The following is a 72,089-nucleotide window of genomic DNA, read 5'->3' on the forward strand; positions in this document are numbered from 1 at the left end:
TACCAGAACCACGATGGTCCCCTAAACAGAGGACTTTACATCTTAGAGGTTTTAAGGAGTTCAGTTTTGCATAGATCCAATCTAAAAAAGATGACTCTCCTTCTACCCTTTCCTTCATCTGCACTGATGTGAAACACACAGGTGTTCTTAGATCAGTCAGTGTTGATAAAGAAAGATATATAAAGAGAGGAGGGACTTGAGACTATTGAGATACACCCCTTATGGCTGTTTTCAGACAAAGAGCACACAGGGGACTCAGACATAAACCTGACACACAACCAGGAAGAAACCCAGGACAAAGAAGCTCTTGTTACCCTGACAACAAGGAAACTGTACTGTCACACTGTCAGACAGCATGAGAAAGTGACCTTTAATGATGAGGAGGTGGAGCAGGAGAAGGAGGCGGAAGAGGAGGAGGAGGATGAACATGAGTAATAGGAGGAGGAGGAGGAGGAGGAGGAGGAGGAAAATGATGATGAGGAGGAGGTGGAAGATGAGGAGGAGGAGGAAGAGGAGGAGGAAGACCTTGATCTTCATAATTATGCTGATCTGAGTCTGACTCATGGTCACACACACACAACACACACAAACACAACACACACACAAACACACACAAACACAACACACACACACACAACACAGAACACACACAACACACACACAAACACACACACAACACACACACACACACACAACACAGAACACACACACAACACACACACAAACACACACAACACAGAACACACACAAACAAACACACACACACACACAACACACAACACACACAAACACACACACAAACACAAACAACACACAACACGCACACACACAAACACACAACACACACAACACACACACACACAAACACACACACACAACACACACACACACACAACACACACACACATACACCACTGGTCAGGGAGGGGAGAATTCAATGATGTTGAAGCTATACATTATTGCTTAGTAGACTGAGGGTCTATGTTAATGATTGGATAGGGACACAGATAGCCTTGCACTGCTTAGGTCAATGGCTTTACAGTTTTTGCCCATTGCTTACACACTAAAACCGAATGCTTAGACCAAAGCTTCAATACCTAAACGTCTTGTAGCATACCTTAAACACAGTGTAACCATAGCTTAAACACAATGTCAACTTTGCACTTTGTTTGCAATTCTGTAACACACTTATTGCGAAACACTACACACGTTTTCCATTTCCATTTCCATTTAGTCATTTAGCAGACGCTCTTATCCAGAGCGACTTACAGTTAGTGAGTGCATACATTTTTCATACTGGCCCCCCGTGTTTTCAGTAACACTATTCAATATTTTCTGTTACAGACAGTTCTGGAGTTTGATGCCGCCGAACTGCCGCATGAGTTCATCTACGTGGATGAGGCAGGCTTCAATCTGGCCAAAACCAGGCGTCGGGGCCGTAACGTAGTTGGACAAAGGGCTGTTGTAAATGTCCCTGGGCAGCGTGGGGGAAATATCACCTTGTGTGCTGCAATTAGTGTCCAAGGAGTCCTGCATCATCATGCCACTCTAGGTCCCTACAATACAGGACAGATCATTGCATTTCTAGATGCACTACATGCAGTTGTGCAGGACAGACCACAGCAGCCAAGGTTTGTTGTCATCTGGGATAATGTTAGTTTCCACCGGGCTGCTCTGGTCCGAGATTGGTTCAACAACCATAATAATTTCACAGTTTTATACCTGCCCCCTTACAACCCCTTTCTAAATGCAATCGAGGAATTATTTTCAGCGTGGCGGTGGAAAGTATATGATCGGCAACCACATGCCCGCATGACTCTTCTGCAAGCAATGGAAGAGGCATGTGGAGACATTGAGGTGGGATCAATCCAAGGGTGAATTCGGCACACAAGGCGATATTTTCCCCCGATGCCTAGCCCGCGAGGACATCGCCTGTGATGTTGACGAGATCTTGTGGCCAGATCCGAACAGAAGGCGTGATCCATAAGCCTCCCCGCCCCCCACCACACACACGCACACACACACGCACACACAAAACAAGTATATGTTTTTCCCCCCAATAGCAATTTATCCAGTAATTGTTTTGTTTTTTTACTTTTGTTTTGTTGCTAAATGTGATGTTAAGAATTTCTGTAAGAATGTTTGTTTTTTTGTAAAAACTTTTTTGTAAATACTGTTTGATTACTGCAGAAATTCTACTTTTGAGTTTTACAGAAGACAATGACAATAAAATTACAATAAAAATAGAAACACAAAGACTGCAGTGTTTTATATAAAGCCCATCAGTGTGTTGCTGGTGATATGAAAGAGTAATTCAAATGTTGCTTGTGTGTATGGTTTTGTTGAAAGAATTTCATTTTTAGAAAGGAGTGTTAAGTTTTGATTACAGTGTTTCATTTTGGCATATAGGTGAGTTGTTAATCTCCAAGTGCTATGTCTGTTTGGCTTGTGTGTTGCGTTTTGACATAATGAGCCAAATTCTGCAAAAAGTGTGTAAGCAATAGGCAAAAACTGTAATCAGTCTACACTCATCACACGAACACATGCACACACACACAATAAACAGCTGAAAGATCATGAAGATCACAGCTACGGCTCTCTAGAAGCATAGTGTCGTTCATGCAGTGACATAGCCCACAGATAAATATAAACACACTGCCCTTGCTGTAGGCCTGAGTGACGCTGTTCTTTGTAAAACTGATCGAGGCGTCAACAAACCGCCTGCCGTTTCAGTCTAGGACTATAGGCTATAGGATGCAGACATAAAGAAAATACATCATTGGAAAAATATGTGAATCAATCATCCAATTACTATTATTATATTAGTCTCAATGAGCGTGTTATTGCCTATGATGCTCCGACATTTAACACGGATTGCGTCATGATGAAATCTGCTATCCTGCTATCATTCAATGGGAACCAGTTGTTGGCAGCACCAGTTTTGATGAGCAGTCCCGTTATGCCTACACATTCCCGTACCCATTATAAAGACAGCGACCACAACATAAGCAAAAAATCGGCTACAACGGGATTGTCATGTCATGCAAACAGAAATTCTGTATTTGGCATCACAGAATAGCGATTCAACTCAACCGCAGACGTGTTTATTGTGGGCTGTCAATATATGCCTATGCAACCCCATCCTTTTCTGCTAAACATATATTATATTTCAGAGATAAAAACATATGCATTTAAATAGACTTACTTTAGGAGACGGGTAACGGCTCCCTACTGAAACCGTAGGTTTATGTGTGCTGCTTATTTGATAGCCTAGTGATGCTCATCTCCGTACCTCCTTGAAACGACGGAGTCTGCAGTGGTACAAGACCAATGATTTATATATACACTAGAATGATTTAAGGGGCACTGTGTTGATGCCACCGTGCCTCCATCTTGGCACTGCCTAACCTTGTAAGAAATATTTTGGAAGCTATAAAAATGCATTTATTTATGTCTACATTTGTTTTGCCACATGTATTATATCCAAGACACCTTAATGCATACTTTTAAATGATATTATGTAAGCTAAACATAAAAAATAAAAATAAAAATAAAAATAATAATAATAATAATAATAATATATATATATATATATATATATATATATATATATATATATATATATTTAAACACATTTTCCTTAAAGTATGATTTTTTCAGATTACTAATGTTACTATCCCCACTACAACAACAAACATACTTAAATACATGTAATTTTGTCCTTGAAACATTTAATTGAAATATTGTTGAATTCTATTAATTCCTATGCAAGACTGCGTCTACTGGGAAGTTCTAATATGGCCGACCGGTGGCTTCAAAGCCTTTCAATAGTCAATTTATTGCGTCCGCAATCCAGGGTTTATATACGACTCGCCCTAGTTTATACTCCAAGTGACACATTTCGATTTAACGCTCCGTCTGCAGTCAGTTTTGTGCTTCATAAATTATGGTGATGTTGTTACTGACATAAACTAGGTTTCCATCCAATTTGCCACAGATTTTCATGCGAATATTCTAAAATCTACATAAAACAATATGCACATTTTCCCACCAGAGATGTGTTTCCATCAAACTGACTTATTGCCGATAAAAGGCTGTGCGTGATGATGTAGTGCGCATAAAAATAACTTTTGCGGTTAAATTCCGACGTACTGAATGAAAAATACAATTTAAAATAGTTTCCATCGCATTTTGAACTCTAATGTTTTGTCACAAAAACTGTTGCGGTATATAGCAAATGTGCCCACTCTGGTCTTGGCATGTGCACTCTAGCCAACAGCTCACAGATACAGTGGTTAGGCTACCAACATTATGAGATTATTATGGATAAGAACGATATTATTTTTATTTGTCAAACGGCAACCAAGCATCGATCATCATGTCACCAGAATAAGACCCTCGATATTTATTGGAAAGGAGCATCACCTTGCACGTTCACCACCTGTGAAGTTCATCATCATTTATTTAATCTCTAGCCTAATAAACAGCATACGTTCCCAAATCATAGTGGGAGGACCACACACCATATCATCGAGTGACTCCAAATTAACTACGATATGATGCTTATTATATTTATATTTGCGCTTAAAGGCGTTTCCACCGCCATTTCTCGCATAATTAATTTTACCTACATAAAAAGATCCCACCATGTCGAACGAACAAATTGTCTGTTGGCATTTATACAATTGAACCGGCATTTCCTGTTTCCATCAACCAGCCCAGTTGTGACTTTTTTCACGCATTAGTTAATTAATCTGCATGAAATGGTTGGATGGAAACCATACTGATTTGCAATTATGATTCCACATTTACTTCAAGCCTAAATTAGATTAAAATATTTTAAAAAATATATAATTACAATAATACCAAAACAAAGTCAAGTTGTGGCTTTAAAATCGTGTTCCACTTCTGGGGACTGGGATATATTCTCCTTCTGGGCTTCTGTCCACTAGATCATTTTACATTTTAGTCATTTAGCAGACGATCTTATCCAGAGCGACTTACAGTTAGTGAGTGCATACATTTTCATACTGGCCCCCCGTGGGAAACGAACCCACAACCCTGGCGTTGCAAGCGCCATGCTCTACCAACTGAGCTTCAAGGGACCACTAGATGACATCTGCAATTCTACTACCATCTTGTGGTGTATTTTCGCGCTGCAATATTCATTTAGGCTATTACTATTCTATCATAGGCTATGCACATTCCTACAAATATGCACTGATTTACATTTTTACCCACTGTCCCCCATTTGTAGCAGTGGCATACCGCAGTTTCGCGGGGCCCCTGCAAGAGCTGAGAAAGCCTTGTCAATTCTACACATGTTGCCATGGGGCAAAGAAAAACATTTGCAGTCTTATAGCCAGTGGTGTAAAGTACTTAAGTAAAAATACTTTAAAGTACTACTTAAGTAGTTTTTTGCGGTGTCTGTACTTTACCTTACTATTTATATTTTTTTGCAACTTTTACTTCAATACATTCCTAAAGAAAATATTGTACTTTTTATTCCATACATTTTCCCTGACAACTCGTTACATTTCGAATGCTTAGCAGGACAGGAAAATGATCAAATTCAAGCACCTATCAAGAGAACACTTGGTCATCCCTACTGCCTATGGTTTGGCGGACTCACTAAACACAAATACATCTTTTGTAAATAATGTCTGAGTGTTGGAGTGTGTCCCTGGCTATCCGTAAACTTTATAAACAAGAATATGGTGACATCTGCTTTGCTTAATATGAGGAATCTTCCATGATTTATACTTTTACTTTTCTTTTCGATACTTAAGCATATTTTAGAAATTACATTTACTTTTGATACTGAAGTATATTTAAAACCGAATAGTTTTAGACTTTTACTCAAGTAATATTTTACTGTCTGACTTTCACTTTTACTTGAGTAACTTTCTATTAAGGTATTTATACTTTTATTGAAGTATTGAAGCTTACTCTTGAGTGGCGCAGTGGTCTAAGGCACTGCATCGCAGTGCTAACTGTGCCACTAGAGATCCTGTTTCGAATCCAGGCTCTGTTGCAGCCTGCCGCGACATGGAGACTCATGGGCGGCGCACAATTAGGGTAGGGGAGGGAATGGCCGGCAGGGATGTAGCTCAGTTGATAGAGCATGGCGTTTGCAACGCCAGGGTTGTGGGTTCGATTCCCACGGGGGGCCAGTATAAAAAAATATGTATTCACTAACTGTAAGTCGCTCTGGATAAGAGCGTCTGCTAAATGACTAAAATGTAAATCACAATTGGGTACTTTTTCCACCACTGCTTATAGCTAATTTCTTGCAATTCTACACATATTGCCATGGGGCAGAGAGGAAAATGTGCGGCAGTTTTATAGCTAATCTCCTGCAATTCTAAACATTTTTGACATGGCTTATGACGTGTTCATATCCTATGCACCCATATTGGTCATGGAGAAATCCAAACCAGTCTAATTGGAATTACTGTCTAATTATAATGAGGCATAATCCTGATTGTAAGTAAGCAGGCAAATAAAACAAAGGCATATGATATATCAGATGTTGTGTAATATAATTATTGTCAACCTAAAATATTGTCATATAATCATAAATACAGTTTGCACAGGTTTTATACCAATTTCAAGCCAATGATTTGTAGGCTAATAAGAACATAATATGGCCAATATGAATATCAGCCTAGCCTGTAAAGACATACCCAGGTAAATCCTTCCACTCTAGGCTACAGCTGAGATTGTGAGGTCATCTTTGAGGTCCTCTTTGAGCCTTTTTCGTGTGGTTTCTATTGTTCCATCCTTTGTTTAGCAGCACTACAGTTGAAACTTGAAACCCAGGCCCCTAAACTATGAGAAAAGGAAAGTGTCCATTGAATTGCCCATAGCCCTACCGAAACCTCAGTGACCGAAATACAATCAGGCGGTACTTTGTGATTTACTTGTGTGCTGCTCCAATCAGAACTGTTCCAGGCCGCGCCCCTATCGGATTGGGCGTTCACGCGCCACAGGTGCAGGTAGCCGGTGGGTATCGGTTAAGGACTGTCATCACCAAAAACAGTACGTTTGGGAGAAACACTTTGTTTGGCAAACTGGAATGTGTTCTATCCTACAGTGAAGATTTTAAGCATGGAAATATAGTATATTTTATCATTGTTTTATTGAGGATTGTACTCTTGATTTTATAATAAATAATGGCATTTGGTGAAGTTTGGAGTTCATGAAGTGCCACCGCCGTCCTCTGGGTTTTTGACTCGATAGCCTTGGATGGAGTGAGTGCATGCGTGAGGGGCTCAGCCACCCGACTTCTGTAGACCTCTTATAGCTCAAAGCTGCTTATCAATTCTCAGTCAAGTAGGTTTTAAATATTTTGGTTGTATGAGCACTATGGGAGGACTTGGCCAGATGAAACTGTCAGTGTACTTTTTAACCATCGGATTGGTTCTCCTGAGTCTACCATGTGGATCATACACGGAGATTCAATCCAAACCCCCTGGTACCGTGACCGCCCTGCCCCCTGTCAAGCACGCGGAGGGTCCACAAGCGTTTCCAGACGCGGAGAAATCGAATCTCCCGGTCTTCACAATGAATTATCTCCGTATACAGGTGCCGTTTGAGGTCACGCTTTGGGTGCTGCTCGCGTCATTCGCCAAGATTGGTAAGCAAAGTAAACGACCATGGACAAACAACTCTGTGAGAAATAATAAGATAAGGTATTTGCCCTTTCAATCTTCAAGTCACCTCAGTTTCGTGGTAAGGTGTAACATTTCTGATGGGCAAGGGCATAGGATTGACTCAGACATTAGGGGGGACATATTTTGCTATGGGGGTCGGCTAATTTCTAGTGTATTTTGAGAAAAGGATACAGACAAATATTACATTGCAGAGGGGCACTTACACTGGTACAGTCCAATCAGTCTTAGGGCCATGGCCTTTCATACTGTACTGAATACCAGTGTGACTGTTAATGTGGTTATATTGGATTAAACATCCATTTTATACTCTTTCTCTGCTACTGTATGGTTAATTTCCTAGCCTTTTTCTCAGTTCCCCTGTCAGGTTGTTACTACTGCTGCTCTACATACTGTATGGGTTGAGACTTAACATAATATTTTCAATTTATAATACAGTTATTATACTGTAATAATAGCCAGCAACATACACAGTTAAAAACTATTTTAATACAACAACAAAAAAGGTAGGCATGAAAGGTCAAACTGAAATTAATCAACCTCCACTACACAATAATACAAAAATATATCATCATATCTGCCTCTCTCCTGCATGAAGTTAACACATGCAATAGACCCTCTAGACTCAAAGGAAAGTTTCACTCAAAAACTTTTGGTATTTTCTTCATTAGTCCGTTGTTGATATAGTCCCAAAATGTTTTGCATGTCAGCAATCAAGTTTTCAAGATGTATAACTTTCAAAATACAGAAATGCAACCGGTATGATGCATTTTGTGTGTGTTAGGTTTGTATGCGTTAGCCTTTGCCAGGGGTGGTGTGTGGGCAGTTGCCAAGAACCTTACATTTACTTCTTACTTAATCTTTGCACTCCTTTGAAAAAAACTATTATGTTCTCTTTTTTCTCTCTATCTTGACTGGTGGCACATCCAATGCTAATTTGCTGACTCTATGATGAAGACTAAGGGAAGATCTCAATTTCAGACTCTAAGCGTCCTCTCTCCTCGTCTCCTTCTCAGAACCCATTGGATGAGAAAGCCAGAGGTCCCTCCCCTCTGAACTTCTCATCCAATGGGTTTTGAGAAGGCGATGAGAGAAGAGAGAGGACGCGAGGAGTATGAAATTGAGATCTTCCCCTAGGCAGTGATTGGGCAAGTAATTCTGTACTAGCAGGGAAGTATTCTTGGTTTCAAAGCATTCTATATCAGTTTTTCACACAGCCAGAACTACCCAGCGTTAGCTAGTTAGATAAAACCTGACACCGCTACTGATGGGAATGAAAAATATATTGGCAGTTGTAGAAGTTGCCCTTTGACACAGATCTAGGGTTAATGTGTCCATCCTAACCTACGAACTGACTTGTTGGAAAGGTGGCATCCTATGATGGTGCCACATTGAAAGTCACTGAGCTCTTCAGTAAGGCCATTCTACTGCCAATGTTTATCTATGGAGATTGCATGTCTGTGTGCTCAATTTTATACACCAGTCAGCAACGGGTGTGGCTGAAATAGAATCCACTAATTTGAAAGGGTGTCCACATACTTTTGTACGTATAGTGTAGCTGCCATGTACAGTATCAGACCTTCAACCTCTCTCTCTCCCAGGTTTCCATGTATACCACAAGGTTACCTTCTGGGTCCCAGAGTCATGTCTCCTGATCAGTATTGGTCTGATCGTAGGGGCCATCATGCACTCTGTCCACGAGGAGCCCCCTGCTGTGCTCAGCTCCAACGTCTTTTTCCTCTATATGCTGCCTCCCATCGTACTGGAGTCTGGATACTTCATGCCCACACGGCCATTCTTCGAGAACGTGGGCACGGTATGATGGTTTTATGTGCTAATATCAATACTAATTATGGTCTCTGGAGGGACTCAAGGGGCCCGTTTCCCTGACACTGATCAAGCCTATAGTCCAGGACTAAAAAGTGCTCTAAAGGTTAAAAGGGCTCTAGTGCTTTTTAGTCCTGGAATAGGCTTAATCTGTTTCTGGGATAACTGACCCGAAGAATTAGCCTACATTTCAACCAATACAGGAATATACTTGCTTTATTCCATTCTGGTAGGTGAACCATTTGCCATATAATGTTTCACATTATGCCCCAATGAACAATGGAAGTTCCCATACCATCTTCTGCCTACAGGTGCTTTGGTTTGCAGTGGTGGGCACCCTGTGGAACAGCATTGGGATAGGGATGTCTCTGTATGCGGTGTGTCAGATCGAGGCGTTTGAGGTGCAGGACATTAACCTTCAGGAGAACTTGCTGTTTGCCACCATCATCTCAGCTGTGGACCCAGTGGCCGTACTCAGCGTGTTCGAGGATGTCTCTGTTAACGAGCAGCTCTACATCGTGGTGTTTGGAGAGTGCCTGTTCAATGATGCTGTCACTGTGGTGAGTGTGTGTTTGTGTGTGCGTGTGAGAGAGAGAGAGAGTGAGTGAGTGTGAGAGATAGAAGATAGAATGTGTGTGTGTGTGTGTCAGATGTGCAGCACCCAATGAGTACATTGTTGTGTTCTGGAAATGCCTATTGAACAAGGTGTCCCCGTTGTGAGCAGTAGTACATCATTGTGTTTGGCAGAGTGACTTACTGTACATCGAGGTGCAGATAGAATGGAAGTGAGATGGTTACAAAGAGACACTTGTTGCTACACGTGATGTCAGCCTGTCTGGATAACTGCATTCTTTGGTTCTCTGCCTTTGACTGCTTGTTCTCATAACTGACCAATGACATCACAGTGACACCTCCAGGCTGAGTGCTGTTTTATAGGTCAGCAAAGCACCAGAAACAAGACCCTTAAACCATTCCTGATGTGCTGGTGCCAGCAGCACAGTTTAGTTACCGTAATTGAAAGCTTTGACAGACAGGTAGACCTTCCAACACATGCAACACTTGAACAACATTGATACTCCTGCTCCTCCCAGTCCTCAGTCAACATAATGTTCATAGATTCCAAACTATATCTTAACATGGATGAGTGGACTGAAGGAGGTTTCAAGACCAGTCACTGAACTACCGGCTTAGTGTCTATAATAGAGTGTTTCTCAATATGCATACTACCATGGTCCACACTCTCATGCTCCGAGTGCATTCTGCGACCACATTCTCCTGAGTACGTTCTTGTGAGGACAAGAGTGTGGAGAATGCATAAAACAATATATTTGAGAAGCACTCACACTCCCCCTACTGTATTACCTCACGCTTCACCTCCCCATTCACTGAACCTTCTTCCAGCCAGGACAATGGCAACAATAGACGAAACAAGATATACACAAAGAAAACATTTTACTTGATAATTATCAGCTAGATAATAATGTAGCTAACCAGATAGTTTAACAGGAAAAATGGACATGAAACTAATATTATACAAGATATAAATTCTTCGAGGGTAGCTAGCTAACAATTCTTTGTGGCTATCTGGCTAGCTAACAGTACTTGTAGCTAGCCAGTTAGACCTATTGACTTATTATGGGCTTGCAATCTACGATACGTAGGCAGGTAAACATGCCAAAATTAACACAGCATGTATTTATTAACATATCAAGATAAAATAATGTAGTCTGGCAACATATGAGATGTGAATATGCAGCATTTCATTCCGAAGTCGGAGTGTAGTTTCTCTTGCTTCAGCTCAAGAAAATGTGCATCATTTTTTACGTGGTTTTGTCATATTTCTTTGCATACTTTCTCTTGAAGCTTACATCGATGCATGCTTCAAAATATGTACAAATAATATGCCATTTAGCAAACGCTTCAAACAGAGTACGCATTCGAGCAGTGCCCTCCATGCCCTTTCGCATACTTTGATTTGGACTCATACTCCGACCCTTCCCTGCTCCAATTTGCATGCTCGGAGCACGGTAGTATGCATTTTGAGAAACACTCCTAGTGTGTTGAACTGAGTCAAACCTGTATTTCACCTCTCTGGTGATTGTGTTCTCTGTAAAGACTGAGCTCAGGTTTCAGTGGATGTCGAGGAATCTATCCAATCACAGACTCTTTGGCTCTAGCAGCTTAAGTATCCAGGAAGTCCACATATAAAAGACTGTCTGTGTGTTTCTTGATTTATGTGTGATCGTTCAGATGCCACCACACTGATTCCTGAGGTCACAAACTCTCTTTGGCCAGGGCCGTTGGCTAGGTATCAGGTGGAATATAACGTACATCAGTGTTGGCGTGTATATCAGACTGTTTTTCTGCCACAGACTGGTGTGTGTGTTGTGTGTAGAGAGAGATTGTTCAACAAGTATGGGGACATCAGATACCGCCATTGTGCAGCACATGCAGATGGAGCTTTGATTTCCCCCTTTTAGGTCTCATTCTTCCTTTAAGGAATATCAGTCAATTAAAGGAATCAAACTCACGTGTATGTACAGTGCTATGAAAAAGTATTTGCCCCCTTTCTAATTTTCTCTACTTTTGCATATTTGTGATACTGAATGTTATCAGATCTTAAATCAAAACCTAATATTAGATAAAGGGAACATAAGTGAACAAATAACACAACAATTACATATTTATTTCATTTATTTCATAAACAAAGTTATGCAACACCCAATTCCCCTGTGTGAAAAAGTAATTGCCCCCTTACACTCAATAACTGGTTGTGCCACCTTTAGCTGCAATGACTCCAACCAAATGCTTCCTGTAGTTGTTGATCAGTCTCTCACGTCACTGTGGAGGAATTTTGGCCCACTCTTCCATGTAGAACTGCTTTAACTCAGTGACGTGTGGGTTTTCAAGCATGAACTGCTCGTTTCAAGTCCTGCCACAACATCTCAATTGGGATTAGGTCTGGACTTTGACTAGGCCATTCCAAAACCAATTTGTTGCTTTTTAGAAATGTTCATGTAGACTTGATTGTGTGTTTTGGATCATTGTCTTGCTGCATGACCCAGCTGCGCTTCAGCTTTAGCTCACAGACGAATGGTCTGACATTCTCCTGTAGAATTCTCTGATACAGAGCAGAATTCAAGGTTCCTTCTATTAAGGCAAGTCGTCCAGGTCATGAGGCAGCAAAGCATCCCCAAACCATCACGCACCACCACCATGCTTGACCTTTGGTATGATGTTCTTACTGTGGAATGCAGTGTTTGGTTTTCGCCAGGCATAATGGGACCCATCTCGTCCAAAAAGTTGACTCAAGTTTGCCAAAAAGCACCAGGATGATCAGATCATCAAGACTCTTGGAAGAACGTTCTATGGACAGATGATTCACAAGTATAACTTTTTGGACGACATGGTTCCAGTAATGCCTGGCGAAAACCAAACTCTGCATTCCACAGTAAAAACATAATATAATATGCCATTTAGCAGACGCTTTTATCCAAAGCGACTTACAGTCATGCGTGCATACATTTTTTGTGTATGGGATCATACCAAAGGTCAAGCATGGTGGTGGTGGTGTGATGGTTTGGGGATGCTTTGCTGCCTCAGGACCTGGACGACTTGCCTTAATAGAAGGAACCATGAATTCTGCCCTGTATCAGAGAATTCTACAGGAGAATGTAAGACCATCCGTCTGTGAGCTGAAGCTGAAGCGCAGCTGGGTCATGCAGCAAGACAATGATCCAAAACACACAATCAAGTCTACATGAAAATTGCTAAAAAGCAACAAATTGGACGTTTTGGAATGGCCTAGTCAAAGTCCAGACCTAATCCCAATTGAGATGTTGTGGCAGGACTTGAAATGAGCAGTTCATGCTTGAAAACCCACACGTCACTGAGTTAAAGCAGTTCTGCATGGAAGAGTGGGCCAAAAATTCCTCCACAGCGACGTGAGAGACTGATCAACAACTACAGGAAGCATTTGGTTGGAGTCATTGCAGCTAAAGGTGGCTCAACCAGTTATTGTGTAAGGGGGCAATTACTTTTTCACACAGGGGAATTGGGTGTTGCATAACTTTGTTTATGAAATAAATGAAATAAATATGTAATTGTTGTGTTATTTGTTCACTTATGTTCCCTTTATCTAATATTAGGTTTTGGTTGAAGATCTGATAACATTCAGTATCACAAATATGCAAAAGTAGAGAAAATTAGAAAGGGGGAAAATACTTTTTCATAGCACTGTATGTATGTAATTCCATGTAAATCCCTAGTTGCTTAGTTCTTATGTTTAGTACTCAGTAATGGAGTGGAGAGAACAAGGACAAACACTTCCCCTGGACACCAGAGAGAGACGAGGTGTGGCTTCTACTGACGGAGTAGAACTGCTGGAACACACACAGAGAGAGGACAGGTGGTAGGGCACTAACCAGGGTTGCAGTGCACTAACCAGTGCACTAACCAGGTCACTAGCCAGCAAACTAATGAGTGCACCTGCCTCTGCCAGGACAAACAGTTAAATAACCAGAGAGGCACCAACCAGGGTACTAGGTCACTAACTAGATCACTGACCAGTGGTAACATCACTAAACAGATTGCTCAGACAGGATGAGCCAGAACAAAGCAGGCAATAGAGTACAATGAGTCTATGCATACATTCATTTGTCAGTCCTGGAATATGTGTCTTGTATATCAGACACATCTACAAACATACCATTCAATAAGGAACTAACACAGTCAGAAACATCAACAGAGAGCTGGTAAACAAATGAGCTGAGAAAGCTCCGTCAGTTCCCCTGTCTGTCACATTCTCAGTACAAACACAGGACTGTACCAGGGGTGCAGGTCTAGGATCAGCTTACCCTCCCCAAATTCTAACTGATCAGTGTCCTGGGGGCAAGTCTACACAATTAGGGTCACAGCAGGGTGGCATTACAGGATCAACGGGTCTAACGTCTATAAACACCATACTGATCAATGTGTCTTACGTCTATAAACGCTCACTGATCAACGGGTCTAACGTCTATAAACGCTCACTGATCAATGTGTCTTACGTCTATAAACGCTCACTGATCAACAGATCTAACGTCTATAAACGCTCACTGATCAACGGATCTAACGTCTATAAATGCTCACTGATCAACGGGTCTAACTTCTATAAACGCTCACTGATCAATGTGTCTTACGTCTATAAACGCTCACTGATCAACGGGTCTAACTTCTATAAACGCTCACTGATCAATGTGTCTTACGTCTATAAATGCTCACTGATCAACGGGTCTAACTTCTATAAACGCTCACTGATCAATGTGTCTTATGTCTATAAACGCTCATTGATCAATGGGTCTAACATCTATAAACGCTCACTGATCAACGGATCTAACGCCTATAAACGCTCACTGATCAATGTGTCTAACGTCTATAAACGCTCACTGATCAACAGGTCTAACTTCTATAAACGCTCACTGATCAATGTGTCTAACGTCTATAAACGCTCACTGATCAACGGGTCTAACGTCTATAAACGCTCACTGATCAACGGATCTAACGTCTATAAACGCTCACTGATCAACGGGTCTAACGTCTATAAACGCTCACTGATCAATGGGTCTAACGTTTATAAACGCTCACTGATCAACGGGTCTAACATCTAAACGCTCACTGATCAATGGGTCTAACGTCTATAAATGCTCACTGATCAATGGATCTAACGTCTATAAACGCTCACTGATCAACGGGTCTAACTTCTATAAACGCTCACTGATCAATGTGTCTTACGTCTATAAACGCTCACTGATCAACGGATCTAACGTCTATAAACGCTCACTGATCAACGGGTCTAACTTCTATAAACGCTCACTGATCAATGTGTCTAACGTCTATAAACGCTCACTGATCAACGGATCTAACGTCTATAAATGCTCACTGATCAACGGATCTAACGTCTATAAACGCTCACTGATCAACGGATCTAACATCTATAAACGCTCACTGATCAATGTGTCTAACATTTATAAACGCTCACTGATCAACGTGTCTAACATTTATAAACACTCAGAAATGTAGGACTCTGAAGTACACTGAACAAAAATATATAAACGCAACATGCACCATTTCTAAGATTTTACTGAGTTACAGTTCATATAAGGAAATCAGTCAATTGAAATAAATTCCTTAGGCCCTTATCTATGGATTTCACATGACTGGGAATACAGATATTCATCGGTTAGTCACATATACCTTAAAAAAAAGGTTGGCCCGTGGATTAGAAAGCCAGTCAGTATCTGGTGTGATGACAATATGCCTCATGCAGCGCAACACATCTCCTTCGCATAGAGTTGATCAGGCTGTTGATTGTGGACTGTGGAATGTTGTCCCACTCCTATTCAATTGCTGTGCGAAGTTGCTGGATATTGGGGGGAACTGAAACACGCTGTCATACACGTCGATCCAGAGCATCCCAAACATGCTCAATGGGTGACATGTCTGGTGAATATGCAGGCCATGGAAGAACTGGGACATTTTCAGCTTCCAGGAACTGTTTACATATCCTTGTGACGTGGGGCCGTGCATTATCATGCTGAAACATGAGGTGATGGTGGCAGATTAATGGAACGACAATGGGCCTGAAGATCTCGTCGCGGTATCTCTGTGCATTGAAATTGCCATCGATAAAATGCAATTGTGTTCGTTCTCCATAGCTTATGCCTGCCCATACCATAACCCCACCGCCACCATCGGGCACTCTGTTCACAACGTTGACATCAGCAAATCGCTCACCCACACGACGCCCGGTACAGTTGAAATTGGGATTAATCCGTGAAGAGCACACTTCTCCAGCGTGCCAGTGGACATTGAAGGTCAGCATTTGCCAACTGAAGTCGGTTACAACGCCTAACTGCAGTCAGGTCAAGACCCTGGTGAGGACAACGAGCACACAGATGAGCTTCCCTGAGACGGTTTCTGACAGTTTGAGCAGAAATTCCTCAGTTGTGCAAACCCACAGTTTCATCAGCTGTCTGAGTGGCTCGTCTCAGACAATCCCGCAGGTGAAGAAGCTGGATGTGGAGGTCCTGGGCTGGCATGGTTACACATGGTCTGCGGTTGTAAGGCCGGTTGGACATACTGCCAAATTCTCTAAAACGACGTTGGAGGCGGCTTATGGTAGAGAAATTAACATTCAATTCTCTGGCAATAGCTCTGGTAGACATTCCTGCAGTCAGCATGCCAATTGCACGCTCCCTCAAAACTTGAGACATCTGTGGCATTGTGTTGTGTGACGAAACTGCACATTTTAGAGTGGCCTTTTATTGTCCCCAGCACAAGGTTCACCTGTGTAATGATCATGCTGTTTAATCAGCTTCTTGATATGCCACACCTGTCAAATGGATGGATTATCTTGGCATGGTAGAAATTCTCACTAACCGGGATGTAAACAAATTTGTTCACAAAATTTGGGAGATAGAAGCTTTTTGTGCGTATGGAACATTTCTGGGATCTTTTATTTCAGCTCATGAAACATGGGACCAACACTTTACATGTTGCGTTTATATATTTGTTCAGTATATATGTTGATTTCCTTAACAAATCTACAGGCTAAATATTTTTATTTATGAACGGTAGGGTGAAATTCCACCCAGGTTTATGATTAATATTGAAGTTGGAACAGTCGCAGAAAAAAACAAAGGCTCTTTCTTGCCACAGTGTTCTTTTGTTCAGGAGTCATGCTAGATACTGTGTAGATATCACATAGTAAACACAACAGTTCAAACACACATGACTTAGTGATTTATCAGGATAATAAAGTCATTGGAGTTCTTGACCCCTGTTTCTGATCCATGACTTCAGACAGGGGGTCTGTCTGTCTGTCTGACTCTTCCTCTCCCTCTCTCTCTCCCTCTCTCTCCCCCCCTCTCTCCGTGTGGGTCCCTCTCTCTCTCTCTCTTTCTCTCTCTCTCTCTCTCTCTCCAGGTGTTGTACAACATGTTTAACTTCGTAGCAGATATGCCGGAGGTGGAGCCGGTGGATGTATTTCTGGGCGTGGCTAGGTTCTTCGTGGTGGGCATGGGGGGTCTGGGCTTTGGTGTCATCTTTGGCTTCGTAGCCTCCTTCACCACGCGTTTCACCTCTAACGTCAGGGAGATAGAACCCCTCTTTATCTTTATGTACAGCTACCTGGCCTACCTTGTGGCAGAGCTGTTCTCCATCTCCAGCATTATGGCGTGAGTGACGGAATGAGCATGCACATTGTGCCTACACACACGTATACATGCAGGAAAACACACATGCATACACTAAAACACACACACACACACACCACTGATGACTCTGTGTTACGTCTGTCCACAGCATTGTGACCTGTGCCCTGACCATGAAGTACTATGTGGAGGAGAATGTGTCCCAGCGGTCCTGCACCACTATCCGCCATGTGGTCAAAATGCTGGGCACCATCTCAGAGACCCTCATCTTCTTCTTCCTGGGCGTGGTCACCATAACAACAGAACACGAGTGGAACTGGGGCTACATCATGTTCACACTGCTGTTCGCCTTCGTGTGGAGAGGCCTGGGTAAGAGGGGGAGAGTGTGTGTGTTTTTGGGGAGGGGTGGTGCAGAGGCTATGACAAAGTGTCTTGTGAGTTCACTTAGAAAGATGAGCCAATCTGTGCAGTGCCTTACTCAGGCTGATCAGTTTGAATATGGAGTGAAACATCCTGATTCTCACCTTTAACCTTTCACCCTTTACCTCCACTCCTCCCAGGTGTCCTGGTGCTGACCCAGATCATTAACCCTTTCCGCACCATCCCCTTCAACTTCAAGGACCAGTTTATTCTGGGTTACGGTGGCCTGCGAGGGGCAATCTCCTTTGCCCTGGTCTTCACCCTTCCAGACAGCATTGGCCGCAAGAAACTCTTTGTCACCACCACCATCTGTATGATCATGTTCACAGTCTTCATCCAGGTAGGAGAGAAGTGATCCAAAAGTGATCCAGAAGTGATCTAGATGCCTGGTTTAGTAATAACTATCTGACCAGAACCATTGATCTCCTGCTCCTGTCCACAGGGAATCAGCATACGGCCGCTGATCGAGTTTATCAACGTCCGCAGAACCAACCGCAACCTGGACACCATCAACGTAGAGATCCACTCCAGGGTAGGTCAAGAAATAGTGTTTGTTTGTTTTCTTGTCATTGGGCTGTTGTTTTTACTGTACAGTGCACAGTTCCAGTCTGCAGTATATGCTATGTTTTGGCTCACTGTGTGTGTAGCCACCTGTAACCCCTCCCCTCTCATCCCTCAGCTCATGGAGCACACCATCGCTGGGGTAGAGGACCTCTGTGGCCAGTGGAGCCACTACTACTGGAAGGACAAGTAAGAGCTTCTTTTTCCTGTTTCATCACTTCCTGTCCACCTACTCCCAGGGTACCATTGTTTAGGGAGGCAGGTCTGGTTTGAATACCCGAGCCGACAAAGGTGAAAAATCTGTTGATGTGCCCTTGAGCAAGGCACTTAACCCTAATTTGCTCCAGCTGTGCCGTACTATTATGGCTGATCCTGTTAAACAACACATTTCCCTGCACCTATCTGGTGTATGTGACAATAAAATATATATATTTTCTTATTTTTCTTATTTGGCTTCCTCTCCTCGTCACCTTTCATACATCTGCCCTGACTACTTACTTAAAAATGACTTCCTTAGGGGCATCATATGCCTTCACCTAACCTGTGTTTAAAGGTCCTCTGTGTGGTCCTCTGTAGCTCAGCTGGTAGAGCACGGCGCTTGTAACGCCAAGGTAGTGGGTTCGATCCCCGGGACCACCCATACACAAAAATGTATGCACGCATGACTGTAAGTCGCTTTGGATAAAAGCGTCTGCTAAATGGCATATTAATTTTAATTTAATTTTAATTTAAAGAGCAGTAAAGATTAAGTGAAGGAAGTGACTTTTGATGCTACATATTAATCAAATATCACTGGTTGTATATTTTGTTTCCTTTTAACATTGCTCAGTCCCTACCTGTTTCCCTAGTGAACTGGGGGTGAGATTAAAGTTTTTCTGCGTTCTAGATTTTGCTGTCTGCGGTTTTTGTTTTTTCATTGCCATTGTTCTGTCTGTGAAAGCATGGCTTGACATTTTACTGGAATGCGGTGTCGTGTTCCTTTGAGCTGCAACTTTCTCATGAGTGGCTTCTACTCTTCCCCCTATGTCCCAAACAAATGTACGGTCCTTCCACACACCTAGAGTTGGTATAGTAACAATACACCCCTACCCCCCCCATTACCCATATCCTCACTACACCCCTCTGTACACCAGGAAGGGTTTGTCTGGAATCCTTTTTAAGTCAGCTTAGGTCAACTCTCCTAGTCAGAACTTGTCGTCATACCAGGAAGCAAAGCACATTCCCTCTCTCCTTTAGTTTCCACGACCATACACCACTTGGCCTGTTGGAGGACTTTGGGAGGAGCTTATCCAGTTTCTATAACTTTGTGTGAACACCAAGGCATGAGTTTAATATTGCTTCCATGGGTATTATGAAATGCCTCTGTCTGTGACTGTCTGTGATAATGTTTAGTATCTGCCCTCTTTGTCAGGTTTCTGAAGTTTAATAACCGGATCCTGCGTAAGATCCTGATCAGGGATAACCGGGCAGAGTCTAGCATTGTGGCGCTGTACAAGAAGCTGGAGCTGCAGAACGCTGTGGAGATACTGGACACAGTGTCTGGAGACATCAACGCTGCTCCTTCCATTGTCTCTCTACAGTACGTTTATCTACTCTCTCCCTCTCTCACACTCTCTCTCTCTCTCTCTCTCTCTCTCTCTCTCTCTCTCTCTCTCTCTCTCTCTCTCTCTCTCTCTCTCTCTCTCTCTCTGTCAAATCAAATCAAATCAATTTTTATTTGCCACATGCACCGAATACGACAGGTGTAGACCTTACAGTGAAATGCTTACTTACAAGCCCATAACCAACAATGCAGTTTTAAGAAAAATAAGTATTAAGTAAAAAATAGATAAGGAAAAAAAAAAAAAAACGAATAATTAAAGAACAGCAGTAAAATAAAATAACAGTATGGAGGCTATATACAGGGGGTACCGGTACAGAGTCAATGTGCGGGGGCACAGGTTAGTCGAGGTAATTGAGGTAATATGTACATGTGGGTAGAGTTAAAGTGACTATGCATAGATAATATCAATCTACACACAATACGCCATAATGACAAAGAAAAAACAGGTTTTTAGACATTTTTGCAAATGTATTAAAAATAAAGATCTTTACATAAGTATTCAGACCCTTTGCTATGAGACTTGAAATTGAGCTCAGGTGCATCCTGTTTCCATTGATCGTCCTTGAGATGTTTTTACAACTGTATTGGAGTCCACCTGTGGGAAATGTCTTGGACATGATTTGGAAAGGCACACACCTGTCTATATAAGGTCCCACAGTTGACAGTGCATGTCAGAGAAAAAACCAAGCCATGAGGTCGAAGGAATTGTCCGTAGAGCTCCGAGACAGGATTGTGTCGCGGCAGAGATCTGGGGAAGGGTACCAAAACATTTCTGCAGCATTGAAGGTCTCCAAGAACACAGTGGCATCCATCATTCTTAAATGGAAGAAGTTTGGAACCACCAAGACTCTTTCTAGAGCTGGCCGCCCGGCCAAACTGAGCAATCTGGGGAGAAGGGCCTTGGTCAGGGAGGTGACCAAGAACCCAATGGTCACTCTGACATCGCTCCAGAGTTCCTCTGTGGAGATGGGAGAAACTTCCAGAAGGACAACCATCTCTGCAGCACTCCACCAATCCTCAGTAAAAGGAGGCCCGCTTGGAGTTTGCCTAAAGACTCTCAGACCATGAGAAACAAGATTCTCTGGTCTGATGAAACCAAGATTGAGCTCTTTGTCCTGAATGCCAAGCGTCACGTCTGGAGGAAACCTGGCACCATCCCTACAGTGAAGCATGGTGGTGGCAGCATCATGCTGTGGGGATGTTTTTCAGCGGCAGGGACTGGGAGACTAGTCAGGATCGAGGGAAAGATGAACGGAGCAGAGTACAGAGAGATCCTTGATGAAAACCTGCTCCAGAGCGCTCAGGACCTCAGACTGGGGGCGAAGGTTAATCTTCCAACAGGACAACGACCCTAAGCACACAGCCAAGACAATGCAGGAGTGGCTTCGGGACAAGTCTCTGAATGTCCTTGAGTGGCCCAGCCAGAGCCTGGACTTGAACCCGATCGAACAGCTCTGGAGAGACCTGAAAATAGCTGTGCAGCGACACTCCCCATCTAACCTGACAGAGCTTGAGAGGATCTGCAGAGAAGAATGGGAGAAACTCCCCAAATACTGGTGTCAAGTTTGTAGTGTCATACCCAAGAAGACTTCAAATCAAATTTTATTTGTCACATACACGTGTTTAGCAGATGTTATTGCGGGTGTAGCGAAATGCTTGCAAAAAAAAAAGGACACTTTCTGAAGAATACATAGAAAAACAAAATACCGCAAAGTTTCCTAAGAGCTAGTCGCGAGGCCGCCATCCTCGTCGAAGCCAGGCTGTAATCACTGCCAAAGGTGCTTCAACAAAGTACTGAGTAAAGGGTCTGAATACTTATGTAAATGTGATATTTCAGTTTTTCATTATGGGGTATCGTGTGTAGATTGATGAGGGGAAAAAACAATTGAATACATTTTAGAATAAGGCTGTAACGTAACAAAATGTGTAAAAAGTCAAGGGGTATGAATACTTTCCGAAGGCGCTGTATATACAGTGAGGGAAAAAAGTATTTGATCCCCTGCTGATTTTGTACCTTTGCCCACTGACAAAGAAATGATCATTCTATAATTTTAATGGTAGGTTTATTTGAACAGTGAGAGACAGAATAACAACAACAAAATCCTGAAAAACGCATGTCAAAAATGTTATACATTGATTTGCATTTTAATGAGGGATATTAGTATTTGACCCACTCTCAATCAGAAAGATTTCTGGCTCCCAGGTGTCTTTTATACAGGTAACGAGCTGAGATTAGGAGCACACTCTTAAAGGGAGTGCTCCTAATCTCAGCTTGTTACCTGTATAAAAGACAATCAATCAATCAGTTTCCAAACTCTCCACCATGGCCAAGACCAAAGAGCTCTCCAAGGATGTCAGGGACAAGATTGTAGAGCTACACAAGGCTGGAATGAGCTACAAGACCATCGCCAAGCAGCTTGGTGAGAAGGTGACAACAGTTGGTGCGATTATTCGCAAATGGAAGAAACACAAAATAACGGTCTCCCTCGGCCCAGAACTACACGGGAGGATCTTGTCAGTGATCTCAAGGCAGCTAGGACCATAGTCACCAAGAAAACAATTGGTAACACACTACGCCGTGAAGGACTGAAATACTGCAGCGCCCGCAAGGTCCCCCTGCTCAAGAAAGCACATTTACAGGGCCGTCTGAAGTTTGCCAATGAACATCTGAATGATTCAGAGGAGAACTGGGTGAAAGTGTTGTGGTCAGATGAGACCGAAATCGAGCTCTTTGGCATCAACTCAACTTGCCGTGTTTGGAGGAGGAGGAATGCTGTGCCTATGACCCCAAGAACACCATCCCCACCGTCAAACATGGAGGTGGAAACATTATGCTTTGGGGGTGTTTTTCTGCTAAGGGGACAAGACAACTTCACCGCAGACAACTTCACCGCATCAAAGGGACGATGGACGGGGCCATGTACCGTCAAATCTTGGGTGAGAACCTCCTTCCCTCAGCCAGGGCATTGAAAATGGGTCGTGGATGGGTATTCCAGCATGACAATGACCCAAAACACACGGCCAAGGCAACAAAGGAGTGGCTCAAGAAGAAGCACATTAAGGTCCTGGAGTAGCCTAGCCAGTCTCCAGACCTCAATCCCATAGAAAATCTGTGGAGGGAGCTGAAGGTTCGAGTTGCCAAACGTCAGCCTCGAAACCTTAATGACTTGGAGAAGATCTGCAAAGAGGAGTGGGACAAAATCCCTCCTGAGATGTGTACAAACCTGGTGGCCAACTACAAGAAACGTCTGACCTCTGTGATTGCCAACAAGGGTTTTGCCACCAAGTACTAAGTCAGGTTTTGCAGAGGGGTCAAATACTTATTTCCCTAATTAAAATGCAAATCAATTGATAACATTTTTGACATGCGTTTTTCTGGATTTTGTTGTTGTTATTCTGTCTCTCACTGTTCAAATAAACCTACCATTAAAATTATAGACTGATCATGTCTTTGTCAGTGGGCAAACGTACAAAATCAGCAGGGGATCAAATATATTTTTCCCTCACTGTATATATATAACCTAGACAATGTTTTAGAATTCGTAGGCAGTCCAGGATATGAAGGTTGGAGGAAAAGTCAATGCAAAACATTGCTGACAGGTTGGTTTTTCTTTTAGAAACTGTCACAGTCCTTTGCCAAAAACAGCATACAGTGCCTTCATACCCCTTTACTTATTCCACATTTTGTTGTGTTACAGCTTGAATTCAACATTTATTAAATAGTTTTTTTTCTCACCCATCTACACATAATACCCTATAATGACAAAGTGAAAACATGTTTTTAGAAATGTTTGCAAATGTATTGAAAATGAAATACAGAAATATCTAATTTACATAAGTATTCACACCCCCTGAGTCAATACTTTGTAGAAGCACCTTTGGCCGGGATTACAGATGTGAGTCTTTCTGGGTGTGCCAAGTTTTTAGCGTCATACCCAAGAAGATACGAGGCTGTAATCACTGCCAAAGGTGCTTCAACAAAGTACTGAGTAAAGGGTCAGAATACTTACAGTACCAGTCAAAAGTTTGGACACACCTACTCATTCCAGGGTTTTTCTTTATTTTTACTATTTTCTACATTGTAGAATAATAGTGAAGACATCAAAACTATGAAATAACACATATGGAATCATGTAGTAACCAAAAAAGTGTTAAACAAATAAAAATATATTTTACATTTGAGATTCTTCAAATAGCCACCCTTTGCCTTGATGACAGCTTTGCACACTCTTGGCAATCTCTCAACCAGCTTCACCTGGAATGCTTTTCCAACAGTCTTGAAGGAGTTCCCACATACGCTGAGCACTTGTTGGCTGCTTTTCCTTCACTCTACGGTCTGACTCATCCCAAACCATCTCAATTTGGTTGAGGTCGGGTGATTGTGGAGGCCAGGTCATCTGATGCAGCACTCCATCACTGTCTTTCTTGGTAAAATAGCCCTTACACAGCCTGGAGGTGTGTTGAGTCATTGTCCTGTTGAAAAACAAATGAAAGTTCCACTAAGCCCAAACCAGATGGGATGGTGTATCACTGCAAAATGCTGTGGTAGCCATGCTGGTTAAGTGTGTCTTGAATTCTAAATAAATCACAAACAGTGTCACCAGCAAAGCACCCCCACACCATAACACCTCCTCCTCCATGCTTTACGGTGGAAAATACACATGCGGAGATCCTCCTTTCACCCACATCGCGTCTCACAAAGCCACGCCGGTTGGAACCAAAAATCTGCAATTTGGACTCCAGACCAAAGGACAAATTTAGGTCTAATGTCCGTTGCTCGTGTTTCTTGGCATTCTCTCAACCAGCTTGGCCTAAGCAAGTCTCTTCTTCTTATTGGTGTCCTTTAGTAGTGGTTTCTTTGCAGCAATTCGACGATGAAGGCCTGATTCACACAGTCTCCTCTGAACAGTTGATGTTGAGTTGTGTCTGTTACTTGAACTCTGTGAAGCATTTATTTGGGCTGCAATTTCTGAGGCTGGTAACTCTAATGAACTTATCCTCTGCAGCAGAGGTAACTCTGGGTCTTCCATCCTCATGAGAGCCAGTTTCATCATAGCGCTTGATGGTTTTTGTGACTACACTTGAAGAAACTTTCAAAGTTCTTGAAATGTTCCGTATTGACTGACCTTCATGTCTTAAAGTAATGATGGACTGTTGTTTCTCTTTGCTTATTTGAGCTGTTTTTGCCATAATATGGACTAGGTATTTTACCAAATAGGGCTATCTTCTGTATACCCCCCCTACCTTGTCACAACACAAGTGATTGGCTCAAATGCATTAAGAAGGAAAGAAATTCCACAAATTAACTTTTAAGAAGGCACACCTGTTAATTGAAATGCATTCCAGGTGACTACCTCATGAAGCTGGTTGATATAATGCCAAGAGTATGCAAAGCTGTCATCAAGGCAAAGGGTGGCTATTTGAAGAATCTCAAATATAACATATATTTTGATTTGTTTAACACTTTCTTGGTTACTTCATGATTCTACATGTGTTATTTCATAGTTTTGATGTCTTCACTATTATTCTACATTGTAAAAAATAGTAAAAATAATGAAAAACCCTTGAATGAGTAGGTGTGTCCAAACCTTTGACTGGTAGTGTATGTAAATGTAATATTTCAGTTTTTTATTTTTAAGATATTTTCTAAAATTCTAAAGACCTGTTTTTGCTTTGTCATTATGGGGTATTGTGTGTAGATTGATAAGGGGGAAAAAACAATTTTTAATCCATTTTAGAATAAGGCTGTAACGTAACAAAATGTGAAAAAAGTAAAGGGGTCTGAATACTTTCCGAATGCACTGTACATACATTTTACGGACACAGCATATTTTATATTACTGTAGTTATCTTGTTATTTTTAGTCCCACCCTTGAGCTCCACTCAACCCCTCCTATCTATCTCTGAACACCATCCTGTTTTGATTTCTATTTGCCATATATTTTTAAACTGTGCTGTGATGTTTCACAGAAGTTCTGAACCTTTCCATTCTCATAGTTTGGCTATGACTTTTGAAATGATCCAGCAGTGCTATTTGCAGAGTTAGCTCCAGGTAAGTGTTGCAATTCTTCAGCCATTCCTGAACCTGCGACCAAAAACAAGCTACATATGGACTGTACCAAAACAAATGATCTAATGATTCTCTCTTCGCAGCAAAATCTGCAGAGCTAGGATGGTTGTACTTGTATATCAGTTCATAAACCATGTGCCATGGAATCGGTACATCGAAAATCTCTTCCCAACTATTTTGCAAACTATACGGCACAGTTGTCCTTAAATGCAACTGGTATACTTTTATATTTATCACTATTTTCTTTAACCAATTGTAGTCTTTACTGCAGGGCCGACACACAAGTTCCTTACTTTCTCCCCCTTCCACTTGCGTCTTCCATTTTTGCGGTAATGCTGCAATTAGTTGGTTTTAATTTTGTATATAGCAGACATTTCCATATATTTTTGTTAGCTGCATGTGTGACATAACGCCACCAGTCCTATTTAGGACATCATTTACAAAGATTATACTGTTTTTAAACATTCTGTTATTTGTGTTTGTTCCTCTAGCAAGGAGAAGAAGGGCTCTGGTAAACCCAAGAGGAAGTTTGTGGCTGCAGACCTGAGGAACATGCATGACATCCTGTCCAAGAACATGTACAATATCAGACAACGGGTGAGTCTCTTCCTTAACTAGGTTTACCTTACGCAGAGCCCTTTTACCTTACTCAGAGCACCTTTACCTTACTCAGAGCCCTTTTACCTTACTCAGAGCACCTTTACCTTACTCAGAGCCCTTTTACCTTACTCAGAGTACCTTTACCTTACTCAGAGCACCTTTACCTTACTCAGAGCACCTTTACCTTACTCAGAGCACCTTTACCTTACTCAGAGCACCTTTACCTTACTCAGAGCCCTTTTACCTTACTCAGAGCACCTTTACCTTACTCAGAGCCCTTTTACCTTACTCAGAGTACCTTTACCTTACTCAGAGCACCTTTACCTTACTCAGAGTACCTTTACCTTACTCAGAGCACCTTTACCTTACTCAGAGCACCTTTACCTTACGCAGAGCCCTTTTACCTTACTCAGAGCACCTTTACCTTACTCAGAGTACCTTTACCTTACTCAGAGCACCTTTACCTTACTCAGAGCACCTTTACCTTACTCAGAGTACCTTTACCTTACTCAGAGTACCTTTACCTTACTCAGAGCACCTTTACCTTACTCAGAGCACCTTTACCTTACTCAGAGCACCTTTACCTTACTCAGAGCACCTTTACCTTACTCAGAGTACCTTTACCTTACTCAGAGCACCTTTACCTTACGCAGAGCCCTTTTACCTTACTCAGAGCACCTTTACCTTACTCAGAGTACCTTTACCTTACTCAGAGCACCTTTACCTTACTCAGAGCACCTTTACCTTACTCAGAGTACCTTTACCTTACTCAGAGCACCTTTACCTTACTCAGAGCACCTTTTACCTTACGCAGAGCCCTGTTTCTTACATGAATGTTTGTGCTTCCATACCTGTGTGTGCTGTACCTCACATGTTGTTTTGCATAGCCACATTGCCTGCTGTACCTCACTGTTTTGCATAATGCCTGTGGTCAGCAGTACTTTTCCATAAGTTACCTTTTGAAAATGAGCCACTAGGAGTGTGTTTGTGTTTTTATTGTGATGGGATTCTCTCTGTGAGCTTATCTTATTATCTGCCCACTCCTTCACAGTTCCCCCCCCCCCCCCCCCCCCCCCACTAACACAAACACACCCCTCACTGTCACAGATCTCATTGTATCATTGGTGTCGACATTAGATCATGTGATGTGTTGATTGGCTGTTGGAACCGTTTGACTTCCACTCTCCTAAGCCGTAAAACAGGTCTGACAGCTCCCTGTCCCAGCATGTGGCCATAATCAGTATCTGTTGATCACCAAACCCATGCGCTAGATAAAATAACCTAGGGATGCTTATACAGTGGGGAAAAAAAGTATTTAGTCAGCCACCAATTGTGCAAGTTCTCCCACTTAAAAAGATGAGAGAGGCCTGTAATTTTCATCATAGGTACACGTCAACTATGACAGACAAATTGAGAAAAAAAATCCAGAAAATCACATTTTAGGATTTTTAATTAATTTATTTGCAAATTATGGTGGAAAATAAGTATTTGGTCAATAACAAAAGTTTCTCAATACTTTGTTATATACCCTTTGTTGGCAATGACACAGGTCAAACGTTTTCTGTAAGTCTTCACAAGGTTTTCACACACTGTTGCTGGTATTTTGGCCCATTCCTCCATGCAGATCTCCTCTAGAGCAGTGATGTTTTGGGGCTATCGCTGGGCAACACGGACTTTCAACTCCCTCCAAAGATTTTCTATGGGGTTGAGATCTGGAGACTGGCTAGGCCACTCCAGGACATTGAAATGCTTCTTACGAAGCCACTCCTTCGTTGCCCGGGCGGTGTGTTTGGGATCATTGTCATGCTGAAAGACCCAGCCACGTTTCATCTTCAATGCCCTTGCTGAGGAAGGAGGTTTTCACTAAAAATCTCACGATACGTGGCCCCATTCATTCTTTCCTTTACACGGATCAGTCGTCCTGGTCCCTTTGCAGAAAAACAGCCCCAAAGCATGATGTTTCCACCCCCATGCTTCACAGTAGGTATGGTGTTCTTTGGATGCAACTCAGCATTCTTTGTCCTCCAAACACGACGAGTTGAGTTTTTACCAAAAAGTTATATTTTGGTTTCATCTGACCATATGACATTCTCCCAATCCTCTTCTGGTTCATCCAAATGCACTCTAGCAAACTTCAGACGGGCCTGGACATGTACTGGCTTAAGCAGGGGGACACGTCTGGCACTGCAGGATTTGAGTCCCTGGCGGCGTAGTGTGTTACTGATGGTAGGCTTTGTTACTTTGGTCCCAGCTCTCTGCAGGCCATTCACTAGGTCCCCCCGTGTGGTTCTGGGATTTTTGCTCACCGTTCTTGTGATAATTTTGACCCCACGGGGTGAGATCTTGCGTGGAGCCCCAGATCGAGGGAGATTATCAGTGGTCTTGTATGTCTTCCATTTCCTAATAATTGCTCCCACAGTTGATTTCTTCAAACCAAGCTGCTTACCTATTGCAGATTCAGTCTTCCCAGCCTGGTGCAGGTCTACAATTTTGTTTCTGGTGTCCTTTGACAGCTCTTTGGTCTTGGCCATAGTGGAGTTTGGAATGTGACTGTTTGAGGTTGTGGACAGGTGTCTTTTATACTGATAACAAGTTCAAACAGGTGCCATTAATACAGGTAACGAGTGGAGGACAGAGGAGCCTCTTAAAGAAGAAGTTACAGGTCTGTGAGAGCCAGAAATCTTGCTTGTTTGTAGGTGACCAAATACTTATTTTCCACCATCATTTGCAAATAAATTCATTAAAAATCCTACAATGTGATTTTCTGGATTTCTTTTTCTCAATTTGTCTGTCATAGTTGACGTGTACCTATGATGAAAATTACAGGTCTCTCTCATCTTTTTAAGTGGGAGAACTTGCACAATTGGTGGCTGACTAAATACTTTTTTTCCCCACTGTACCTATCCAATCCTCTCAGATCTACAAAAGTTAAGTATATTGGGTTAGGGGCTATGGGTTTATTACGGGCATTGGGCATCTCTCTGTAGTGATGAGTCTTTTCCAGGAGAGAGGGAGGCACGTCAGCCCATTAGACACAAACAGAGCCTGGTATCGTTCAGATAAGCTTCATGGTTCAGACAGGTGAGGGTGTGGCCAGCTACGGTTGGGTGACTGCCCAGAGCCACAGACACAGACAGAAGAAGGTTGTGTGGTAAAACACAAAAGCTGGGGTGTGTAAAATCCACTCTTGTTATGTAACCAGGAGTGTAGGCTATAGCAGCACTCTCTCTGTATGGACTGGTGTGTCATTATGTTATTAGGAGAATACAGCTGCAATTAGGTGTGTGTGTGTCATTAGTGTGTGTGTGTCATTAGTGTCTGTGTCACTAGTGTGTGTGTCATTAGTGTGTGTGTGTCATGTGTGTGTGTGTTATTAGTGTGTGTGTCATTAGTGTGTGTGTGTCATTAGTGTGTGTGTGTCATTCGTGTGTGTGTGTCATTAGTGTGTGTGTCATTAGTGTGTGTGTCATTAGTGTGTGTGTCATTAGTGTGTGTGTGTCATTAGTGTGTGTGTGTGTCATTAGTGTGTGCGTGTCATTAGTGTGTGTGTCATTAGTGTGTGTGTGTCATTAGTGTGTGTGTGTCATTAGTGTGTGTGCCATTAGTGTGTGTGTCATTAGTGTGTGTCTTTAGGAGATTAAAAGCAGGGTGGTACAGATAGAGCTAGTGTATGTAGAAACCTCAAGTTAGATTGGGAGTGTTTGCTGCAATCTGTTGGCCTCTACTACAGTATGGTGCTGTATCAGATTTTCTATGCAGTGTGTGTTTTACGTAATGTGTTGTGTGTTATAGTGCATGTTATCAGACGATAGGTGTGTCTGTTATGTATTATGCGTTTCTCTGTGTGTTTTTTCAGACTACGGCGTACACCACCAAGCACTCCCTGCCCAACGACAGCCAGACAAAAGAGATCCTGATCCGTCGGCACACCAGCATCCGACGCAGCCTCCGACCCGGCAGCTTCCACGGACCGGTGCGGAACACACAGACCTATATTAGGAACAGATATTAACCTAATTTAGCAGTAATGTTAGAACAGATATTAACCTAAATAATTTTGTAGTAATGTTAGAACATATATTAACCTAAATAATTTAGTAGTAATGTTAGAATAGATATTAACCTAAATAATTTAGTAGTAATGTTAGTAATGTAGGCCTAGTCTGTGCACAGCATTTGATGATCTGATAAAAAAAATGTTTTTACACGAAATCCCTTTGTTGTCCCCTGTAGCTCAGTTGGTAGAGCATGGCGCTTGCAATGCCAGGGTTGTGGGTTCGTTTCCCACGGGGGGCCAGTATGAAAATGAAAATGTATGCACTCACTAACTGTAAGTCGCTCTGGATGAGAGCGTCTGCTAAAATGACTAAAATGTAAAAAAAAAAAAAATGTTGTGATCAAAGTGTAGAACCGCTTATCTCACTTTATCCTCCTCTCACCCCCTCCTTTTTCTCTTTCTCTCAGGATGAGGCCAAGTCCCAGAAGTACTTTTCTCTGCCTTCAGGGAAGAGTCTGGACTCAAAGTTCCCTCCTCAGAGACTGAGGCATACAGGTGATGCTCAAAATGAAGTGTGTGTGTGTCACTCTATGATCTCTACAATATTTAGGCTCTTTGCACTTCAATGCTTGGATCCCAAACTAAATTGACAATGTCTCTCTCTCAGGTAATGGTGATGATGTGACCATGTCGGAGGTGGATTACCCATCAGCCCGCTCCAGGTTTGACCAGCCCAGTCGCTCCTCATCCCGAGCCATGCTGCCCCTACGCAGGCTGAACACACTGAAAGAGATGCCCTCTAGCTCTGTAGTGGACCTGGTGGATGAGAGGAGTGGAGGAAGAGGTGCCTGGGGGCGTGGCATGTCCCGACTAAACTCCTCCTCCAGTGACTCCCGGATACCCGCCCCTCGCCGTCGCCACGACCCATCCAACGGCCCTGGTAATGGCTCCTCAGGTGACCACAGGCCAGAGGGGGAGGAGCAGCAGCCATTGTCCCCGACCCCAGCCTGGGCTGCAGAGCCTGGTGACCGTGACGACAGCGGAACGCAGAAACCCCTGCTCATGCCCCAGTGGAACACTCGGAAACCCCAGAACCCCTGAGGACCAATCAGCTGTCAGGAAAGTAGCAGCAGGACTGCTATAGGCTGTCTTGTGTTCTAATCTACAACGACTCCAGAATCTCAGAACTGAGAAGTGTCAAATACCACAAGATTAAAATGCACTACAAGCCAAGGGGGAATGGATAATGGATTGTCTACAACAGCGATTCTCAACGGGGAGTTTTTTAATGGGTCGAAGGATAAAAAAATACAAATAAAAAAATACTCCAGTATGAACTTAAACAACTAAAACCAGGTAGAAAGTGTGTACAAATTATAATCAACCTATATTTTTTCATAATTTAACCACTGAACTATTTTTCTTCAAAACAGTGTTCTCAATAAAGAGTTATTAGCGGCGCTATTTAGCGGATTTGGTTGATTTTGTGGTCTCAAACCAGTGAGCTTAACATTCTTCATCAAGAATATGGGCAAAATTGAATTCTTGACAATTAAAAAAGTGGGACTGTTGTTCCCTTGTCATATAATTGTTACATTTACTATCAATATAACATTAAAAATAGTTTTCCAGATTGCATTTTGGCCCCCCAAAATGTGCGATGCCAATATTGGAACGTGACTGAGACAACCTCGTTCAATTTGGGTCCTGAGGCAAAACCAGTTGAGAACCACTGGTCTACAACCAACCATTCTCTGAAGAGCAAAGACTATTGCAACACAACACTCTAAATAAGATATCAAGTTTAAAAAAAGACAAATCTTTACTAGTAGGCTCACAGAGATCCTATTAAATTAATAGGGATTCTATATGTAATTCTATGTTTTGCCCCCCCTGCCAAAATGTGTGCACGTGCTTGTACCATACCAGGAAGAAATGTAATTAACTTTCACCCCTGGTTTTACCTAGAATATTTAAATTACATTATTTAATAGATGTTAATACATTTGTATATCTCTATGCAAGTGAAGACACTTTCAGGAAAGACACGTCTTATCTTGTAGCTTTTCTGTTTTTTGTTTTTCCTTGTGTCTGACATTCAGACCAGTAATGTCTAAACAGGGTCTCATGAACACTGCTCTGACTTTCTGTGTTGCTTTAGTTAAGTAATAAAATGTTGATGTATAATGTTGAAATACCACCTTATTTCTTTACAAAATAGTCCTTCTATTGACTAGCTGCTGTATTGCAGAGATGGAACCGTGTTTATAGTCTTATGCTTCGCTCATGACAAACTCGGAAAATACTACTTGTAAACCGGGAGCAACGAGTTGTGTGCATTCACGTGCTTTGAATTCTTTAACAAAGCAGATTGGCTAATGGAAAACAAGCTGTTACAACTATAAATGAAAAGTACAGCTATCATGCTTGTAAACAGGTTAGTGTTAAAAAAAACATAAATAAATGTTTATTGTATTTTATTGTATTTATTGTGTTGTATCTAACTGCTGAAAATGCTATCGAGGTAATTTCCTTAGTAGGTGACGTCAGAGTTTAACATGTGGGAGAAGTCAGAGCTCAGGGATGATGGACGAGTTTGACACTAGTAATTATAAGTTGGAGGGGCGTTCAAGTGGATTTTCCCCAGTCATATGCTCATATTTATGAATTTAGGAGATGTCATGAACTCAGCATTAGCAACAGAGCTAAAACCACCTTGTAGGAGAAATACATCTCACACAAACTTGAACCTTCAGTCATCCATCATCAAATCTAAAAGAAATTAAACTGAAGTTATGCAACTGCCACATTAAAGAACATTCACATGTTTAGAAATATACTTATTTGATTGTCAAATGGCAGGATCTTCACTTCCTTCATATTAATCATTCAGTACAATAATTGTCTTCATAACATTCAGTAGCATTTGGGTTAATGTAAGGGCAACTCCATTCAAAATAAGAGGAAAACTTCATATCAAAATAATAATTAACAATTTGTATTGATAAATATAAGCCCACTTTCCAATAAATGAATGAATTGGGAATAAACTCAATATGGACTATGTAGAATAAGGGAAAATAATATACAATTAAAATTAATTATATATTTTTTATAAAAGTAACAATTTCCATTAAAAAGGTCCCGATATCTTAGTGGTTAAAAGGAAGTAGGATGATGTTACCCACAGACACTGATCTAAGATCCTTTAAAAATATGTTTTACTTCCCCCCACATGGTTAGGGTTAGGATTTAGGAAGGGTAAATTAATCCTAGATATGTGCCTGTGGACAACCCTTACTCAAGCTCAATTAAGGTTATTGACCCTTTCCCCAGTGTGCACTTGATCACTCCCCCTAAAGGATTTAAAAGCATTGGATTGGTGTGGATGTTTTCACACCAATCCAAATGTGTTCAATTCTTAAGGGAGGGTGAATGAGTGCATACTTTGGTGAGAAGGGAGAGAAAATAGAATTTGGCACCAGAGAGGTAAGAGAAGCCCCTTCACCCTCATAGGATAGGTCAGAAACAGAGCATTTTGGGAAATGTGTATTTTCAATACCAAGACTTTTCTGGACTATTTGTAGTGGTTATTAAGGAAGATCAGGATTACATTAGAGTAACATTAGGCTTATATGTTGTTGTTTTTAATTGAATTACTGTCTCTCACTAGAGATATAAACATTTGAATATTTCTAAGCTATATGAACTCAATGAGCCACTGACATTTTGTTGACCTATGCTAAGCTAACTTAGCATGGACACCCTCCCACGCCATTTACAGAGGGCTACTGGCTTGGTTCATGGTTATCTTGGCAACACTGCACTTTTTGAGTTCGTCCCTGTTTGGGGGACTGAAGGGGGGAACAGCGATGCTGATGATGACCCGGGTCCTATCGGTACTGTGATGTCATCACTTCGAGACCAAACCAACAGAGCCGCAGAGCGGCGTTGTGGCTCTGTCGTCGACAGCTACAAAACAATCAACGAAACAACACCCCGCTGACACATCAACAACAAACAACCCCAACAGTTCTGCATCAGTTCTGTCTCCAGTGCTGTGGTAATTTTGATCTCGCTCCCTCTCTCATTGTCTCTCTCATTGATTCACTCTCTCTCTGTGCGTGACTCAGAGTTATGCCTCTTTCCTCTTGCCTCTCCCGTCCCATTTTGGCACCCTGACCAGCAGCAGGGCGACAGCCGCTAACGCCAGTCCCACCCCCAGAACAGGGGGCCCACAGGGACTAAACTCCTGGGCCAGCCCCGAGAGCAGGGGGGCGAGCACGCGCCCCACCGCAGTCACCGACTGCCCCGCCCCGATGAGTGTGCCGCTGGCGTGAGCTCCCCCTTTCTGCAGCTCCAGGTCGGTGATGCAGTTGCGTCCGATGGTCGTGGAGATGGCGAAGAAAGTGGAACTTAACAACACATGCCAGACACTGGGCGCTGCGGCGTAGAGCAGGATTAGGCAACACGTGAGGACCGTAGAGTGTAGCAACAGCGCCGGCATATCGTTACCGTACAGTTTGGTGACGGGCCCCACCAAGCACCCGGCTAGGGCCCCCAGGGTAGAGCTGTAGCTGATTAGATAACCTGTGGCCTTGGGCTTCAGCATGAAGCGCTCCTCCATGGCCAGGGAGAAGTTACTGTAGTATAGCATTATGGCCATGGCCATGAGCAGACGCACCAGGAACAGGTCCCACATGTCCGAGGAGGCCACCGTGCTAATCTTGGAGCCCACCGAGGAGAGCTGACGCCAGGCAGGCTGGAGCAGGGACACCTCCCCCCAGTCCAGGTCCCAGCTCCTTTGGTTCTTCCCCGGAGTCACTGATCCCGTGACCGCTGTCGCCGACGCTGTAGTGTGTTTATTGCTGTTGCCATGGGAGCAGTTTTGCTGTGTCGAGGTGAAGTGGTTGTCGTTCTCGTGGCAGCTGGCTTTGCTAGCGCTGCTGTTAGAGTTAGCATCGGTGCGTGGGGTTAGTGCATCGCTCCAGGGAAGCAGCCAAACCAGACCTGGATGGAACACAACAAACACAAGGTTAGAAAGCACATAGACTGGCTAGGTATATGCTGTATGATAACATCTGATTCCAGCTGGCTGGAATTTTCACAACATTGCTTGCCCCTATACCATCCTTTCACATCCACAAAGTGGCTAGAGTTAAGGTGTGATTTAGAATTGGGAATACCAACATATTTGCCTTGCACCCCCTTTGCCTACTCTCCTGCTCCTTCCCTCTCTCTCTCCTTGCCTCTCCCTCCCTCCCTCCCCCACCTCCCATCCTCTCCCCTCACCCCCACCTACCTGTGTTGAGGAGGAAGATGGCGGCGCAGGTGAAGGAGGAGGTGTAGAAGCCCCCCTCGTGCTCTGTGAGGTAGCCCCCCACCACGGGTCCCAAGATGAAGCCCACGCTGGAGGCCGCGTTGAAGTGCCCCATCACCAGGGGGCGCTCCACCTCAGACACCAGATCAGAAAGCAGGGCCCGGCAGATAGACAGGGAGTGCTTGAACAGCCCTGGAGGACAGAGCGAGAGGGAGCGGACACATGACACAGATAAGTTGTTTTAACATGTTTGTGTGTAACAGAACGTTACTGATTGATTATTTCTTTACTGACGGTCACGGTGCAATTACAACGTCAAAGCATATTTTGTGAATGATTCAGACTCAGATAAATGGTAGAGGTCTTTCAAGGCCAAAGCCTCTGAAGCAATTAGTCTCCTCCCTGACTCACCCAAGGTGTTCTACCTCCCCCTCTCTCCCCCAGTCTGACTCACCCACAGGGATCCTAGCCAGGACAAACAGGGCGATGTTGGTGGACATCCCCAGCAGGCCGTAGCCCAGAGCACTCAGCAGCAGACACGTCAGCATAGAGTACCGCCTCCCCACCACGTCACTCCAGCTGCCCTGCCAATCACAACCACCATCATCACACACAGGAAGTGACATCACATCCTGGGAAGTGGCATATAGGACAGAGTAGTATTGTCTCACATAGTAACACAAGGTATTAAACATCTCCACATTGTTGCTGGACACAGGGTGCATCTCAATGGACACTACTGGCTTCCTTTCCATCATCTACCCTTGCATCTACCCTGGATTCCTTTCCTTAAATGAGGAAAGGAATCCACTTTAAACTATTGAGACTTATCCTGGCTGCCCAACCAACAACATAGAGCATGAGATAATGAGACCCCCCCTCTTTCTGAGGGCGTAACACGAGGACATGAGTGTCAGTGGTCCAGAGAAATTCCACAGTGTGGTCCTCTGGGCCAAGCAACCCAGGCACCTCCACAGTCTCTCATTCCACTGATATATGCATGACACACAGACAACACTTATACGCTGAAATAGAAACACTCATTAATTTACATGTTAGTCCTTTAGCAGACGCTCCTATCCAGAGCCACTTACAGTAGTGAGTGTATACATTTTCGTACTGGTCCCCCGTGGGAGTCGAACCCACAACCCTGGCGTTGCAAGCGTCGTGCTCTACCAACTGAGTCACACACGCGGGCTTACACACGCAGACACATAACACAAAATCTGACTCTATAGCGTGCATGTAGAAATGCACGCACATGCACACACACATACACACACGGTATAATGGAATCAGAGTCAATTGAATTAGCTGTGTTCTGGATGTGGCCTGTGGGGATTACCATAGAGACCTGGCTGTTGCCTCCCTCCCTCCCTCCTCCCTCCATCACCCCATCCATCCCTCCCTCCCTCCTTCCTCCCTCCATCACCCCATCCATCCATCCCTCCCTCCTTCCTCCCTCCATCACCCCATCCATCCATCCCTCCCTCCCTCCCTCCCTCCCTCCCTCCTTCCTCCCTCCATCACCCCATCCATCCATCCCTCCCTGCCTGTCTGTTCACTGGGGCCACAAACGATTCCTTCTCCTCCTTTAATTCGTCTCATAAACCAATTTCAGGAGACTGTGGGGGAAGGGGAAGTGCCTCACAACTCTACTCTGAGAATCTCTATCTCTCTTCAGAGGAGGCCTCTCTCAGCGTACAGTATCATCCTTGTTAAGAGCCATAGATTCAGAGGAATGTGTGGATGTTAATGTTAGGGCATGGTGGAGCATCCAGCTCCAATCAGACCCTCAGATGTTGACATCGTCGTGGAGACCAAAGGACACAAACACCATGTCAGGAGAGGTCTTAGGGCAGTGTGTGTGTGTGACTGCTCAATGCTGTCATACCAGAAACACACTGGCATACCACAAGACATACAGTACCACAACACTAATGCCTGTCTTCAGAACACCATGTCAATACTTACAACTATAGTGCTAGAGAAGAGCTGTAGGATCCCATATGTGGAACCTGAAACATAAATCAATGCATTAGGCACAGATTATGGCACATTCTGAATGTTGAACTATTGTTTATAGACCAATGCCAACAGCGGTGAGCCGCTAGAGATATTTATGATTATAGCTTGCCTACAATGCAAGCCGCTGTAGCACTTTGCATAAGCTATCAGACCCTGTGAACTCAATCAGCGCTCACAGTGATATGAAATGAGTACATCAGCTGGTGATTTCCCACGCAGAGAGAAAGCTTATTTACTTCCTTCATCTTGTCACGATCGTCAGGGTAAGGAGTAGACCAAGGCGCAGCGTTGCAGGCAAACATACTCATTTATTAAGCGAAACGATATCAAAACAACAAAAGACGGAAACGTGACAGTACACGGTATAACACAACCAACTCGAAACAAGAACCCACAAAACACAAAGGAAAACCGACAGTTTAAATATGGCTCCCAATCAGAGACAACCAGCAAACAGCTGACACTCGTTGCCTCTGATTGGGAGTCACTCAGGCGAACACAGAAATACGGAACATAGATCTACACACCCTGGCTCAACATAACAGTGTCCCCAGAGCCAGGGCGTGACAGTACCCCCCCCTAAAGGCGCGGACTCCGACCGAGCCAACTAAATACCACAGGGCCTTGGCGGCGGATCCGGCTCTGGGCCCGATCCCCACTTCCTCTCCAACCCACCAAAGTACCCCTGGTCCTGTCTAGCCCCGCTGGCCGGAGCCGGACTGACGACACGCATCCCTGGCTTGGTGCGTGGAACAGGAACGGACCGGACCGGGCTGACGATGCGCACCCCTGGCTTGGTGCGTGGAGTAGCAACTGGCCGGACCGGGCTGACGATACACACCCCTGGCTTGGTGCGTGGAGCAGGAATGGGCCGGACTGGGCTGGCGACGCGCACCACAGACTTGGTGCGGAGAGCAGGAACGAGCCGGACAGGGCTGACGAAACGCACCACAGACTTGGTGCGGGGAGCAGGAACAGGCCGGACCGGGCTGGCGACGCGCACCACAGGTTTGGTGCGGGGAGCAGGAACAGGCCGGGCCGGGCTGGCGACGCGCACCACAGACTTGGTGCGGAGAGCAGGAACGGGCCGGACAGGGCTGACGAAACGCACCACAGACTTGGTGCGGGGAGCAGGAACAGGCCGGACCGGGCTGGCGACGCGCACCACAGGTTTGGTGCAGGGAGCAGGAACAGGCCGGGCCGGGCTGGCGACGCGCACCACAGACTTGGTGCGGAGAGCAGGAACGGGCCGGACAGGGCTGACGAAACGCACCACCGACTTGGTGCGGGGAGCAGGAACAGGCCGGACCGGGCTGGCGACGCGCACCACAGGTTTGGTGCAGGGAGCAGGAACAGGCCGGGCCGGGCTGGCGACGCGCACCATAGGCTCGGTGCGGGAAGCAGGAACAGGCCGGGCCGGGCTGACGACACGCACCACAGGCTCGATGCGAGGAACAGGAACAGGCCGGACCGTACTGGAGACACACACCACTGGCCCTACGCAGGGATCAGGAACGGGCCGGACCGGACTGGTAACACACCCCAGTACCTCTCGCCATGCCTCCACACTTTCCCTCTCCTCTGTGACCAGTGGCCCCCTTAACCTGGCGGCCTCCTCTGCACACCCGCTGGACCGCTCCATCGCGGCCTCCTGCTGCCCCGTCGTCCACGTCGTGAGCCCCCCCCTAAAAATTTTCTGGGGTTCTCTCCTCCCCGTGGACCAGGCCTCCCTAGTTCTCGCCAGACTCTCACTCTTCTGCTTCCAACTCCCGCTATTCAGCTCCTCAATTGGCTTGACCCAGTCGAAACTCTTAATCCATTGCTCCATAGACCAGCCTCTCTACTCTTCACTTAGCGGGGCCCAGTCGAAACTCCTACTCCACTGATCCCAGGTCCTTCCTCTCTCCTCTTCACGCTGCTTGGTCCAGTTTAGGTGGGTTCTTCTGTCACGATCGTCAGGGTAAGGAGTAGACCAAGGCGCAGCGTTGCAGGCAAACATACTCATTTATTAAGCGAAACGATATCAAAACAACAAAAGACGGAAACGTGACAGTACACGGTATAACACAACCAACTCGAAACAAGAACCCACAAAACACAAAGGAAAACCGACAGTTTAAATATCGCTCCCAATCAGAGACAACCAGCAAACAGCTGACACTCGTTGCCTCTGATTGGGAGTCACTCAGGCGAACACAGAAATACGGAACATAGATCTACACACCCTGGCTCAACATAACAGTGTCCCCAGAGCCAGGGCGTGACACATCTATTGTCCTCAGAGGTCCCCATCCGTTTGTTTCATAAAATATTTCATGCAATAAAAAGTCATTTTCTACAGCTAAATTATACCACCACTTCTGATGTATGAAAACACCTTACAAACTATGACATTAATTTGAACTCTCACATTTTTTCTGGTATTATATCTTCATCACCATCATCACCATCCCACCTACCTACTAAGCCTGCCATGGTGGGGCTGGCCCCCAGGGCCTTCACATGGTGACTCAGCAGGGGAATGATCATGCTCACCCCAAACAGGTCCTGGTGAGGAGACAGAGAGACGGAAGAGAACGCGAGAGAGAGAGAGAGAGAGAGAGAGAGAGAGAGAGAGAGAGAGAGAGAGAGAGAGAGAGAGAGAGAGAGAGAGAGAGAGAGAGAGAGAGAGAGAGAGAGAGAGAGAGAGAGAGAGAGAGAGAGAGAGAGAGAGAGAGAGAGAGAGAGAGAGAGAGAGAGAGAGAGAGAGAGAGAAGAGGGAGAGAGAGTATAGACTGAGTGACCTCAGCAGGTGTTATTTTCAGTTCGAACACTGTTGAGCTACAGTAACGACACAGTCATAGACAACACATAAACAACAACCACAACAAACAACAACCACAACAAACACCCAGGAAAAAGGTTGTAGTGGGGAAATGTAAGGTGAATGAAGTTCTTATTCAGTTTAGAATGATTAACACAATGCTTAGCATATTTATGTTTTCTCTTCTTGTAACACATGGTCTCCAGTGTTCTATATGTGACACTCATTTGTGTACTGGTTGATGGTCACTAGACTTGTCACTGACTGCTATGGATTGTTCTCATTTCCTTCGATAGTGATTGACGCAAGAGCTCCTGAAGGCACAAGGACTGAGGACACACTGATTATTATTGTACTGATGACATTATGAACACTGTGTAATTCTGTAGCAGGTGGCAAAATCACTGTCTTTTGTTTTGACTTCGTACAAGCCTCTCGAGGTGATGTTAAGAGAACATTTGGTCTGATTGAAGGTTATTAGAATAAATGAAAACTGAAACAAAAACGAATCATCAAAAAACGATTTAGTAAACTGAAATTAAACAATTAACAAACCCATTTGAAAAACTAAAACTATACTGAAACTATTATCTTTGACTCCAAAACGAACTAAAATAAAAAACCATCATGATTATGTTCAGTTTTAGTTTTTGGGGGCAGAAATCGAATTAGGTTTTGAAGCTTTTTTCTGATGGGATTTTCAAACTTCTGAATCTGGCGGGTCACATTGAGATTTACTTGATAATTTAAAAGTAGATTCAGCGAGATGGTGTTGCCAAGAGCAGCACCCAAGATATTGGGCGTGTTTGAGTGGTAAAAATATATCACCTGACTGTAGAGAAAATCGAGGACTGAAGTCGGGGGAGGTGCATCTGCGAGAGCCGAAAGTCAGACACTAATGTGGTTTTCCAACAGCAAGGCTCAGATCAACATGGCAGTGTTGCCATTGTTTATAAAAGGTTTTCTTTATAATGTCGAAATAAACATGTATCTAACCCTTATATCACACAATCACAAACTGAAATCATAATATAATATTATGTGTGTACACATTGTACAATCAATTAGTGAGAGAGAGCCTCATATCAGATTTATTTGTATACTGTATGTCCACTGTACACATAAATCAAGGCAATTTGGTTCCTGTTTCCCGTCATGTCTTTGGTCACGTTCGCATGGGTCAAACAGAAACACCATTATGATTGGTTAACAACAGAGCCTCCCACAATGGCTGCAGGAGGAAGTTGGTGAAGGGCAGAAACTTGCAGTCGACTGCAGTGAAAACTTCATGACCTTTGATCACACCATTTTTTACAAGTTCATGCAGTCTGTGGATGCGTTAGAGCCACTTTTGTCAATCGGGTCACCACCTTTGCATCGGGATAACAATTGTCTGACTTGTGCCTACATGTCGATTACATGAACGTTACAAAAATCATGCGATGTATGTATCAATATTGATGTTACTCATATTGATGTTACACAGGAAACGGAAACGAGTTGGGACTTACTGTATGAATGTGCGGGTTGACAACATGCCTAGTAAAGTTTGCTTAACTTTATATCTTTGTCTGTCGTGACTACAACGCAAAGCATATTGAAACATGGTGGCAGCGGTACTCAAAATAACCTGGATCTCATCGATGTAAAGGAAGAATACGTCCCAGGCGGCAGTTTGAAAAAGTGCCGCGCTTACAGGCTAGTCATCGCGCCGAAACGTTAACGTTAGCTAGCTATCGTATCCAATAGCTAGCTGGATTTTGGATACAAGCAGATTCGTGAGTAGCTAACGTTCCATTCTAAGAATAAATCGCCATGGACTGAAACCTCCGGGAAAAATAGACTTTGATGATTGTAATTTAGCACTGACCTGGAAAAGATGGAGAGAGGAATTCAATTTGTACATGGCTCTTACAATGAGAGAAAAACCTGAGGATTACAAAGTGAAGCTACTGTATTATCTCATTGGGGAAAAAGGCAGAGAGATTTGTGATACTCTATGCGTGGGCAGTACAAAAGACAATCTCTCTGTTGAGGAAGTAATTGCAGCACTGGATGCATTTTGTGAAAAATGAAACAATTGAGAGATATATTTTTTTTATGCGAAGTCAGGGCCAAGATGTGTCACGATCGTCGTAATAAGTGGACCAAGGCGCAGCGTGATATGCGTACATCTTTTAATGCGTACTTTGCACACTACAACAAAACAACAAAACGAAACGTGAAGTCCTCGGTCATACAACACAAACCTAAACGGAACAAGATCCCACAAATGACAAGTGCACAACAGGCTGCCTAAGTATGGTCCCCAATCAGAGACAACAAGACACAGCTGCCTCCGATTGGGAACCACCCCGGCCAACACAGAAACACACGATCTAGAAAAGAACACATAGAAAACAAAACATAGACACTACACATAGAAACTAACACCATGGCTCAACATATAAGAGTCCCCAGAGCCAGGGCGTGACAGTACCCCCCCCCAAAGGCGCGGACAGCGACCGCGCCAACTAAACCCAACAGGGGAGGGGCCGGGTGGGCATTCCGCCTCGGAGTCGGATCCGGCTCCGGGCGTGACCACCACTCTCTAACTACCCCCCCCGTAGCGCCCCTGGTCTGGTCCCGCTGGCTGGAACTGGACTGGACATCGGTGGAGCGGATTGCTTAGGCTCCGGTGTGGAGCAGCTGACCGGTACCTGACCAGGCACCGGTGGAACAGGCACGGGCTATGCCGGACTGACGACGCGCACCACTGGCTTGGTGCGGGGAGCAGGAACGGGCCGGGCCGGGCTGACGACGCGCACCAATGGCTTGTTGCGGGGAGCAGGAACGGGCCGGACCGGGCTGACGACGCGCACCACTGGCTTGGTGCGGGGAGCAGGAACAGGCCGGACCGGGCTGTGGAGACGGACTGGAGGTCTGGAGCGAAGAGCTGACACAACCCATCCTGGCTGAATGCCTATCTCTACACACTCTGTGTGAGGCATCAGCACAGGACGTACAGGGTTGTGCACTCGTACTGGCACTACAGCACGTGGCACTGGCGCAGGATATCCGGGACCGAGGAGGGGTACTGGAGGCCACGAGCGTTGAGCCGGCACACTCCGTCCTGGCTGCATGCCCACCTTCGCACGACACGTGCGTGGTGCTAGCACAGGACGTACAGGACTGTGCCGGACCACTCGCGGCACAGTATGCAGCTCCGCAAACCTCGGAACCTGCCCAGTCTCACGCTGCCTAGCCTGAGTACGGGGAGTTGGCTCTGCTCTACCTCTAGGCTCCGCCAACCTCCCTTCCAGCCCCCCAAACCCGGTGGCCTCCTCTCCTAATCCGCCGATACGCCCTGTAGCTGCCTCCAGCAGCCCCGTCGTCCAAGCCGTGTGCCCCCCCCAAAAAATTTATTGGGGTTGCCTCTTGCGTGTCCGACGTCGGCACGGTTGGCGCCGCTGCTCCTCTCTATGGCGCGCCTCCACAGTCTCTTCCCACGGACGGCGATCCATTCCGGCCTGGATTTCCTCCCATGTCCAGGACCCCTTCCCGTCCAAGATCTCCTCCCAAGTCCAGGCTGTCTGCTCCTGGACACGCTGCTTGGTCCTTATTTGGTGGGATCTTCTGTCACGATCGTCGTAATAAGTGGACCAAGGCGCAGCGCGATATGCGTACATCTTTTAATGCGTACTTTGCACACTACAACAAAACAACAAAACGAAACGTGAAGTGAAGTCCTCGGTCATACAACACAAACCTAAACGGAACAAGATCCCACAAATGACAAGTGCACAACAGGCTGCCTAAGTATGGTCCCCAATCAGAGACAACAAGACACAGCTGCCTCCGATTGGGAACCACCCCGGCCAACACAGAAACACACGATCTAGAAAAGAACACATAGAAAACAAAACATAGACACTACACATAGAAACTAACACCCTGGCTCAACATATAAGAGTCCCCAGAGCCAGGGCGTGACAAGATGAGAGTTTAGACAAATATCTCACTGAATTGAGGACTCTAGTGGCCTTTACTTTGGTGTAATCACAGACTATCTTATCAGGGACAGGATTGTGTGTGGCACATGTGACCCACACTTAAGAGAGCGCTTACTCAGAGAGACTGATCTCAGTTTAGAGAAATGCATACAGATTGGCAGAGCTGCAGAACTGTCCAGACAGAGAGATAAAGTCATAAATGTGCAGGGCCCTGTAGCAGTGCATGCAGTCACAAAGAAAGAGAGACCGAGAGGGAGAGGAGACCCTACAGAGGGACAGAGCATTATACAATGCAGATACTGTGGACGGACACATGAGAGAAAAAAGGAAAAATGCCCTGCATATGGACAAAAATGTAAATCCTGTGGAAAAAACAATCACTTCTCTACGATTTGCAAAAGTGCAGGGACCAGCAATGGAAAATGCGTTAGCTGACTCAGAGAGCGGTGAGGATGTTCTCTGCATCACACTAGGGCCAAAGTCAGAGAGCATCAACGTGGCGCAGGAGAAAACCACAGACCCCAATGCAGCTCTCTTTGCAACCATGCTGGTCAACAAAAAGTCAGTCAGATTTCAGCTAGATTGTGGTGCTAGTTGTAATGTTATCCCTGCAAACCTCATAAAAGCCAGTCACCTCGAGCCCTGCAGTCAGGTGTTGGTGATGTATAACAAGAGTACTCTGATGCCACTGGGGAAGTGCACACTTAAAGTGATCAATCCACGCAATAAGAAAACCTACCGAGTTGAGTTCATCGTAGTCAACAAGAATGTGCACAGGCCCATTCTAGGCAGTAAGGCTATCCAGGCAATGGAGTTGATTACTGTGCAGCATCACAACATCCTGGCCATCGAGAAAACAACAGGATCCTGGACTAAAGAGCAAATTAAACAAGAGTACTCTGATGTATTCCAGGGAGATGGATGCTTACCCGGCAAACTGAAGCTGGAGGTGGTTGAGCGAGTGGAGCCCGTCCATCTGCCAAAGAGAAGAGTGCCAGTAGCACTATATAAACCACTCAGAGAGGAGCTCAGTGGTCTAGAGAAAAGAAGGATGAAAAAAGCAGTTGAAAAAAGCACAGATTGGATTAGCAGCCTGATCGTAGTGAAGAAACCGTCTGGAAAACTAAGAGTGTGCATTGATCCGAAACCTCTCAACAAGGCGCTCAAGAGGAGCCATTACCCACTTCCCACTATTGAAGACATGCTGCCAGATCTGAACAGAGCACACGTGTTCTGTTTGTGATGTAAAACATGGATTTTGACATGTGGAACTGGAGGAGGAATCCTGCTATCTCACCACGTTCTCTACTCCCATGGGATGCTACAGGTGGCTGCGCATGCCACGGAGCTCTGCGAGCCACTGCGACAGCTAACACACAAGGACTCATTGTGGGAGTGGTCAGAGAGACATGAGCAGGCTTTCAATAAAATCAGGGATACCATTGCACAGACCCCTGTGCTGAAATACTACAACCCAACAGAGCAGCTTGTACTACAGTGTGATACTTCAGAGAGTGGGTTAGGAGCAGCCTTGATGCAGGGAGGACAACCAATAGCATACGCCACCAGAGCCCTGACAGAGACTGAAAAAGTGTATGCACAGATAGAGAAGGAGCTGCTTGCAGTGGTGTTTGGCATGGAGAGGTTCCACCAATTCACATATGGACGAACTGTGGAAGTGCAGTCAGATCACAAGCCTCTAGAGAGCATCATGACAAAGCCTCTCCTCAGCGCACCAAAAAGACTACAACGCATACTCATGAGACTCCAAAACTATGAGGTCAGTCTCCGCTACGTTCCGGGAAAACATGTGGTTCTGGCCGACACCCTGAGAACAAGACCTCACAGAACAAGACAACAGAGGCCCTGTGGAGGTCGAAGTGGAATCAATCAATATGATACACTACCTCCCTGTGTCAAGCGAGAGACTAAAGCACATCCAGAGAGTCACTGAGCTGGACCGGGAGCTCCAGACACTGAAAAATGTGATTCTGCAGGGTTGGCCTGAAGTGAAAGGACATGTACCCTTGGAAGTAGCCATTTATTTTCACAACAGAGATGAGCTGAGTGTGCAAAATGGAGTTATCTTCAGAGGTGAGCGAGTCGTTGTGCCTACTGCCCTCAGGTCAGAGATAATGCAGAGAATCCATTCCTCACACATAGGAACAGAGGGATGTCTGAGAAGAGCTTGCGAGTGTGTCTACTGGCCAGGCATGAATGCACAGCTGAGAACATACATGGCACAATGTAGCACCTGCACGGCATGGGGTATGAAGCAGCAGAAAGAAACGTTGAGGCCCCACGAAGCACCAAAGCGTCCCTGGGAAAAAATAGGGACTGACCTGTTCCAGTATACGACAGAGACTACATGGTCACAGTTGATTATCTCTCCAACTTCTGGGAAGTGGACCATTTGGAGAACACACAGTCGAAAACGGTCATTCGAAAACTGAAGACACACTTTGCACGCTATGGGATACCTGACATTCTTTACTCAGACAATGGTCCCCAGTACTCTTCAGACGAGTTCCGAAGTTTCAGCAAGGCTTGGCACTTTACACACAAAACATAGTCTCCAGGATACCCGCAAAGTAATGGGAAAGTGGAATCGGCAGTGAAAACAGCCAAAAGCAAAGAGAGCAGGTGCTGACCCATACCTGGCCATGCTGGATCACAGAAATACCTCGTCACAAGGAACAGACAGCAGCCCTGCAATGGTGCTCATGGGAAGACGTACAAAGACACTACTTATAATGAGTGAAAATCTTCTGAGACCGGGGATGGCAAACTGTGAGCTGGAGAAGTTCAAAGAAAGACAGCAGAAACAGGCGAAGTACTACGACACCTCTGCTAAGGATCTCACAGAGCTGCAACGAGATGACAGGGTGAGAGTTCAGCCACTCACAGGACAGAAACACTGGTGGCAGAGGGCCACAGTAGTCAGACCAGTGGAGCAAACGTCCTATGAGGTGAAGACAGAACAGGGACAAGTCTTCAGGAGGAACAGGCGACACCTGAGGAAGAGCAGAGAAATAGAGGATGATTTCCCCACTGTTGAGGAGCCTGGCACAGAGCCAGTAAACAGAGCACCAGCTGATGCCCAGCAGGTTGCTGAACACAACCTAGAGGTGGACGCTCCACCTCAACAAGAAGATCCAAACATCTCAGGTCAAGCACCTCCTGATGTAATCAACACTCCCCACACAAGGTCTGGTAGGGCCATCCGAAGACCTATACACCTGAAAGACTTTGTGGGAGGGTAAAAATAATAAGAATTAATGGACAGTCAGAGACAGTAAACAAACATTCAGTTCACATTCCAGTTTATTGCAGACATGGACTACAAGCCAAAGTTAGGTGGAGTCTGCCTTTGTTGTAAAAAAAATAAAAAAATAAAAAGAAGGGAACATGTATCAATATTGATGTTACACAGGAAACGGAAACCAGTTGGGACTTACTGTATGAATGTGCGGGTTGACAACATGCCTAGTAAAGTTTGCTTAACTATATATCTTTGTCTGTTGTGACTACAACGCAAAGCATATTGAAACAATGTACACACACATATTTTCAGATTGCGAGTGTGTGATATGGGGGTTGGAGACATGTTTATGTCGACGTTATAAGCAACATCATTTTATTTTATAAACAATGGCAACACTGCAGTTGGTTGCTTTCACCTTACCTTTTATCCCCAGAATGCAAAACACTTTGAAAGGCGGTGACCCGAATTGAGATGAGCACTATGCAAGAACTCGCAAACAGAGTATCTGCACATGTGCACGGGGGCGCTTCTTGCTGCTACAACGTGGTAGTTACGGGACCAAAACAGCAGAGAAGTTTAGCCTCGCACTCCTGGCTGCTGCAGAAATTGACCCACTACCACTGTTTACTTCGTGCATCTACGTCATCTCGCGCTATCTCGCTACGTCAACCTTTAAACCTAACCTAATCTATGAGCTGACCCATCACCTAATGCATTATTGCCCCACAGAGGCAAGAAGTGCCAAAAAACACAAAACACACAAAAAAAATAAAAAATAACCTACAAATAAATGTCTCCTTCTTTCTGTCCCTAACACTAAAACTGAAACGAAATAATATAAAAACGAAAAATACATGTTTTTATAGAACTTAAACTCAATTAAAACTAGTGAAGTAGATCTGAAACTAAACTGAATTTCTAATTAAAAAACTAATCTTAAAACTAATAGAAATAAAAACTACTATAAAAACAAAAAACTATAATAACCTTGGTCTGATTAGATATAAAAGGCATGTCTCCAAGAGGCCTGTTAGACATTTTCTATGCTTCTGTTCTGGAGGTGACTCCCTGAATTCTTGTATTAAAACAGATTGACTTTATCACTGACTGCTTTTGTTCACCTGGAAATTCCCATTACACAGGTGAATGACAACTGACCACTGAAGTCACACAAACCTTTACTCTGTAACAATGTCACCATAAAAACATTTTCAAAACAACATTTGACTATGGAGGTTGTTTTACTGCGAAACAGAAGAGTATCATCAGAGTATCGTGATCATCAGAGGTTGACCTGTCAATGGCCAATGAAAACACAGTCAAATGAAGGGTTAAAATACTCTGCCCTGACAAATCACCCTTTCTAACATACAGCATGCATCAAAGTTATGCTAACATCTGCTTTAAAATGTTCAAACAGATTATGAAGGGTGGGGTTCACAAACGCTGCAATTTATATTCAGCACGGTTATGATGCATTAGAGCACGGATCATCAACTAGATTCCACCGCGGACCGATTTTTTCTTGAGCGGATGGTCGGAGGGCTGGAACATAATTACAAATAATTTGTAGAACGCTAATTGACCGCAAACATCCCAAACAGATATAATATCTGACTAAAATGTAATCATTTCAAACCTTGCTTACATTTGTAAACAATCACGTGTCTCTCTATTATGCGTGGGAATACTTTGGAACAGATTTCCAAAATTAAAATAACTTGGAGCTGATTTTCTGGTGTTTTTACAGTATTTTATGTTCATTCAAACCGACAATGAGTGAATCAAACACCGTGAAGCAACTGCAAGACAAACCACCATTGTTGTTAGAGATATACAGTGAGGGAAAAAAGTATTTGATCCCCTGCTGATTTTGTACGTTTGCCCACTGACAAAGAAATGATCAGTCTATAATTTTAATGGTAGGTTTATTTGAACAGTGAGAGACAGAATAACAACAAAAAAATCCAGAAAAACGCATGTCAAAAATGTTATAAATTGATTAGCATTTTAATGAGGGAAATAAGTATTTGACCCCCTCTCAATCAGAAAGATTTCTGGCTCCCAGGTGTCTTTTATACAGGTAACGAGCTGAGATTAGGAGCACACTCTTAAAGGGAGTGCTCCTAATCTCAGTTTGTTACCTGTATAAAAGACACCTGTCCACAGAAGCAATCAATCAATCAGATTCCAAACTCTCCCCATGGACAAGACCAAAGAGCTCTCCAAGGATGTCAGGGACAAGATTGTAGACCTACACAAGGCTGGAATGGGCTACAAGACCATCGCCAAGCAGCTTGGTGAGAAGGTGACAACAGTTGGTGTGATTATTCGCAAATGGAAGAAACACAAAAGAACTGTCAATCTCCCTTGGCCTGGGGCTCCATGCAAGATCTCACCTCGTGGAGTTGCAATGATCATGAGAACGGTGAGGAATCAGCCCAGAACTACACGGGAGGATCTTGTCAATGATCTCAAGGCAGCTGGGACCATCGTCAACAAGAAAACAATTTGTAACACACTACGCCGTGAAGGACTGAAATCCTGCAGCGCACGCAAGGTCCCCCTGCTCAAGAAAGCACATATACAGGGCCGTCTGAAGTTTGCCAATGAACATCTGAATGATTCATAGGAGAACTGGGTGAATGTGTTGTGGTCAGATGAGACCAAAATTGAGCTCTTTGGCATCAACTCAACTCGCCGTGTTTGGAGGAGGAGGAATGCTGCCTATGACCCCAAGAACACCATCCCCACCGTCAAACATGGAGGTGGAAACATTATGGTTTGGGGGTGTTTTTCTGCTAAGGGCACAGGACAACTTCACCGCATCAAAGGGACGATGGACGGGGCCATGTACCGTCAAATCTTGGGTGAGAACCTCCTTCCCTCAGCCAGGGCATTGAAAATGGGTCGTGGATGGGTATTCCAGCATGACAATGACCCAAAACACACGGCCAAGGCAACAAAGGAGTGGCTCAAGAAGAAGCACATTAAGGTCCTGGAGTGGCCTAGCCAGTCTCCAGACCTTAATCCCATAGAAAATCTGTGGAGGGAGCTGAAGGTTCGAGTTGCCAAACGTCAGCCTCGAAACCTTAATGACTTGGAGAAGATCTGCAAAGAGGAGTGGCACAAAATCCCTCCTGAGATGTGTGCAAACCTGGTGGCCAACTACAAGAAATGTCTGACCTCTGTGATTGCCAACAAGGGTTTTGCCACCAAGTCATGTTCTGCAGAGGGGTCATATACTTATTTCCCTCATTAAAATGCAAATCAATTTATAAAATTTTTGACATGCGTTTTACTTTTTTTTTTTTTTTGTTATTCTGTCTCTCACTGTTCAAATAAACCTACCATTAAAATTATAGACTGATCATGTCTTTGTCAGTGGGCAAACGTACAAAATCAGCAGGGGATCAAATACTTTTTTCCCTCACTGTATTCTGCTCTGTGGAAGGGGATGAACTAGGGACCTAAATGTACCAGTTATCTAGCCTGATGGTTAGTGAGTGTAGCCTACAACAAAGAGAGTTCTGGGCCTGAGGAGAGAAATAGACACTCTCCCACCCTGTTTATCTGTCTCCAGAGAGGCTCTTGCCAGAGACTTGATTGAAGTCATACTGTAGCTCCTGCTGTGTCGCGGCCCTACCCATTAAACTGACTGTTCAATTCTCCCTCCGTTCAACTCTTAACTCTGGGACCAAACATACAGTGTGTGGGAGTTAGTGCATGCGTGTGTGTGTGTGTGTGAGAGAGACAGACAGAGACAGAGAGAGGGAGAGGGAGAGAGAGAGACAGAGAGAGAGAGAGAGAGAGAGAGAGAGAGAGAGAGAGAGAGAGAGAGAGAGAGAGAGAGACAGAGACAGAGACAGACACAGAGACAGAGACAGAGACAGAGACAGAGACAGAGAGAGAGACAGAGACAGAGACAGCGAGGGAGAGAGAGAGAGAGAGAGAGAGAGAGAGAGAGAGAGAGAGAGAGAGAGAGAGAGAGAGAGAGAGAGAGAGAGAGAGAGAGAGAGAGAGAGAGGGAGGATCAGAGCTCTCACAAGGGATTAGGCTTTGGGTGAAAATGTTTTTGAGACATTCACTTCTATACTCATTATCTGGATAGCATTGCACATAAAACGTTTACCATACTGTCTTCAAAAGTATCTGTATTGCTCCAATTCTGTGAGTTTAGAGTAAGTGTGTGTCCAAACCACATAAGATTCAATAAACCTGAAGTCAGTCTAATCCTGTACCACAGGATATGCATTTATATTATATTTAAGCAATAAGGCCCAGGGAGGTGTGGTATATAGCCAATGTACCACGGCTAAGGGCTTTTCTTATGCACGACGCAACGCAGAGTGGCTGGATTGGACATATACCACAAACCCCCAAGGTGCCTTATTGCTATTATAAACTGGTTACCAACGTAATTAGACGAGTAAATACTACTTTTTTGTCATACCCATGGTATACAGTCTGATATACCACGGATTTCAGCCAATCATCATTCAGGGCTTGAACCATCCGGTTTATAATACGTTTTACAGAGTCAGTCTGATGTTCTTGTGAACACCCTGATCTTCTCAGAATAACAAGTCCTTCAGAGCAAAACACTGATTTCCAAGGAATGGATTCTGTTGGACAGGTTTTTTTGACAGTGCTGTGATGGGACTCAACCTGCCTCTTATAACTAGATGGATCAACATTAGAATGACAGGCTGCTGAACAATCCAGTAATGCATCTTTTGGCAAATGCAGGCACAATGTTTAATACATTTGATATTGTGGTAGCTTGCAGGTCAGGGTCTCAAATTTCATATATGATGGAACCGCCTAAACCAGAATAAATATTTTACATAGTTTAAAGCACCTAATGTCATGATATAGCCCTTATAATGTTGGTAAACGCCAACAGTTTAAAAAACTGATGTCAACAGCAAGCATTTGCCTCAACTATCAGGTTCAATGTCCAATGTGAGCACTGCTCTCTCTCTCTCTCTCTCTCTCTCTCTCTCTCTCTCTCTCTCTCTCTCTCTCTCTCTCTATTCCTTTTAAGAACGTTTTTTAAGATACACTATGTTGCAAAAAATCTAATAGTCAAATTTCTGTTTATGTGACAAAATAAGCAAGTATAGTGTAGAGAATCATTGTACCATCTAAACTGCTGTGAAATATATTTTCCATAACCAAAAATATTGTATTTTCAGCTATTTGAAGCTGGTGTACAAAGCAGAAAGTAAAAGATGCAAAAACTAAACTTATGTTAATAATACTCATAGAACCGATCTACCGATTCTTAGACTTGCTTTCAATGGCAATGACATATCTACAACTCATATTTCTATGTGAATTTGGTCGGGTCGCCCAAAAAGTTACATATTTAAAACGTGACTGCAATACCAAACATGTTAAATGTAGCCTTAAAAAAAGGTTACAATGTTGCACTTACCATGAACCCCACCACATAGATACATTGTATAATCCGTGTCCGTCTCCTTGGTATCTGATTTAATATGCTAAATGTTGCGTTATTCATTCTCCCGCCCTGACAGCTCGTTGATGGTCAATGCAGAAGCTCTACAGTGCGGATCAATCATAACAAAGAACACCCTGCAGTTCCTGGAATATTCGCTCTCTTCAGGAGTGTTCGTGTTCGATTTAACTTCCAACCACCTCAATTAAATCTGTTGAGGATGTGCCGATATTGTCATATTTGGCAGAAAATAGCCTACATTTAATCAAAGTGGATTCATTGACGCGTCACGTGGATGACTGACCTGCTGGCGTCTCGTCTCTTCGCATTTGGCACACCGAGAACTACCAGGTGGTATCGACCTGACGTCAGGCAGTAAGCCAAGCGTTGTATTTAAAAGCTGTTAGTCACAAGGGCCCATATACAGTAACTCCCTCAGCAAGACTCAGCTTGATAGAATATAATAGAATCTATTGTTCAATTCTGGACTCTATGTTATTCTGCATACATTCTGTGTCACTTGTTAGTCTATTCCTAGAAAACATTGAACCGCTGTAGTTTACAACAATTATAGTTTCTGAGGTGGAAGTTGGGAGAGTTATAGTTGGGTGTTTCAGTGAAACGTAAGTGAGGGAGGCCCCGCTCTCTCGCTTTCCCAGATGTTTAGTTAATTTCATTCTTTGCATTGTTGTGGCCATTTTCTGTAGCCTGTCAACTATGTGTCTGTCTATCCCTGTTCTCTCCTCTCAGCACAGGCTATACAAACGCCTCACACTGCGTGGCTGTTGCCACTCTAATCTGGTGGTCCCTGCGCGCACGACCCACGTGGAGTTCCAGGTCTCTGGGAGCCTCAGGAACTGCCGTTCTGCGGCCAACTGTCACGATCGTCCAGAACAGATGATGAGGACCAAGGCGCAGCATTGCAGGCAAACATACTCTTTAATTAGAGACACAATCAAAACCAACAAACGATACGTGACAGTTCACGGTCTAACATAAACAGACTAAAAACAAGATCCCACAAACACAAATGGGAAACAGACAGTTTAAATATGGCTCCCAATCAGAGACAACCAACGACAGCTGACACTCGTTGCCTCTGATTGGGAGCCACTCAGGCCAACATAGAAATACACATACTAGATAAACAAATGAAATGCACACCCTGGCTCAACATACAAGTGTCCCCAGAGCCAGGGCGTGACAGTACCCCCCCCTAAAGGCGCGGACTCCGACCGCGCCCACCAAACACCACAGGGGAGGGACCGGGTGGGCACTCCGCTTAGGCGGCGGATCCGGCTCCGGGCCTGATCCCCGCTCCCTCTCCAACCCCCCAAAGTACCCCTGGTCCGGTCTGGCCCCGCTGGCCGGAGCTGGACTGCACACTGGTGGAGCGGATTGCTCTAGCTCCGGCGTGAAGCATCTGACCGGTGCCGGACCAGCCACCGGTGGAACAGGCACGGGCCGTGCCGGACTGACGACGCACACCACTGGCTTGGTGTGGGGAGCAGGAGCGGGCCGCGCCGGGCTGACGAAACGCACCACTGACTTGGTGCGGGGAGCAGGAGCGGGCCGAGCTGGGCTGACGACGCGCACCACTGACTTGGTGCGGGGAGCAGGAACGGGCCGGACCACTGAGCAGGAACGGGCCGGACCACTGACTTGGTGCGGGGAGCAGGAACGGGCCGCGCCGGGCTGACGAAACGCACCACTGACTTGGTGCGGGGAGCAGGAGCGGGCCGGACCGGGCTGACGAAGCGCACCACTGACTTGGTGCGGGGAGCAGGAACGGGCCGTGCCGGGCTGACAAAACGCACCACTGACTTGGTGCGGGGAGCAGGAGCGGGCCGGACCGGGCTGACGAAGCGCACCACTGACTTGGTGCGGGGAGCAGGAACGGGCCGTGCCGGGCTGACGAAGCGCACCACTGACTTGGTGCGGGGAGCAGGAACGGGCCGAGCTGGGCTGACGAAACGCACCACTGACTTGGTGCGAGTGGCAGGAACAGGCCGGACCGTACTGGGAACACACACCACTGGCCCTACGTGGGGATCAGGAACAGGCCGGACCGGACTGGCAACACACGCCAGTACCTCTCACCGTGCCTCTACATCCTCCTTCCCCCTGGTGACCAGTGACTCCCGTAACCTGGCGGCCTCCTGCTGCCCCGTCGTCCACGGCGTTAGCCCCCCCCCTAAAAAATGTATGGGCTTCACTCCTACCCGTGGACCAGGTCTCCATGCTCCTCGCCAGCCTTTCGCCCTTCTGCCTCAACGTCAAGCCCCTCTCCTCCTCACATGGCTTGACCCAGTCGAGGAGGCGAAGGAGATCCGCTAGAGATCTCTCAGGCGCTGGCTCCTGGACTTGCTGCTTGGTCCAGTCTTGGTGGGATCTTCTGTCACGATCATCCAGAACAGATGATGAGGACCAAGGCGCAGCGTTGCAGGCAAACATACTCTTTAATTAGAGACACGATCAAAACCAACAAACGATACGTGACAGTTCACGGTCTAACATAAACAGACTAGAAACAAGATCCCACAAACACAAATGGGAAACAGACAGTTTAAATATGGCTCCCAATCAGAGACAACCAACGACAGCTGACACTCGTTGCCTCTGATTGGGAGCCACTCAGGCCAACATAGAAATACACATACTAGATAAACAAATGAAATGCACACCCTGGCTCAACATACAAGTGTCCCCAGAGCCAGGGCGTGACACCAACAAGGCAGAGTTCATCTCAGCCTATGCTACCCTCCAGTACCTCGACTTCTTGGCGCTGACGGAAACATGGATTACCACAGAAAACACTGCTACTCCTACTGCTCTCTCCTCGTCTGACCATGTGATCTCGCATACCCGAGAGCATCTGGTCAGCGGGGTGGTGGCACAGGAATCCTCATCTCTCCCAAGTGGACATTCTCTCTTTCTCCCCTGACCCATCTGTCTATCTCCTAATTTGAATTCTATGCTGTCACAGTCACTAGCACATTCAAACTTAACATCCTTATCATTTATCGGCCTCCAGGTTCCCTTGGAGAGTTCATCAATGAGCTTGACGCCTTGATAAGTTCCTTTCCTGAGGATGGCTCACCCCTCACAGTTCTGGGTGACTTTAACCTTCCTACGTCTACCTTTGACTCATTTCTCTCTGCCTCATTCTTTCCACTCCTCTCCTCTTTTGACCTCACCCTCTCACCGTCCGTCCCTACTCACAAGGCAGGCAATACGCTTGACCTCATCTTTACTAGATGCTGTTCTTCTACTAATCTCACTGCAACTCCCCTCCAAGTCTCCAACCACTACTTTGTATCCTTTTCTCTCTCGCTCTCCTCCAACACTACTCACTCTGCCCCTACTCAGATGGTAATGCGCCGTCGCAACCTTTGCTCTCTCTCTCCCGCTACTCTCTCCTCTTCCATCCTATCATCTCTTCCCTTTGCTCAATCCTTCTCCCTCCAATCTCCTGATTCTGCCTCCTCAACCCTCCTCTCCTCCCTTTCTGCATCCTTTGACTCTCTATGTCCCCTATCCTCTCGCTCCTCCCCCTCCCCCCTCCTCCTTCTCTGTGGATGACTTCATCAACCATTTTGAAAAGAAGGTTGACGACATCCGATCCTCGTTTGTTAAGTCAAATGACACCGCTGGTCCTGCTCACACTGCCCTACCCTATGCTTGACCCTATCCCCTCCTCTCATCTCCAGACCATTTCCGGAGACCTTCTCCCTTACCTCACCTCGCTCATCAACTCATCCTTGACCGCTGGCTATGTCCCTTCCGTCTTCAAGAGAGCGAGAGTTGCACCCCTTCTCAAAAAACCTACACTCGATCCCTCCGATGTCAACAACTACAGACCAGTATCCATTCTTTCTTTTCTCTCCAAAACTCTTGAGCGTGCCGTCTTTAGCCAACTCTCTTGCTATCTCTCTCAGAATGACTTTTTTGATCCTAACCAGTCAGGTTTCAAGACTGGTCATTCAACTGAGACTGCTCTTCTCTGTGTCACGGAGGCTCTCCGCACTGCTAAAGCTAACTCTCTCTCCTCTGCTCTCGTCCTTCTAGACCTATCTGCTGCCTTTGATACTGTGAACCATCAGATCCTCCTCTCCACCCTCTCCGAGTTGGGCATCTCCGGCGCGGCTCACTCTTGGACTGCGTCCTACCTAACAGGTCGGTCCTACCAGGTGGCGTGGTGAGAATCTGTCTCCTCACCACGTGCTCTCACCACTGGTGTCCCCCAGGGCTCAGCTCTAGGCCCTCTCCTATTCTCGCTATACACCAAGTCACTTGGCTCTGTCATATCCTCACATGGCCTCTCCTATCATTGCTACGCAGACGACACATAATTAATCTTCTCCTTTCCCCCTTCTGATAACCAGGTGGCGAATCGCATCTCTGCATGTCTGGCAGACATATCAGTGTGGATGACGGATCACCACCTCAAGCTGAACCTCGGCAAGACGGAGCTGCTCTTCCTCCCGGGGAAGGACTGCCTGTTCCATGATCTCGCCATCACGGTTGACAACTCTGTTATGTCCTCCTCCCAGAGTGCAAAGAGCCTTGGCGTGACCCTGGACAACACCCTGTCGTTCTCCGCTAACATCAAGGCGGTGACCCGATCCTGTAGGTTCATGCTCTACAACATTCGCAGAGTACAACCCTGCCTTACACAGGAAGCGGCACAGGTCCTATTCCAGGCAATTGTCATCTCCCGTCTGGATTACTGCAACTCGCTGTTGGCTGGGCTCCCTGCCTGTGCCATTAAACCCCTACAACTCATCCAGAACGCCGCAGCCCGTCTGGTGTTCAACCTTCCCAAGTTCTCTCACGTCACCCCGCTCCTCCGCACACTCCACTGGCTTCCAGTTGAAGCTCGCATCTGCTACAAGACCATGGTGCTTGCCTACGGAGCTGTGAGGGGAACAGCACCTCCGTACCTTCAGGCTCTGATCAGTCCCTACACCCAAATGAGGGCATTGCGTTCATCCACCTCTGGCCTGCTGGCCCCCCTACCTCTGCGGAAGCACAGTTCCCGCTCAGCCCAGTCAAAACTGTTCGCTGCTCTGGCACCTCAATGGTGGAACAAGCTCCCTCACGACGCCAGGACAGCGGAGTCACTCACCACCTTCCGGAGACACTTGAAACCCCACCTCTTTAAGGAATACCTGGGATAGGATAAAGTAATCCTTCTACCCCCCCAAAAATAAATAAATAATAATAATAATAATTGTAAAGTGGTTGTCCCACTGGCTGTCATAAGGTGAATGCACCAATTTGTAAGTCGCTCTGGATAAGAGTGTCTGCTAAATGACGTAAATGTAAATGTAAATGTAAAAATGTAATATGACTGCATAAACGTGTCATTACTTAAATAGTTAGTGTGATAAAGTAACGTGTCTCACAGCCGAGGGAGATGGCAGGCGCTGGTGTCACGAGGGTCTATGTCGTCCAAGTATGACCAAGGCGCAGCGTGTCCAAGAAACATGACTTTATTAATTCAAAGTCTGGAACAAAACAACAAAACAAGACCGATACGTGAAGTCCTCTGCAACACTGACAGAACTTAGAACATAGAAATACACCCAAATGCCCAACATAACCAAACCAAAACCCAACAACACAAAATACACCCTGGCTCAAATACAAACGTCCCGGAGCCAGAGTGTCACAGTACCCCCCCCTAAAGGTGCGACCTCCGGGCGCACCAGCATACAGTCTAGGGGAGGGTCTGGGTGGGCGTCTGTCCACGGTGGCGGTTCTGGCCCTGGTCGTGGTCCCCACCCCACCTTAGTCACTATCCGCTTCCGTAGCCTCCTCCACATGACCACCCCCCAACTAAACCCCACTGGATTAAGGGGCGGCACCGGACTAAAGGGCAGCACCGGACTAAGGGGCAGCACCGGACTAAGGGGCAGTACCGGATTAAGGGGCAGCACCAGGATAAGGGGCAGCACCGGGCTAAGGGACAGCACCGGACTCAATGGCAGATCCTGGCTGGCTGGCTCTGGCGGGTCCTGGCTGGACGGCTCTGGCGGATCCTGGCTGGACGGCTCATGGCTGGCTGAAGGATCTGGCTGCTCATGGCTGGCTGAAGGATCTGGCTGCTCATGGCTGGCTGACGGATCTGGCTGCTCATGGCTGGCTGACGGATCTGGCTGCTCATGGCTGGCCGACGGATCTGGCTGCTCATGGCTGGCCGACGGATCTGGCTGCTCATGGCTGGCTGACGGATCTGGCTGCTCATGGCTGGCTGACGGATCTGGCTGCTCATGGCTGGCTGACGGATCTGGCTGCTCATGGCTGGCCGACGGATCTGGCTGCTCATGGCTGGCTGACGGATCTGGCTGCTCATGGCTGGCTGACGGATCTGGCTGCTCATGGCTGGCTGACGGATCTGGCTGCTCATGGCCGGCTGACGGCTCTGGCTGCTCCTGTCTGGCGGAAGGCTCTGGCTGATCCTGTCTGGAGGAAGGCTCTAGCGGCTCCGGTCTGGCGGACGGCTCTGAAGGCTCATGGCAGACGGGCGGCTTTGCAGGCTCAGTCCAGACGGCCAGTTCAAACGCCTTAGGGCAGACGGGCAGTTCAGGCCCCGTTGGGCAGACGGCAGACTCTGGCCGTCTGAGGCGCACCGTAGGCCTGGTGCGTGGTGCCGGAACTGGAGGTACCGGGCTGAGGACACGCATCTCAGGGCTAGTGCGGGGAGAAGCAACAGGGTATGCTGGACCCTGGGGACGCACATAAGGGCTAGTGCGGAGAGCAGCAACAGGACGCACAGGACTCGGGGAACACACAGGAGGCTTGGTGCGTGGTGTAGGCACTGGTGGTACTGGGCTGGAGCGGGGAGGTGGCGCCGGAAATACCGGACCGTGCAGGCTTACTGGCCCCCTTGAGCACTGAGCCTGCCCAACCTTACCCGGGTTGATGCTCCCCGTCGCCCGACCAGTACGGGGAGGTGGAATAACCCGCACCGGCCTATGTGGGCGAACCGGGAACACCATGCGTAAGGCTGGTGCCATGTACGCCGGCCCGAGAAGACGCACTGGTGGCCTGATGCGTTGGGCCGGCTTCATGACATCCGGCTCAACGCTCAATCTAGCCCGGCCGATACGTGGAGCTGGAATGTGTCGAACCGGGCTATGCCTGCGTACAGGAGACACCATGCGCTCTACTGCGTAACACGGTGTCTGCCCGTACTCTCGCTCTCCACGGTAAGTCCAGGGAGTAGGCACAGGTCTCCTACCTGACTTCGCCACACTCCCTTTAAGCCCCCCCCCAAGAAATTTTTGGGTAGTACCCACGGGCTTCCAGCCTTGACTCCGTGCTGCCTCCTCATACCGCCTCCTCTCGGCTTTAGCTGCCTCCAGCTCTTCACGAGGGCGGCGATATTCTCCCGGTTGTGCCCAAGGACCCTTTCCATCCAGTATCTCCTCCCAAGTCCATGAATCCTTGATAGGCGTCCATGAATCCTGTTGCCGCTTGACACGCTGCTTGGTCCTCTTATGGTGGGTTTTTCTGTCACGAGGGTCTATGTCGTCCAAGTATGACCAAGGCGCAGCGTGTCCAAGAAACATGACTTTATTAATTCAAAGTCTGGAACAAAACAACAAAACAAGACCGATACGTGAAGTCCTCTGCAACACTGACAGAACTTAGAACATAGAAATACACCCAAATGCCCAACATAACCAAACCAAAACCCAACAACACAAAATACACCCTGGCTCAAATACAAACGTCCCGGAGCCAGAGTGTCACAGCTGGACAACAGTCTTTCATGTAAAGCCAGGTGTTTTATTTACAGCATGGTGTTCAGTGTTCAGCAGTCAGCTTGAATACATACAAATAGATCCAGAATACTAAGAATAACCTAGAATAAACTTTTATAGTAAAACACTATTCTCAGTGTAGTACGGCTATTTACCTTTGAGCTGCACTTGCTGAAAAATGACATGTTTTGACTGTGCAAGGCTGGCGCAAAGCCACATCATCACAGGTAGACGGACTGATTATAAAAGGCATTAATAGTATGCAATAGGCCTATAAAGGCTTTTGTTTGTGATGGGTTAAATATAGATAGATGGGGATGTTTTGTGGTTGCTTCTACTCCACCTACTGGGTGTGGCTGGAACATTAAATGCTTCCCCTTCTCACTACGCGTTCCACTTCTCTAGCATGTCCTTCGTCGCAGAGATGTGCTCGCAGTCTTATCACTGGCATGTCTCACGCTATTCTAGCAGATAGATGAGGGCATTCCTTTCCTCACGCTCGTCCTCTTCAGGCCCTCACTTATCCGCTCTAATGTAGGGACTACACACACACACACACACACACACACACACACACACACACACACACACACACACCATGTGGGAATGCTAAGTCCGCCTCTGTTTATTGACTACAGGCCTACCGGAATTTTGTTTACCCATGGTTCCCAATGGGACTAAAGGGGTGTGGAGGGTGAATATCAGGGTGCTTCTGTATGTACTGTGTTGATTTACAGTAGAACAGCTGAGACACAGGGCCGGACTACCGCATTTGGGGCCCCAGGGGATTATATATACACTACATGACCAAAAGTATGTGGACACCTGCTCGTCACCTGCTAGTTGTTCCCCCCTTTGCTGCTATTTTATATTTTTACATGTTAATCATTTAGCAGACGCTCTTATCCAGAGTGACTTACTATTAGTGAGTGCATACATTTTTCATACTATAACAGTCTATAACAGCCTCAACTCTTCTGGGAAGCTTTTCCACTAGATGTTGGAACATTGCTGCGGGGACTTGCTTCCATTCAGCCACAAGAGCATTAGTGAGGTCGGGCACTGATGTTGGGCGATTAGGCCTGGCTCGCAGTCGGCGTTCCAATTCATCCCAAAGGTGTTCGATGGAGTTGAGGTTAGGGCTCTGTGCAGGCCAGTCAAGTTCTTCCACACCAATCTCGACAAACCATTTCTGTATGGACCTCGCTTTGTTCACGGGGGCATTTTCATGCTGAAATAGGAAAGGGCCTTCCTCAAACTCTTGCAGCTGCTTGGCCATGGAAACCCATTTCATGAAGCTCCCGACGAACAGTTCTTGTGCTGACATTTCTTCCAAAGGCAGTTTGGAACTGAGTGTTGCAAGGACTGAAGATTTTTACGCGCTGCACGCTTCAGCACTCAGCGGTCTCGTTCTATGAGCTGAGCCGTTGTTGCTCTTAGACGTTTCCACTTCACAATAACAGCACTTACCGTTGACAGGGGAAGCTCTAGCAGGGCAGAAATTTGACAAACTGACTTGTTGGAAAGGTGGCATACTATGACGGTGCCACGTTGAAAGTCACTGAGCTCTTCAGTAAGGCCATTCTACTGCCAATGTTTGTCTATGGAGATTGCATGTCTGTGTGCTCGATTTTATACACCTGTCAGCAACGGGTGTGGCTGAAATAGCCGAATCCACTAATTTGAAGGGGTGTCCACATACTTTTGTGTATATAGTATAGCTTCAAATTCATTGCTGTACACAATATTGAATCACATTTGATGAGTTACTGACTTGTCCGTCCACAGGCTTGATCTGCAGTAGTCTCTACAACTGGACACTTGCGCTCGGATCACACTGGCACAGGATGTCCATGCACCGGAAAGCCTGAGGGATGCACTCCTGTTGGACTGGATAACAAAGAGACAGTTGGTCAGTGGTGGGTCTTTTTCAATGCTGTATCAACATCTTTATCTGGACAGAAAATAAATGCATTGATGATCATAACACAAACCCACCTTGGACAATGTGACAAGTGGTTCCTCAACACCCAATCCTCATGTCTCATTGTTTGTTCTTGTTTCCCAATCAACAGCTACTTCTCTGATGAGTGGGTCTTGGAGGTTTACAGGTACACAGCAAGTCTGCACCAGCACATTACTATAGCAACGCAGATAAGGTGGGATGAATCTCAGGATTTTTTAATATTTTAGTCGAGCATTTGCCCTCTCAACATGGATCCTGTTTCTCGCTATTTATTTTGTGAAAAGTATCTCACTCTCTGTAAACCTTCCGTGGTTCAGGAATGGAGGAATGTTCACAGTAACTTCTGTAGGCATCAAGTTCTGGATCAAGAAGCCTTTGTCTGCCAAAATCATGTCTCCAGACGTGAAGATCTTCTCAAACCCCGACTTCTGGACAATGGCTTTGTCCGATATAGATCCTGGATACAGATCACTGCTCTATGGTATCACCGCATTAGGTGCAACTCCCAAGAGTAGTTTGAAGGAGTGCATTGAACGGTACACAGAGTAGATTTGCTTCTGCAGATCCATCTGACTTGGAGTAGCAGTCCTGTTTCCATCCTAAGAACTTTATCAGACAGCTGCGATGCTGAATACCTGTTGCAGGTATACAGCTGATTATCCTGTAAAACCTTCAACTGCGCTAATGTTTCCTCAAGATGGACATCAGTGAGAACATTCTGCAACTGTGCCGGCATTCTTCAGCGGCCGAGGGGCCTGGAACTTCATTGTCTGCCATGGTGGATGAGTCTGGATCCTCCTCTTCTGCCATGGTGGATGAGTCTGGATCCTCCTCTTCTGCCATGGTGGATGAGTCTGGATCCTCCTCTTCTGCCATGGTGGATGAGTCTGGATCCTCCTCTTCTGCCATGGTGGATGAGTCTGGATCTTCCTCTTCTGCCATGGTGGATGAGTCTGGATTCTCCTCTTCTGCCATGGTGGATGAATAAAAAATCCACCCCAGACCACTCCTGTGACAGTGGGGAGAGTGTGTGCAGCAGGCACCTTCAATCAGCCCCCCAAAATATCACAGGGGGAGGGATCCACGCCACTGTCAGTTTCCTGACTGTCTCGTCCAGCCCAGCCCAGTCCATTCCTGTCCTCAGCAGCCCACAAACAGAGAAGATAGGAGCCAGGATAAGACCACTGTTGGACAATACACAGCAAAGTGGTATTCCACTGTGGAAGAAGAATCGTAGCTTGGAATATATTGCAACACTGGGAATAGTTGATTGGCCCGAGGGTCTCCATACAGTGACTGTCTGTCTGGCCAGTACTGCACCATGAAGCTGAGTGTGGCTCTGTTCTTCGCGGGGCTGTTTGGGGCTCTGGCGGCCGTGTTTGTCCTCCTCTCCTTCGGGACGGATTACTGGCTCCTGGCTTCGGAAACATGTGACAAAGAATCTAACGGAACTATGGGACCTGGGGGCGTCGCCATAGAGGTAAGGATCACTTTATCCCTACCTGTATGTACATATCTACCACAATTACCTCGTACCCCTACACATCAACTCAGTACTGGTACCCCATGTATATAGCTAAGTTATCGTTACTCATTGTGTATTTATTCCTTGTGCCATTATTTTTTAAATTTTTCTATAATTTATATTTTTCTCTCTGCATTGTTGGGAAGGGCCTGTAAGTAAACATTTCACTGTTAGTCTACACCTGTTGTTTACAAAGCATGTGACAAATACATTTTTATTTTATTTTAACATGGACCTTTCTGATTACCATAATGAGATCTGTTGTGGTTTTTATGCTTCAAATATTGTAGTCCAATTTTACTTAGTATTTACTATAGCCCACTAATTACCTGTGTAGTAATCATGAAATAAGTATTTACTTTTTGGTGTTATTGTGATTCATTGAAACAGGCAGCTCTACAGCAGGTAGAAACAGCAGGTGCAAGCAAGCAAGGCAAGGTGTGGCCTCTTGGATGTTCCCTATCCTGGTCCTCCTGTCTCTTCATATCTGTGGTCATGAAAGACAAAGGCGCTGAGGAAGGTAGCCATTGGTGTAATATTGGGGGTAACATTGGATAAGACTATTGTCTTGTTTTGTATTTGCTGAATTGAGGGTTAGGGGTTAGGGGTCAGCGTTTGTCTGGGAGGGTCAGCTGGTCAGGGACTGAGGTGAGCCATGGAGGTCAAGGCGAGTTGTTCCTATTCTGGTTAAAGTCTTCTTAGAGGAAGTGGTGTCGGGGTCAAGGTCTAACACGGTGTGTGGTCCAACGCACCTGATTCCACCAATCAAAATGTCCACCCCTGTGTAGGCCTCTGGTATATATGACTACCTACTGTAGGGGCTGCTAGTGAAATAAGACACTTTTCAATGCAGTTGCTCTTCAACCATCCAGCGATTGAGATATATTGGATTCCCAAGTGATAGAAATACAAATGTCAGTATTTACAACCCCCAATGACATGGAGTTGAATATCAAATATCACCCACTATAGCAGATCCAGGTTGTCACGATAATAATAATAATAATATAATAATATGCCATTTAGCAGACGCTTTTATCCAAAGCGACTTACAGTCATGATGAGCAATGACACAGAAATGTCTGCATGATATCAACACTATCAAACCACAGACACTGTATATAATATACCCTGTACAGTGGGGGAAAAAGTATTTAGTCAGCCACCAATTGTGCAAGTTCTCCCACTTAAAAAGATGAGAGAGGCCTGTAATTTTCATCATAGGTACACGTCAACTATGACAGACAAATTGAGAAAAAAAAATCCAGAAAATCACATTGTAGGATTTTTTATTAATTTATTTGCAAATTATGGTGGAAAATAAGTATTTGGTCACCTACAAACAAGCAAGATTTCTGGCTCTCACAGACCTGTAACGTTTTCTTTAAGAGGCTCCTCTGTCCTCCACTCGTTACCTGTATTAATGGCACCTGTTTGAACTTGTTATCAGTATAAAAGACACCTGTCCACAACCTCAAACAGTCACACTCCAAACTCCACTATGGCCAAGACCAAAGAGCTGTCAAAGGACACCAGAAACAAAATTGTAGACCTGCACCAGGCTGGGAAGACTGAATCTGCAATAGGTAAGCAGCTTGGTTTGAAGAAATCAACTGTGGGAGCAATTATTAGGAAATGGAAGACATACAAGACCACTGATAATCTCCCTCGATCTGGGGCTCCACGCAAGATCTCACCCCGTGGGGTCAAAATGATCACAAGAATGGTGAGCAAAAATCCCAGAACCACACGGGGGGACCTAGTGAATGACCTGCAGAGAGCTGGGACCAAAGTAACAAAGCCTACCATCAGTAACACACTACGCCGCCAGGGACTCAAATCCTGCAGTGACAGACGTGTCCCCCTGCTTAAGCCAGTACATGTCCAGGCCCATCTGAAGTTTGCTAAAATGCATTTGGATGATCCAGAAGAGGATTGGGAGAATGTCAGATGAAACCAAAATATAACTTTTTGGTAAAAACTCAACTCGTCGTGTTTGGAGGACAAAGAATGCTGAGTTGCATCCAAAGAACACCATACCTACTGTGAAGCATGGGGGTGGAAACATCATGCTTTGGAGCTGTTTTTCTGCAAAGGGACCAGGATGACTGATCCGTGTAAAGGAAAGAATGAATGGGGCCATGTATCGTGAGATTTTGAGTGAAAACCTCCTTCCATCAGCAAGGGCATTGAAGATGAAACGTGGCTGGGTCTTTCAGCATGACAATGATCCCAAACACACCGCCCGGGCAACGAAGGAGTGGCTTCGTAAGAAGCATTTCAAGGTCCTGGAGTGGCCTAGCCAGTCTCCAGATCTCAACCCCATAGAAAATCTTTGGAGGGAGTTGAAAGTCTGTGTTGCCCAGCGACAGCCCCAAAACATCACTGCTCTAGAGGAGATCTGCATGGAGGAATGGGCCAAAATACCAGCAACAGTGTGTGAAAACCTTGTGAAGACTTACAGAAAACGTTTGACCTGTGTCATTGCCAACAAAGGGTATATAACAAAGTATTGAGAAACTTTTGTTATTGACCAAATACTTATTTTCCACCATAATTTGCAAATAAATTCATAAAAAATCCTACAATGTGATTTTTCTGGATTTTTTTTCTCATTTTGTCTGTCATAGTTGACGTGTACCTATGATGAAAATTACAGGCCTCTCTCATCTTTTTAAGTGGGAGAACTTGCACAATTGGTGGCTGACTAAATACTTTTTTTCCCCACTGTATATACCCATGTAGTAGCAGTGCCATGCACACTCCTACACATAGACATATAATTTTTCCATGGGAACATCAGTGTTCTGTCCTAAAGAGAGAGAGAGAGAGAGAGAGAGAGAGAGAGAGAGAGAGAGAGAGAGAGAGAGAGAGAGAGAGAGAGAGAGAGAGAGAGAGAGAGAGAGAGAGAGAGAGAGAGAGAGAGGGAGAGAGGATATTTTTTCTGAAAGGGTAAAGAGAATGGAATAGTCAAAACAGAGAATGGAATAGTCTATAGTAGGACAGGAGAACAGGAGAGAAAGGGGGAATAGGAGAGAAAGGGGAATAGGAGAGAAAGGAGGAATAGGAGAGAAAGGGGAATAGGAGAGAAAGGGGGAATAAGAGAGAAAGGGGAATAGGAGAGAAATGGGAATAGGAGAGAAAGGGGGAATAGGAGAGAAGGGGGAATAGGAGAGAAAGGGGGAATAGGAGAGAAAGGGGAAATAGGAGAGAAAGGGGAATAGGGGAGAAAGGGGAATAGGAGATAAAGGGGGAATAGGAGAGAAGGGGGAATAGGAGAGAAAGGGGGAATAGGAGAGAAAGGGGGAATAGGAGAGAAGGGGGAATAGGAGAGAAAGGGGGAATATGAGAGAAAGGGGGAATAGGAGAGAAGGGGGAATAGGAGAGAAAGGGGGAATAGGAGAGAAAGGGGGAATAGGAGAGAAAGGGGGAATAGGAGAGAAAGGGGGAATAGGAGAGAAAGGGGGAATGAGAGCAGCTGTTCTAGTGAGTAGAGAGGTCTCTCCATGCTGTCTCAACAAACTTCTCACAACCCCACAGGAAGTTAAGGGTGCTCCCTCAGTGTGGCCCTTGACTTTAGAGTCACCAGCTTTAGCAGTAGCACTACATACTCTGACAACATTCACCTGAACCAGCTGGCGTGGACATGACATGACACACATGACATTATGGCTAATGTTACAGTGGTACTTCGTGGGGCTGAGAAGTCAATAGCTGATTCACTATGTATTTTCTAAGAAAATAAGAGGTCAAATGTGAAGAAGAAGATAGAACAAGAAGTTTATGATGTGTTATTATGTCATTGTTATAACTGTAACATGAAGGCCTTATGATGGAGTGTTCTACTAATGTGTTACCATTATTATCTTCCCCCCAGCGTGGTGACATGATTCTGGTGAAACCCGGTATGGGGTTCCCCCCAGACACCACCTTCTACCACAAGGGCTTCTTCTGGAGGTGCTCCTTCGGGGGCAACCTGGACGACCACACCATCTTGAAGTTCTGGATCAGTAAGTCAGATAATACTTCACTACTTGTATAAAGTAGAACACTGGGGTATTGGCCGTGCTCAATATGCGCCACTCCTCACTTTCCTTCTCTCTCTCATTGGTCTTTCACTCCACTCTCCACTTTCCCTCTCTCTCTCTCATTGGTCTTTCACTCCACTCTCCACTTTCCCTCTCTCTCTCATTGGTCTTTCACTCCACTCCTCACTTTCCCTCTCTCTCTCATTGGTCTTTCACTCCACTCTCCACTTTCCCTCTCTCTCTCATTGGTCTTTCACTCTATCCTATTGCTTTCTCTCATTTACATGTTGGCCAGTACAGGGCCAGTATGAAACAATGCAAACAATTCACGACAGCAGAGAGGAAGAGGCGAAGCGAGAGGTTTCACTCCCGCCAAAATCTGTCCAAAATAAACCCAATGCGTTTCTATTCGGACAACCAGTGGTGGAAAAACTACCCAATTGTCATACTTGAGTAAAAGTAAAGATACAGTGAGGGAAATAAAGTATTTGATCCCCTGCTGATTTTGTACGTTTGCCCACTGACAAAGAAATGATCAGTGAGAGACAGAATAACATAAAAAAAATCCAGAAAAACACATGTCAAAAATGTTATAAATTGATTAGCATTTTAATGAGGGAAATACAGTGGGGGAAAAAGTATTTAGTCAGCCACCAATTGTGCAAGTTCTCCCACTTAAAAAGATGAGAGAGGCCTGTAATTTTCATCATAGGTACACGTCAACTATGACAGACAAATTGAGAATTTTCTTTCCAGAAAATCACATTGTAGGATTTTTTATGAATTTATTTGCAAATTATGGTGGAAAATAAGTATTTGGTCACCTACAAACAAGCAAGATTTCTGGCTCTCACAGACCTGTAACTTCTTCTTTAAGAGGCTCCTCTGTCCTCCACTCGTTACCTGTATTAATGGCACCTGTTTGAACTTGTTATCAATATAAAAGACACCTGTCCACAACCTCAAACAGTCACACTCCAAACTCCACTAGGGCCAAGACCAAAGAGCTGTCAAAGGACACCAGAAACAAAATTGTAGACCTGCACCAGGCTGGGAAGACTGAATCTGCAATAGGTAAGCAGCTTGGTTTGAAGAAATCAACTGTGGGAGCAATTATTAGGAAATGGAAGACATACAAGACCACTGATAATCTCCCTCGATCTGGGGCTCCATGCAAGATCTCACCCCGTGGGGTCAAAATGATCACAAGAACGGTGAGCAAAAATCCCAGAACCACACGGGGGGACCTAGTGAATGACCTGCAGAGAGCTGGGACCAAAGTAACAAAGCCTACCATCAGTAACACAGTATGCCGCCAGGGACTCAAATCCTGCAGTGCCAGACATGTCCCCCTGCTTAAGCCAGTACATGTCCAGGCCCGTCTGAAGTTTGCTAGAGTGCATTTGGATGATCCAGAAGAGGATTGGGAGAATGTCATATGGTCAGATGAAACCAAAATAGAACTTTTTGGTAAAAACTCAACTCGTCGTGTTTGGAGGACAAAGAATGCTGAGTTGCATCCAAAGAACACCATACCTACTGTGAAGCATGGGGGTGGAAACATCATGCTTTGGGGCTGTTTTTCTGCAAAGGGACCAGGACGACTGATCCGTGTAAAGGAAAGAATGAATGGGGCCATGTATCGTGAGATTTTGAGTGAAAACCTCCTTCCATCAGCAAGGGCATTGAAGATGAAACGTGGCTGGGTCTTTCAGCATGACAATGATCCCAAACACACCGCCCAGGCAACGAAGGAGTGGCTTCGTAAGAAGCATTTCAAGGTCCTGGAGTGGCCTAGCCAGTCTCCAGATCTCAACCCCATAGAAAGTATTTGGAGGGAGTTGAAAGTCCGTGTTGCCCAGCGACAGCCCCAAAACATCACTGCTCTAGAGGAGATCTGCATGGAGGAATGGGCCAAAATACCAGCAACAGTGTGTGAAAACCTTGTGAAGACTTACAGAAAACGTTTGACCTGTGTCATTGCCAACAAAGGGTATATAACAAAGTATTGAGAAACTTTTGTCATTGACCAAATACTTATTTTCCACCATAATTTGCAAATAAATTCATAAAAAATCCTACAATGTGATTTTCTGGATTTTTTTCTTCTCATTTTGTCTGTCATAGTTGATGTGTACCTATGATGAAAATGACAGGCCTCTTTCATCTTTTTAAGTGGGAGAACTTGCACAATTGGTGGCTGACTAAATACTTTTTTTCCCTACTGTAAGTATTTGACCCCCTCTCAATCAGAAAGATTTCTGGCTCCCAGGTGTCTTTTATACAGGTAACGAGCTGAGATTAGGAGCACACTCTTAAAGGGAGTGCTCCTTATCTCAGCTTGTTACCTGTATAAAAGACACCTGTCCACAGAAGCAATCAATCAATCAGATTCCAAACTCTCCACCATGGCCAAGACCAAAGAGCTCTCCAAGGATGTCAGGGACAAGATTGTACACATACACAAGGCTGGAATGGGCTACAAGACCATTGCCAAGCAGCTTGGTGAGAAGGTGACAACAGTTGGTGTGATTATTCGCAAATGGAAGAAACACAAAAGACCTGTCAATCTTCCTCGGCCTGGGGCTCCATGCAAGATCTCACCTCGTGGAGTTGCAATGATCATGAGAACGGTGAGGAATCAGCACAGAACTACATGGGAGGATCTTGTCAATGATCTCAAGGCAGCTGGGACCATAGTCACCAAGAAAACAATTGGTAACACACTACGCCGTGAAGGACTGAAATCCTGCAGCGCCCGCAAGGTCCCCCTGCTCAAGAAAGCACATATACAGGGCCGTCTGAAGTTTGCCAATGAACATCTGAATGATTCAGAGGAGAACTGGGTGAAAGTGTTGTGGTCAGATGAGACCATCATCTCAACTCGCCATGTTTGGAGGAGGAGGAATGCTGCTAAGGGGGCAGGACAACTTCACCGCATCAAAGGGGCGATGGACGGGGCCATGTACCGTCAAATCTTGGG

The 72,089-nt window shown here is 45.3% G+C and overlaps 3 protein-coding genes across 6 annotated transcripts in view; 2 read left to right on the forward strand and 1 right to left on the reverse strand.

Annotated features, from left to right (window-relative positions):
• Positions 1-6,981: 6,981 nt before the first annotated feature.
• Positions 6,982-33,421, forward strand: slc9a2 (solute carrier family 9 member 2). Its single transcript, XM_084179842.1, has 13 exons — positions 6,982-7,639; positions 9,275-9,489; positions 9,812-10,060; positions 17,466-17,716; positions 17,844-18,061; positions 18,253-18,452; positions 18,555-18,644; positions 18,792-18,862; positions 20,085-20,252; positions 26,838-26,943; positions 30,803-30,919; positions 31,411-31,498; positions 31,611-33,421. The coding sequence occupies exons 1-13, from the start codon at positions 7,360-7,362 to the stop codon at positions 32,042-32,044; spliced, it is 2,487 nt and encodes an 828-aa protein (XP_084035968.1). The 5' UTR covers positions 6,982-7,359; the 3' UTR covers positions 32,045-33,421.
• On the reverse strand, positions 33,386-54,164 carry mfsd9 (major facilitator superfamily domain containing 9). Of its 4 annotated transcripts, XM_084179852.1 has the most exons (6): positions 53,792-54,164; positions 40,751-40,838; positions 38,238-38,281; positions 36,718-36,847; positions 36,246-36,455; positions 33,386-35,953 (listed from the first exon to the last, which is right to left on the reverse strand). In XM_084179852.1, the coding sequence occupies exons 1-6, from the start codon at positions 53,876-53,878 to the stop codon at positions 35,079-35,081; spliced, it is 1,434 nt and encodes a 477-aa protein (XP_084035978.1). In that variant the 5' UTR covers positions 53,879-54,164; the 3' UTR covers positions 33,386-35,078. The 4 variants fall into 4 exon arrangements, with proteins under 4 accessions (XP_084035978.1, XP_084035980.1, XP_084035981.1 ...); XM_084179854.1 differs by lacking the exon at positions 40,751-40,838 and having other exon boundaries at positions 53,792-54,127; XM_084179855.1 differs by lacking the exon at positions 53,792-54,164 and having other exon boundaries at positions 40,702-40,838.
• A 10,710-nt stretch (positions 54,165-64,874) lies between these two features.
• Positions 64,875-72,089, forward strand: part of tmem182a (transmembrane protein 182a) — a gene marked incomplete at its 5' end in the record, with an annotated part of 21,673 nt that continues 14,458 nt past the window's right edge. Inside the window, 2 exons of the mRNA XM_084179720.1 lie at positions 64,875-65,033; positions 68,956-69,088. Coding sequence (XP_084035846.1) covers positions 64,875-65,033; positions 68,956-69,088 — 292 coding nt within the window. The remainder of the gene's footprint in view (positions 65,034-68,955; positions 69,089-72,089) is intronic.

This window comes from Coregonus lavaretus (assembly GCF_964263955.1).
Source record: "Coregonus lavaretus genome assembly, chromosome: 16".
NCBI classification, from domain to species: domain Eukaryota; kingdom Metazoa; phylum Chordata; class Actinopteri; order Salmoniformes; family Salmonidae; genus Coregonus; species Coregonus lavaretus.

Coding starts and splice junctions, on each gene's coding strand:
- slc9a2 (XM_084179842.1), top strand. CDS start 7,360: ATGAGCACTATGGGAGGACTTGGCCAGATGAAACTGTCAGTGTACTTT. Junction 18,645..18,791: donor ACGTAGAGATCCACTCCAGG/GTAGGTCAAGAA, acceptor CTCATCCCTCAG/CTCATGGAGCACACCATCGC. Junction 31,499..31,610: donor TCAGAGACTGAGGCATACAG/GTGATGCTCAAA, acceptor TCTCTCTCTCAG/GTAATGGTGATGATGTGACC.
- mfsd9 (XM_084179852.1), bottom strand. CDS start 53,878: ATGAATAACGCAACATTTAGCATATTAAATCAGATACCAAGGAGACGG. Junction 36,848..38,237: donor TCTTCTCTAGCACTATAGTT/GTAAGTATTGAC, acceptor TGTGATTGGCAG/GGCAGCTGGAGTGACGTGGT. Junction 35,954..36,245: donor CATCTTCCTCCTCAACACAG/GTAGGTGGGGGT, acceptor TGTTCCATCCAG/GTCTGGTTTGGCTGCTTCCC.